The 68,817-nt window shown below is 51.9% G+C and overlaps 7 protein-coding genes and 1 long non-coding RNA gene across 8 annotated transcripts; 5 read left to right on the top strand and 3 right to left on the bottom strand.

Annotated features, from left to right (window-relative positions):
- Positions 1-4,748: 4,748 nt before the first annotated feature.
- Fdh (alcohol dehydrogenase class-3 Fdh) lies at positions 4,749-7,379 on the top strand. Its single transcript, XM_003741184.1, has 2 exons — positions 4,749-5,116; positions 6,269-7,379. The coding sequence occupies exons 1-2, from the start codon at positions 4,942-4,944 to the stop codon at positions 7,234-7,236; spliced, it is 1,143 nt and encodes a 380-aa protein (XP_003741232.1). The 5' UTR covers positions 4,749-4,941; the 3' UTR covers positions 7,237-7,379.
- Positions 7,380-12,065: 4,686 nt separating this feature from the next.
- On the top strand, positions 12,066-28,653 carry LOC100898404 (guanine nucleotide exchange factor DBS-like). The gene is given in 19 exon segments (XM_018638667.1): positions 12,066-12,069; positions 12,211-12,285; positions 16,270-16,475; positions 16,801-16,914; positions 17,069-17,185; positions 19,525-19,654; positions 19,747-19,990; positions 20,160-20,328; positions 20,455-20,654; positions 21,534-21,732; positions 24,100-24,267; positions 25,002-25,078; positions 25,216-25,422; positions 26,309-26,453; positions 26,562-26,795; positions 26,978-27,181; positions 27,364-27,684; positions 28,076-28,442; positions 28,553-28,653. Coding segments are annotated over 19 exon segments (3,282 nt in total).
- A 9,382-nt stretch (positions 28,654-38,035) lies between these two features.
- On the top strand, positions 38,036-38,870 carry LOC100905816 (general transcription factor 3C polypeptide 6). Its single transcript, XM_003741183.2, has 4 exons — positions 38,036-38,063; positions 38,189-38,222; positions 38,364-38,541; positions 38,655-38,870. The coding sequence occupies exons 3-4, from the start codon at positions 38,395-38,397 to the stop codon at positions 38,859-38,861; spliced, it is 354 nt and encodes a 117-aa protein (XP_003741231.1). The 5' UTR covers positions 38,036-38,063; positions 38,189-38,222; positions 38,364-38,394; the 3' UTR covers positions 38,862-38,870.
- An 880-nt stretch (positions 38,871-39,750) lies between these two features.
- Positions 39,751-40,870, bottom strand: LOC100898114 (uncharacterized). The gene is made up of 2 exons (XM_003741212.1): positions 40,697-40,870; positions 39,751-40,600 (listed from the first exon to the last, which is right to left on the bottom strand). Exons 1-2 carry the CDS (start codon positions 40,849-40,851, stop codon positions 39,751-39,753), a joined length of 1,005 nt encoding a protein of 334 aa, XP_003741260.1. The 5' UTR covers positions 40,852-40,870.
- Positions 40,871-45,351: 4,481 nt separating this feature from the next.
- Positions 45,352-48,783, top strand: LOC100905668 (lysosomal alpha-glucosidase). The gene is made up of 6 exons (XM_003741182.2): positions 45,352-45,535; positions 45,670-46,024; positions 46,133-46,634; positions 46,781-46,912; positions 47,033-47,260; positions 47,381-48,783. Exons 1-6 carry the CDS (start codon positions 45,373-45,375, stop codon positions 48,635-48,637), a joined length of 2,637 nt encoding a protein of 878 aa, XP_003741230.1. The 5' UTR covers positions 45,352-45,372; the 3' UTR covers positions 48,638-48,783.
- Positions 48,784-52,630: 3,847 nt separating this feature from the next.
- Positions 52,631-55,503, bottom strand: PIG-T (phosphatidylinositol glycan anchor biosynthesis class T). The gene is made up of 9 exons (XM_003741211.1): positions 55,374-55,503; positions 54,984-55,203; positions 54,662-54,855; positions 54,383-54,574; positions 54,194-54,294; positions 53,749-54,103; positions 53,541-53,631; positions 53,230-53,322; positions 52,631-53,117 (listed from the first exon to the last, which is right to left on the bottom strand). The coding sequence occupies exons 2-9, from the start codon at positions 55,157-55,159 to the stop codon at positions 52,631-52,633; spliced, it is 1,689 nt and encodes a 562-aa protein (XP_003741259.1). The 5' UTR covers positions 55,160-55,203; positions 55,374-55,503.
- A 1,197-nt stretch (positions 55,504-56,700) lies between these two features.
- On the top strand, positions 56,701-58,932 carry EloA (transcription elongation factor elongin A). Its single transcript, XM_029110872.1, has 3 exons — positions 56,701-56,836; positions 56,996-57,714; positions 57,847-58,932. The coding sequence occupies exons 1-3, from the start codon at positions 56,701-56,703 to the stop codon at positions 58,702-58,704; spliced, it is 1,713 nt and encodes a 570-aa protein (XP_028966705.1). The 3' UTR covers positions 58,705-58,932.
- A 456-nt stretch (positions 58,933-59,388) lies between these two features.
- On the bottom strand, positions 59,389-60,515 carry LOC100905523 (uncharacterized). Its single transcript, XR_145382.2, has 3 exons — positions 60,319-60,515; positions 59,837-59,914; positions 59,389-59,719 (listed from the first exon to the last, which is right to left on the bottom strand). It is a non-coding gene; the product is annotated as an uncharacterized LOC100905523 (long non-coding RNA).
- Between the last annotated feature and the right edge of the window lie 8,302 nt (positions 60,516-68,817).

Genomic DNA, 68,817 nt, shown 5'->3' with positions numbered 1-68,817 from the left:
CGATGGGTCGCCGGCTCGCCGGCTGATTTGAAGTTGACGACTGTTTCGTCTGAAGCTCGGCTGTTTTACGAGCCTTGGAAAATGCGCCCAAGCCGAATCAGTTCCTCTTGCGTTTCCCTCGGAATGCTCTCCTCGGCTATCCGTTCGCAACGCTGCCCCGAACGCCTCCCAGCGAGGTATACTCGTCGCGAGATTCGGCCGAAATGCCTCCTGGGGGCCATGCGCTCGCCTAGATGATTCTCTCGCCGGCGATGAGTAGAACGGGAGCGGGAGAAATTCAATTTGGAGCTCCTCTGGGCTCCTTCTCCAGCATTGGTGTCCAGCGAAACCTCCGAAGAGCCGAAACTGCAATGGGAGTAGCTTCCCGGGGCTCTTCTACCATACGTTGAGCTCGGAGAGATTCGAATCGAATCCGGAGATAGATCTTGGAGCTTGGATTCGGAGGAATCTCGAATGAGATGAGACGCTTGTAAATCCCTTAACTGCATTGATGAAGCAGACTCTCGTCGGGATTCAGTTGATTCTTCCGGCTTCTATTGCACCCAGACATTTCAGGCATTATTTCTGCTTTCTTCGGCTTGACAAGCGATGATCTCGTCAAGCGAGTGGGTTGAGAACGACGAGCAAAAAATCGATATTGCTTGCGCTCCTCCGGAGAATCGTTTTCAAGTCTCTCAGTCTCTGTTGTGAGTTCGTTCTCTCCGCCTCGAGATTTCACTCGGTAACTCGAATGTCAGGTCCGCTCCACAACGTTCGGCGCCTTCAATGAGTGGAGTGATTTATCGGCTGTTGGTGCTTCTGACGCTTCAGGTGCTGGCCGTGTCCTTTCTCTGCTTCTCCTCCGGAATTTTCTATTCACGTACATAACGCTCATCCCATGTTCCCTCCCCCGAAGAGCATTCCCGATCGATTCTCCGAATCCTGCACTTTCTCGATGATTAAACCCCAACAGTCGTTAATCAGGTTCACCATACCCCCCATCCTCCGAGACGAGCTCCGGAATAGAGGTGCTCGGAGAAAATTCCAATAGAAACGAATCAATCGATCCATCCACAGGCTGCGACCAATACAGACCCCCTCCGCTCCCTCGGAGCTTCGTCTTTCCGGGAAGCTGCAGCGCTCGAAGCGACATAACCGCTCGAGGACACACCCAAGTCATTTTTGAAAAGTTGATCCCTTCGTCACCCGAGTTCTGAATTCTGGTTCTCTTATCGCGCGGAGGGAGAACTTTATCTTTGAAGCGTCTTTGTCAGAAAATGCGAACCGTCTTTGGAGAAGCTCTGCGTTGACAATGATTAGAATGATGTCACGCGCGCAATCACGTCAGTGCGCGGAAACGCTCTGGGGCGAACGCTGATCGGAAATCTTCCGGAAAGCGACGCTACGATGAAAAAAATTCGGGAGGAAGTTCTGATACTTTGGCACTCCTCCCCGCGAGAAAATTATCGAGCTTCGAAGATTTCCCTCACTCACAATCAACGACAAGAGTTGTCGTCAGATCTAATAAACTACCCCCGAGAGATTTCACAAGAAATCGCAGATTTAACTTGAGGACATTTTGCTCGGCTCAGAGTATATCCGTCATCGAAAGCTCGGCTGGAATTTCTCCGTAGAGCTTTGAGTTTCTCACAGAATTGAGCTCGAGACGTGTCTACTCTGGGAAGAAAAATGGGTTCCTAAAGGAAATGCGACGAGCAGGAACGCGGGGGGAGGGTTTCACAAAAAGTTTTTTCTTCCAAGCCACACAAGGAGAGCGCTTAAAAGGTATCGCGGAAGAACGGAACGAAAGGAAAACCAAAGATTTGACCCAAGAGGATGATCTGAAAAGGATCACAACTCCGCACTATTTATTTTATTTGAACTTGCTCGATGAATTCTCCTCGGACTTCGTTCTTGCTTTTCCCGGTCGCGGTCTTCCCATTCGATGCGGTCGTCAGCGTTCGTCACGAGTTCTTTATACCATGATCATTTTCTCTAAATTTTTATTCAGAGTGAGCCGATTCTTCGGTGTAGGTCCATCGCAGTCTCCCTTGTTGATCATTTTATTTTCCTATCCGTCTTGGACATCATCGATGCGGAATCAGGATGTTTTCGACGAAGTGTTTCGGTGTCTCGCCGCTTCGATCACCAAGCTGTAGATGTTGGAGTTTGGATGCTGTCCGCGAGCATAGCTGTAATCGAAGCCCGAAAACCCTCGGCGAGCCCCCTGAAGCGCGAGAGCTCACTTCTCGATATCTCTTTTCGAATTATCGACTTCCGAATAGCGAAACTTCGAATACTGCAGGAATCTTTGCCAAGACGTAAGCGACAGACAGAGCTTGAACGGAGTTTGGCGTGATCACAACGAAAGATCATAAGTTGTGAATCATTTGTCTATTAGACGCTATTCTCATGTCACGGCTAATGTCCTCGGGAATATGATGCTGATCACTCTGGCGATGATTAACTTGACGTCAACGCTCGCACGATGTAGATGAGGCTCGATGATGATGATAACGATGACGACGATCAGAACGACAGCGTCGATAACGAGAATCCACGGCATCTAATCGAAACCATAACTGAAAATGTGGAAGGTTAGCCTCTTGGCATCTGCCAGAGGGCTTTCACGTCAGTCATAATCGGGTTCCGGGGCGGAACACCCGAAAACCGATCAAAATACTGCCCGCCAGACATACAGTCGGTCGCGCAGGCAGGCAGATGCCAATTTAGCAGTCAACGACTGGGAGTTCGACGACTTTTGAATGAAACATAGCGGGCAATCGAACTTGCTTGGTGAGCCCGATTAACTTCAACCGACATTAAACGGTACAGGTCTCCGTGAATGATATCCTTTCCATACAGGTAGTTATGGGTACGCTCCGTAGACGTCACGGAGTTTCCCCGCTGCGGGGGAATTTGAATCACTCAGGCTGGACTTCGGTGCGCGCCTGCGTTTCGTCCGTTGGGGGAATCGGTCCGTACTCCGCACTTATACGAAAAAATGACGAATGCCTGACCATATTCACTTCGGAGATAAAGACTCAAGGGTGGACCTATGTACGTCGTGATGCGGAGAGCTAAAATTATCGCGAAGAAATTACCGCTCCGTAGATTCCCATCGCGGACATAGTATGGATTTCGTTGAGCATTCGGATAAACGAAGCGAGATTTCGAGCCAAAGACAAAAATTATGCCCCACCCGAATGAAAGAAAGCCCTCGATCGATCGCTCGCTCGACCGAGAAAACCGCTAAGCAGACAGCGGCCTTAACCGGAAAGAAATCACGAGAAAAACTCCCCGACCACTCCGACACAATAGCCATACGCGCTGCGTCTGTTGTTGTCCGCGGTGAGCGATGACCATTAGTCCCCCGGCCGATCCCAAGTGTACGTGGATCACGATGATATCAGCCTCTTTCTCAAAGCTTCAATGCCTCTGCGGTGTCGCTGATGTCACTGTCGGTGTAGGAACACCTTCGGAGAATGACACTCGTGGGGAGCCGCGGAACCCTGAAAAATTTGCATCTGACGACTTATTGGAAGCTCACGAGATGCACGACCCGCAGATTAAGCGCGAGCGTCCGGGACGAGCCGTCCAAATAACAGAGTGCTTAGAGTCCTCGCATAAAAACGTGTAAACGTGCCTGGCTGAGATGGGTCGGCCGACTCTCAGGTTGTAAGCTCTGTTGGATTGTCTCGTGTAGTTTCCATGGGTGCTACTGACTGACTGAGAGGACAAGGTCGCCTGGATTTCATCGGCCGAACTTTCGCAGCTTGAACTTTGCAATGCAGGCAGTTTTTTCGGTTCAGAATTCCTTGATCCTTCCCCGTTCCCTCCCTCTGTCTCCGAGAGCCTCCCATCCGAATTCAGGAGACAAGATTTCCTGAGCTCTTCGCCTCAGCTCTCGATAGAGGAAATCTCCGTCAGAAACCTTCATGGAACGGGTCGGGAGCTACGGTCTCCGCCTGGCTTCTATGCATATCTCATTGTTTGCAAAGAGCCTTGAAGGCTCGCTGTTATCGGACCAAGTTCGTGGCCAGCCGGATTGTCAAGGCTTATCGCTCGCATAATCACATTGTATCCTCATTCAGCTGATCGCCACCACGATCTGCGCTGGAAACGGAGTGGCTACCAAGATATCTATCGCGCGGGGCCTACCGATTTTGCATATCTTAACTGGTCAGTGCTTCAGAAACAAAGCGCTGCTCGCAGAGAGCCATTACGTTCACAGAGCAGGGCTCCCATCAAAACAAGTATCGGTGGTCTCTTGCAGAGCCTTAAGCAGCGTAAGAGTCAATGCACGCGCTTCGTGGAACAATCGATTCGATTTCTACCTAATGTTCCCTTCCCGTTGATTGTCTTGGCGGACTTTGAAGTTTCCGCTCGATCTGAGCCGATTTCTACTTCTTGGGACATCCGGGACTAGCCCTCCCATTTTCCCGATAGGGGATTTTGGGAGACTTCAAGGCAGGTGTCTCAATTCATAACAACTCAATGAGGTGGAGTACGCTTACGAGCGTACACAACTCCGCCCTCAACCCGAAGCGACTGTTAGAATACGAAGCTGAAATAATAATATTTAAAGGTCGAGTGTCGCATGGATAAATATTGATATCTCAAAGTTATCACAGAAAGGTGTGTCCGGTGATGACTTCCGCAGCGGACAGATGAGACACAGTAATTATTCTTCCCTCTCTCTCCCGGCGGCATCCGCCACGGAATCCTTGGAATTGTCGCGGTTTGCGGGCTCCTACTGACGCTGACAGCGCAGATGATGTTTACAGCGGCGAGCAGACGTCTCAGCGCCCGTGTTTACAGAGAGAGCTGGACCGTCAGCACTAGCAATTTGTGCAGCAGGTTGCCTGGAGCCGAAGTTTCGACAGAATCAATCACTAGGTTCAATTGGGAAACTCTCGTACCCGTCTATTCCTCTGAACTTTAATCAAGACCAGAGAAAACATGCTCCCCGAAGGAACCCAAGGCAAACCCATCCAATGCCGGGCCGCTGTCGCATGGGCTGCGAAAGAGCTTTTGAAGATTGAAACCGTCACCGTGGAGCCTCCGAGAGCGCATGAAGTTCGCATCAAAATTTGCTACACCGGAGTCTGCCATACCGATGCTTACACTCTCGGAGGTGAGTTTTGTCTCAATCTCTCGGATCAGAATTCCTCAGATGAATGACTGCTCGAGGATGGCTCCGGTGCTTAATCGCTCATAGGCAAAGTAAGGTCATTCTGATTTACGCTCATCCGGCGTGGAGATCAGAATGTCGAGGAAGGCATGATGTTTTCGATCCTGAGGCAGAAGCTTCTACGCTTGCCCGTTGAGCGAGTCTGATTCTCGGAACCTTCCCCGTTCCGCGGACTCCGCACTTCAGAAGCCCTCGTGCGCTCCGTGTTCTCAGATCGCGCGGTCTCTTCGAACCAAACCTCGGAGTCCAATGTCCCCGAGGAGCTCGTTTCATTCCGGGTCGCTCCGAATCACGGCCACGTTCAAAACATGTAGGTAGTTTTATTTTCGGAGCGAGCGCAGTGGACATTCGGGGGAAAGTTTGACCTTTCCGGCTCTCCATGCTAGTTCATTTGATTTCGAATGAAGGCTCCGAGGACGCATTCGGCCTCTGCGGGATCCAACCCTCTCCCCTTTACACTTCTTATTTTCATGGCTGAGGAGCTCCAGAGCCGCTCCCGTCATCGATCGTACTTTTCTCGTCTATACGTCATCCTAAAATTAGAATTTCCTCTGCTGTAATCGAAACGCACTCGGGCGGCCTCTTCATCTCCCCAAAGCACCGGTGCTCCCACCGCTGCTTACGGAATTCCAATCATATACCTTATGCTCCCTCGACAGGGCATCTCGGAGTTTGGTTCGAGGTGCAGGGCCTTTCTGATGTGCTTCGAGTGAGTTCACACCTCACGATGCGAATTTCCTCATCCGGCTGCCCTCTTCCGTGAAGGCTCCAGCTCATCAATCCAGCGGTGCTTGATCGCCGAAAAGAGCGCGAGCCTCGCGGGCAGGACTTCTACCCCTGTCAGTAGTGAGAGCCGGCCACACCAGAGCATATCATCGAGGTGGCACCAGGAAATCCGCGTTCTTCTTGAGCACCAACTGCTCGCCACCAATGCTTTTCCGTTCGATAGTCGACCTCTGATGGAATCTGATCGAATCCGGAGCCATAGATTGCGAAGTCTGGATGAGCTCAGAGCTCGAATTTCTCGGATGGTGCACCCTGGCTGACCGGGCTGTGGAGAGCGAGAGTCTGAACCTAATCGAAACGTTTTTCTAGGACACGATCCGGAGGGAGTATTCCCTTCGATTCTCGGTCACGAAGGCAGTGGCATTGTGGAATCCGTCGGACCAGACGTCACCGGTTTCAAGCGGGGGGACCATGTCATCCCTCTGTATATCCCTCAGTGCAAGGATTGCAAGTTTTGCGCCTCACCGAAAACCAATCTGTGCTCGAAGATCCGCGCGACGCAGGGAGCTGGTTTGATGCCTGACGGCACATCCCGCTTCTCGTGTAATGGGAAGACCGTCTATCACTTCATGGGAACTTCTACGTTCAGCGAGTACACGGTCGTCGCGGACATTTCTCTCTGTCGTGTTCATGACAAGGCTCCTCTACAAAAAGTCTGTCTGCTCGGCTGTGGAATTTCGACCGGTTACGGTGCTGCCCTGAACGCCGCGGACGTCGAGGAGGGTTCGAACTGCGCCGTTTTCGGCCTCGGGGCTGTTGGACTAGCGGCAATCATGGGCTGCAAGGAACGCAAAGCCAAGCGCATCATCGCCGTCGACATTAATCCAGCGAAATGGGAAAAAGCCAAACAGCTCGGAGCGACCGAGTTTGTTAACCCGAATGACGATGACAGGCCCATACAGGAGGTCCTGATCGGTATGACCGATGGCGGCCTCGACTATACGTTCGAGTGCATCGGTAACGTGAACACAATGAGAGCTGCCCTCGAGGCCTGTCACAAGGGCTGGGGACAGAGCGTTATTTTGGGGGTCGCAGCCTCGGGCCAGGAGATCTCGACGAGGCCGTTCCAATTGGTGACTGGTCGTGTGTGGAAAGGATGTGCCTTCGGTGGATGGAAATCCGTGGATGAGGTGCCTAAACTCGTCGATAAGCACTCTGTCGGAGAATTAGAGCTCGACTTGTTCATCAGCGGCGAAATGCCCCTAGATAAGGTCAATGACGCCTTTGACGCAATGCAGCGCGGAGAAGCTATCCGGACGGTGCTCAAAATGGAATGAGGCAGAAACTGACAACCGGATTCGCCCGATCACTCCAAGACGGCCTCTTCAGGGAGGGAGGAATCACCGTTATTTTCGCCATTATTCTGAAAATGACTCTTATGTAACGTCGAATAAAAGAAGACAGCTCAAAGAACGCATAACTTCGATAGTAAACTAATTTTGCCCCGGGGCGCACTTATCCAAGTAGGCTATGTCGAGCATTCATCCGGCGCAGACAAGAATCGGATGCCGTATACAATTATTGATCCGGAAAGATGAACGAATTACTCTTCTAGACACTAGGCTATCCGGTGCTTAAGCAGGGTAGCGCCCGCCGCCAGGGTGGGACAGGGACCGAACGAATTGGCGGGTGGGAGAATTTCGGCCATTAGGACCATCGCTAGCTTGGGACGCGCTCGTGTCGCGTCGTTTCCGACCCGCTGAGAATGCTCGGTCAGTCAGTTCACTTTTCGTCTGTCGTCCACGGCTCGGAACGGACGGCGCAATTTTCTCATAGAAGATCATTCGACGTCTTCAAAAATGTTATTTCTATCAAAGTGACTCTGCTCACCGAGAGGTTGGCTAGCGCGACGACCAGATTCCTAGCACTTCACTGAATGTAATGATCAATTCAGCCATGGTCTCCATTATTTCCACCGAGTGGATCTCCATCTTCGAGCCTCGGCCGAAGTATTTCATGAATCATTACGGATGAACTCTGCTCAGAAACTTCTGGAGCTGATGCTGCCGTAGTAATTTTTGGTGTATGGACGAGAAAAGCTCCGTTTATTGAGCTTGTGGTGAGCGGCCTCGTGTGCTTCAGGTCAATGTTGGAGAGTGAAAGCTCCAGATTTTAAGTGGAGAAGAATCGTCCATCTTCCTTCCGGTGCCTTTCGCCGGCGCATGGTGGGAAACTGGGATTTCGGGACAATAGGCTTCGTATTTCTCGAAAATCCGTACGTCGCGTCGTCGTTCCTGTTGTGCTTTCCGACGGCAGCATGCAGCTTTGGCCGGTGGACTTGAGGTTAATTGTTCTTATCGTAGGTCGTTCGGGAAGTGTGTATTTTTTCCCTATCGGAGCGTTTCCCGCAGCGGAATTCCTCCCAATGGTGAAAGATAAGTGTCCGTGATCATGAAATGCTCAGGCGGTCATTCGCACGCTGGCGTCGCGACGCGCTTCGCGCGAAATTCCCTTTGATGTGAACGGTGTTTGTCAGGGGACTTCCCCGCTCGGATGGTGCGCGAATGCCACCGATGAGCCCACAACGTCTGATAATGACATTGAAATATAAGGACGCTCTTTCTCACTGTGAGTTCCGAAAATCTTCGAAGCGGGACTCCAGCTCAGGAGATCCATCCACGCGGCAAGGATGGCACGCCATGATCTAGCCCAGGGAGAGGCATAAGGTATTTCCGCAGGGTGGCGCCCCTGAGCCGGCGAGCGAAGTGTCACATGAAACCGGAAGAAGTTCCAGAGCAAGCTATAGGAAATCGGTAAAAATTCACTGGGAGTTCCCAGATGGTCTCTCCCCCATGAGGCATCATTTAGAAAGGGGTCATTGATGATTATTGGTAATAATGAGAACTATGGCTCCTGGGATCGTCCCGCGGCACCTCCGGCGGCATGGGGGTGCCGCGCAGAAATGAGTTTGAATGCCACTAAAATACGCCATCTTCTCTCGAGGATCGAATTCCAGCGCATGGAATATTTTCGGAACCGAGTGATTCACAGTGTGCCCCCAGCCTGAATTGGGGTCTGGGTCCAGACGCCATTCGAATACAATAACACTTTGACTTGATCGACCCTCGAATTCCTCGCTGTAGCTCAACTACGGAGGCGTCCGTCCCGAGAACTTCCTTTCGGATTCCGCGCGAAGCTGGAAGAGAATGATGAAGCGTTTTTATGCAAACCTTGGTATGAGCTGGCATCGATCTGAATAAAATTCTAGCTTAGCCATGATCGGTGACCACCCCAGGAGTCCGGACGACGCCCGAATAATAATAATAATAATTCCATCCGTATTGGCAAGCTATAATTTTTGCTCGAGGGCTGGCAGCGTATCCTCTCAAGCGCTTGCTATCGAGGCAGGACCAGGACCAATCTCGAAATTCCTCGTTCTCTCCGTGAGCACTCTCCAGAATCGGACTCTCGGATCATTCGTGCCGTTAACGCTGACAGCCCGATTCCGCGGAACTGAAAGATCTGAGAAATGCGAGCGGAAGAGCCCGGCGGATATGGACTCTTCAAACAAGAAGAGAAGGTCCTGAGAATCCGATCCTTACGTTGAAGCCCACCCGGCCGCGCTTTCCGCTCTGGCTTTCGACTGTTCCGCACGCGCTCCTTCTGTGAACTCAGCTCGGTGACCGTGGACATTTCCTTCGATCGTTGCGAGCAGCAGCGAGTACGCGCGGATCCGAAAACGATACTCATACGGACAGGGAGACCGATAAGAAGTAGCGGAGCTTGACGGTAGAGTCGATAAGGTGCAATAAATATGAGGCGAAAGCGAGAAAACGTTAGAGCCATTACAGACTGACGATAGCTAACCAAAAGAGCCGTTTTCGACGTATTGGAATTTCCCCTCTCATGGGTAGAAGGGAACTGATTACTTCGGCAGATCGAGGAATGATCTCAGCTGATCACCGCTGGAGATCCTTGCTTTCTAATGAGCTATCTCGACTCTCTCGCGGGAATTTCGTATCAGGAGTTCGCGGCATCTGACGAGGATGTCGCCTTCTCATCCAGATGTTCCCTAACGCATTCGAGTACTTTGATGAGCGCTCTTGGTGATCTATCGCAAACACTCGAAGGCACCCGGGGGGAGAGATTTATTATTTCGTCTACCTCGATGGCTTTCCGAAGCATCGGACGAAGGCCACAACCTTGTGTGGAGCGTCGGAGCATATCGCATAGGAACTGTGCGATCAGCCTCATTTACGGGAATAAGGAGAAGATACCGCCGGGAGGGATACAAGAAGCGACGATGATGATGAAGAACGGCGGCCTCTCTGGACGTGGAATCCGCCGCGGAGAAGTCCTCCCAGGAGAGAGGAACACCGCTCCCGCGTGATGCGGCCCGCTCCTCTGCTGCGGAATATAAGGAAATATGGGCACAAAGTGCCCGTCTGTTTCCCGAAGAGCGATATACATGTACCCCGATGCCTGTTTTTCGTTTGCCGCATCCTGCCCAGTCCATGAGCTGGTCCTTTATCGAGACGGGCCGTGAACCTTCCTATATGTCGAATAAGCGAATATCAGGCAAGAACCCGTGGAATTGCCAGCCGGATGGTCTCGAAATCATCCGCGCGGGCTCGTATCCGAAACCGCCCGAGAGCGACATCACCATCGAATAATTTACATCGGAGAGCTGCCTCCTCCATCGCTAATCTTCGAGATCTCCACCTCAGCTGTACACGATTGCATCGTTCGGAGATCAGCGGGTGCGCCGGAGCTCCGTTGTGATTTCCGGCGGTGGGAAAACTTCCCCTCGAGTTTCGGAAGTCGTTTAGAATCGGTCGCCGGTCACGGAAATAGTGTTTGACGGTGCAAACTCGCAAACTTCGCCCTCGCCCGACCATCTAGCCGACTGACCGTTCCTTCCGTACGCATCTACAACGTAGCAACATTTCCCCTGTCGCAACGAGGAGCCAGACGAAACGAATGCCTCTGCGTTGCGACGGAGCTCCGCTCGTAGGCCCACCCCCGTCGGCTTTCGAAACTAGTCAACCCAGAGCTATATACCACTGGAAAGCTGTGCTGAGAGAACAAGGGAGCAAGAAGGGGATTCGCTACCAATGAAACAATGGCTGCCGGCGTCCTCTTCGGCGGAGTCGACTCCAATGTCCCATTTGGGAGTGTGAAATGGCGTCGTCACCCCGCTGTACCGATCCTTCTTTTGTTTGCTGTTCTCATTGTGCGAGTCGTCCTTGCTGAGACTGGTCCCACTGAAGCTCCGAACTCATTCGCTCGGGTTTTCTGCTCCCTCGATCTCCAGAGATTCCCGTGCCGTCGCTCCGAGCAGCAATGGGCCCCAAAAAGAATTCTCTTGGAGTGCTCGATCTCGGGCTCTGGTGATCATGCGTCATGCGGGAAGACGCGGTTCACTTGTTTCCATACCGACAGGACGGCATTTCTTCGTATTCACTTCGGTAATCGCTTCAAGGAAGCTCGAAGCCCGATGAACCAGGATCAGACCATGTCGGAGTGGCCGGGAGCTTCCTGAAACTACAGTCGCTCATCCGAATGAATTGTATGGACGTCGCGTCGACGAAGAGGGAAAATAAAAACCTCTCTTCACCCTCCTAACTGGTTTGTTCAATTAGCGCTGAAGCCCTCACCGGACTTCGTCGAGGTCCTCGGTACAAGGTCTTATTGGGTTTTTATTCGTCTCGGGAGAAACTTGCCCATTCAACGAGCTTGCGGAGCGAACATCCCACCAGCTCGCTCCTCGAACGACGTGCTAACATACCACCAAAGTTGCATTCGCTGCAAACGAATGTAGCTAATGTTCGTCGAATGAGTCCACAACTCACCGTTCGTTTCTCTGACTCCAACGCACCTCTAGGATGTGAATGACGACAGGGGAATCCGTGCATGATGAAACGCCGGGTACTTCGATTCAGAATGGAGCCGAGATGTCTCGAAACTCGATCTTCACTTTCCACCTAATCCACGCGGATCGTTGCCCGAATCGCAGTCTGGGAATTACTGGAGCTCCCTATGCCATTTCTAGATAACGAAAAAAAAGAGATACAAATAGATCGCTTGATAGATTTGTGTTTGCAGCTCGTGTGATTTTTATAACTGCCGAGCAAACAAGGTAACCCGAAAACTTCCCAGATCTATTATGGGTCGATTCTCTGATGTTTATCGATCTCCGTATTCATCCAGGATTCCAGAAACACTGACCCGAGAGATGGCGGTGCGCGATGCATCGACTGAAGGACCTCGAATCGGAACTACGAACTAACGAGTTTCTCTTTGTCTTGCAGACGACACAATGGAGGGCCCTCTGAGTCTACAGGATGTATTTCATACCTTTCAACATAAACACGTTTTCGTCACAGGTGAGCCATGTTGGGTATCAGCGAAACGCTTCTTCGTAGGAAATATCGTCAGCGAGCCGGAAAACGGATGTTGACAGAATATGGCCGAAACCGCGCACGGAGAACACCGGGCATTCCGAGTCGACGCAGCAACCTCTAAGTATATGGACGATGAAACATCGTGATGATTCCGACGGAGATATCCGCGGAGCGAAGCCTTCATTCGGGAACGGAGGAGATTCGGGAAGCAGAAAGCCTCTCAGTCTCAGGCTCAGTCTAACTGCTAGAGAAGCCAGGCCGATAACCGACGCACTTCCTCCATGATATAAGGAGCGCTTTCACTGATATTTCAACATTCGGTGCTAGACTCTCTGAAGGAAACGCTATCAAGACGCGCGGAATTTCCGAAAACCATCCCTGATCCTTGGTTCGCTTTCCGGGGATATAGCGACGAAGGAGAATAAAGCGAATCCGATGCGGAAGGGGGCAACGGAACACTTCCCGTACAAGGGTTGGATGGATCCGTACGGCGAGTCTCATTGTTGATCCAGCAATCTGCATAGCATTCCCGCTCCCGAGGCTTCATTTTCGGATGTTTTATCGCTCGATCGCCCGCGAAACTCGAATGCAAACGCTACGCTTAATCTGACTCTCCCGTCATCTTTGGCTGAGCATCGATCGGGATGGAGCGCGGTGTCAACCTAGACACACTCTCACAAAGGACGGCGCATGGACTCAATCCGATTCGAATTCCGTACGAGAGGAGTCGTACTTCGATCGGGCTCGAATCCAACTCCGCTCCAACAAAAAATGTCGACACCACGGGGGGATCTCATGTGGAATGCGCGTATTATATGTATGTGCCATTGTTGGGAATCGCGTACCTCCATTTTTTTAAACTCTTGTGAGACATTGAAATCGCGTACCTCCATTTTTTTAAACTGTTGTTAGACATTGAAGTTCTCGCAGAGAGGCACAGAGCCAGAAAGACAAAGGTACCCCCGCACCGACTGGATGATTTCTGCGCTTTTACGGTGTCAGAGATCCTCTCGGAAGGCGAATCTCACCTTGAAAGGCGCGTTTGTGGATATTCGGAGGGTTCAGTCCCCCGCGGCTTGTGGCTGGCTCGCGGGAATACTTCAGATGGAACCCAACTTCTCCGCACTTACTCCCCTAAGATTAATGGAGAGGCACCGGAAGTAAACGCGATAAGTCTCCCCCGCTTCCCCGAGCAAGTTATTCCGGCTAGATTAGGTCTGCACTCGGTTCCCGCTCCGCTTTCCGCCGCATTGAGATGTCGACTGGCGTTCGAGACCGCTTTGCCTCAGTGCTGGAACATTTTTCCCCGTCCGTACGCGCTCAGAAGGAGTGGAGCGTTCCTGGAAACGCTGCTGGAAGGTGCAAAGCCTCTCGGCCTACTCGGAAGCTCGATAAGATTCCTCCCGAGCTCATGATAAGTCCTCGAGACGACCGAAAACGATAACGCCAGACGGGAAAGTTCTACGCTGGATGCCGTCACTAAGCGCCCAACTTGCTTGTCTCCTCCCGCGGATAGTCTCAATCCACAATGTTTGCAGTGAGGCTAAGACGTGCCATAAGACTCCTGATGCGAAGATGAATTGCTCGTCCGGCGTAGTCCTTAGCCGCGAGGGAAGACGGACGGTCGACGGTCCAGCACATTGACCGACCGGGAGAGCGGACGAGGCGGCGGTCTCCTCTTGCGAGGCGGAGATGCGGATCAGACAGAAAATAGAGCTCGGCCTTGCTATTTGGCCCCACGAAGTAGTCTCAATCGCAACTTAGATGCCAGACCGAGTTTCGTATTGCCAGCTCGTCCGCCTCCTCGGTCCTCGACGACGTTCCCGCCTTCACTCGCCTCCCCCCCCCTCGCCGGAGCGGATGTTCCGTCTTCCCCTGGTCGTCGCAATCGCATGCCCTACCAGCGAAGCAATCAGAACGACATTCATTCGAGTCGGACATCCCGCTGGTGAAGCTCTCGGCCCGCATCGGACGTGCGGTCTAGGTCTACCCGTTCGTCGTTGATAGTGACCGAAACGTAGGGAGCACACGTCTTTGATCAAGAAATGAAACCATTTATCATTTAGATACCGCCGGCATGACCCTCTCCGCGTCGTCAGCCTCGTCGTCGCTGTGCGGGCTCGATGTCAATAGTTACAATGTCCCTCGTGTTGAAGGTTCCCGCTTTCGGGTCGACCTCGAGCTCGACATCGAGCGGACCACCTGGAGACAGAGCCCCATACTTCGTTGGGATCGTGTCCCTATGGCCTATGATTGAGCTCCGATCCTGGATGGAAAGTCGGAAATCCGCCGGAGAATGCTCGCAGAGCTCAAAACCGTCAACATTCCATTGCGGCTTGATGGGGTTTCCATCATTGAGTACGCGGGCCCTGCACATAACGAGATCACGTCAAGAGTAGGTCACGGAACTGTGCACAGGAATTCCACGATGGAACGTAATTTTCTCGACAGAGTAACGTTTATAAATCAGAGTGCCTCCCGTCAGAAATCCGAGGGACGAGCGGCGCGCGGACGCCGAACACGAAATTATTTCGTGCAGTAAAATTTTGTCGGCACTTGAAGCTGTTATCGCGGGACGAACTTACAGATCAAACGTCGCCCTGCTCGAGCGTGCGAGCGATTGCATGGAGGGAATCCTCCCTACGGCTTCACGTCAGCGTCGCGGCGTGACCGAGAGACTCGTATTTCGCGCCGTCTGGCCCGTCTCCGCTATCGCGAGCTACCTGGACGATGAGATGCTGTTCCTGCTGTCGCTCCATCAGGTGAAGTTGCGATTCTCGTGTCAACGTTTCGTGGTATGCGAACAATCTGTCAGCAACCCTGATACGACACTGGAACAGGCAATCGGTCTTCTGTAGAATGTTCCGTCGTGACAGGACACACCTCCCCTCGCCCATGTGTGCGATTGAGACCCTGTTGAGCGAGAAGGATCCTTATCGGAATCGAGCATCCTACTGCGAACTACGCAGTCATCGGACGAGCTCCACCTATGTCGGAGGTGGACCAAAAACATGTTTCGCCTCAGAATCCATTCGTCACTCCGAGCTCGACTGCGACTGCCATCCGTCCGGCACCGCCCCGTTCGTGAGCGAGTGTAAACTCGAAGCTCGACACGGAATTGATTCACGTGACGCGGAAAAAACATGCCGAACTGAACTGAACACGTACAGAACCAGCGCTTCATGATTTATTTTTCGGCGAGACGGGCTGATCTGTTCCGATTTTCTCTTGCGCCTCCCTCCGAAACATGTGTCCACGTTGTTGTCAGAGTCTCTTTTCATGCGGATATTGAATTTCGAACGTTTCCATAGCGCCTTTGTCGCTCGGATCCTTCCCCGGGCCATGGAGGTTGTTGTTGCTTTTTATAGCTGGCCGAACGTTCTGTGTCTATTGGGCTCAAATGAATATCGGCTTTCGTCGATGTGTATTGCACTCGTCGTCCCTCCAAACGAAAGCCCATCGAGAGACCATTGACGCGGCCGATGCCGATAGCAATGTTTTAGGGAGACGCCCCCCAGATGTATCGGCACTCGACTTCGAGTCTTTCGATACCGAATGGGAGCGGCAAATATCACCATGTTCGCGCGATCAGGCGATTGTTCGCTCCCCTCTGAGAACGGCGTTCTCGACCGAAGTGAATCCTTCGCATCAGAGAGTCATATACGACCACCGAACTTACATCCAGATGTACACTGAATGGAATAAGCATCGGGAAACTCCGAATAATTAGAGACCATCCGGGCGAATACATCCGCGAGGCGCGAGGGCTGAAAGATTTTTTCACCCCGATGAGGAGGAACGGGCGCGGAAGTAGCCCTCGGGGGAGACAGGTAGTCGTTCTCGGGTGCTGCACTCCATATTTCGCTCCTTCCGGAGATGACACCCATCTTGAATAGAGCGCGATGCTTCCGAAGTGAATCATTCATGTAACAAGCTAAAACGAGATGTATTTCCTCTCCTCCACAGGCGGCCACACATGTGAAGGCTATCCCGTGCTCCACCTGCCCGACACAGGAACGCTGTGTCAGGTTCCTGACGAGGATTTTCGGCGTCTTTTGAAATATCTGGCCGGAGTTCCGCTGCCGCACGAACAGGATGCGGGCTTCGTCATCATCGTAGATCGTCGAAGGGACAAGTGGAGCTCGGTCAAGACGGTGTTGCTCAAGATTTCGGTGAGTTCCCACCTCGGAGTGCAGTTCGTAATTTCAAAAGTTCTCCCGAATCGATCCCAAAGATCATCCCTCTCGGTCTCGATGCACGAAAATCTACCGGTCATCGCGTCTACCAAGAAGAAGCATCTTGGGAGCTCAGTGGGTTCGACACCGGAAGCTACATGGATGAGGAAAAGGTCTTCGGTCTGACGACTCAGTTCGAGTTCATCGGGATCTGTCGAGGGGGGATCTCGAGAGCTCGAGATTTCACTGTCGGAAGGGAGCTTTACCTCACGGAACTGAGCGCTCAGTCGAGCTCGCTTGAAACGAATATATTCCATTTCAGGGGTTCTTCCCAGGGATCATTCAAATCGTCTTCGTGCTCAAGCCCACCGGCTTCCTTCAGAAGGCGCTTTCCGAAGTGTCACACAAGCTCTTTAGAGACGAGTTCAACTTCCAGGTACGTTACTCGAGCGATTTGTGAGAGAGAGACTCTCGCGGAAGAAGACCAGAGACGAAGATACCTGATTTTTCGCTGCCGGAAGTTTTCAATCAATATGAAAGACCGTGTTTCGCTGAAGACTCTATCAACTCGTTCCTCTCGACGCTCCCAGGTAGTGCTTTTAAGCTCAACTTCCGAGCTCCACTCGTACATCCATCCGTCCCAGCTCACCCAGGACGTCGGGGGTCATCTCCCTTACGACCATCGATTGTGGTGCGACCAAAGACTCGTGAGTATCTTTCACTAGCCCCCAATGACTTCTATCGGAAATTTAGAACCCGCATTCCTGTATTCCTCGTCGAGTTCGCTGCTACAACGTCATCCTTATCGCTCTCGTCATCGAGGGCCCGGAGAGCTTTCGGGGCCGAAGAGAGTTCGTGATGACCGAGGAATCGACATATTTTTCCATTCGGGAGAGGAAGTCGTTTTCTTCGGGCCGATCAGTTGCGGGAGCAGACGGATCGCCGTGATGAAGCTAGTTGGCAAAAATTGTGGGGATCGATAGAGATCTGCGGTCTCCGCTCGCTTTTATTGAGCCGGCCACATAAAAAACCAAAACGTGCAAGAACTCGGCGGCCGCCGTCCACATGGATTGATGGCAAAGAGCTCGGATGTTTTTTTGGATTGAGGTCAGTCTGGGGAACCTCACACCAAAGTGAAACCCCTGTGACTTCGTGATTGTATTTTGGGTCGGCATTCACAACGCTCCCATAAAGACATACATACCTAGTTCCACATACGTACATCGGTACGGGGTGTGGCCACCACTGCTGGCTCATCAGCGTCTTTGGTCTTCTGTTGACGTGCACTGGGTAATTAGCACGTTTTTTCGGCCGGCACACGGCACGGCCATCCGACGGCAACAAACTGATCCAAAGTAGGTAGTCGGTCTTGCTCGCGGATCCTAAACATAGCAAATCTATTTTTCTCAGTACTGGTCATTAGGTTCGCCGATGTTCGTGCATTAAACGTACCATTCCCGTATACGAGCCAGAGTTGCAGGAATCTGATAAGCGGAGCGTTAATCGAAACCGTTCGCATAGCCGAATCGCCTGCAGTCCCGCTCGTCCACTCACTCCGACGATCATGGGTGCAAGGTGGCGGAATTTCTAGCGCGAATAATTATTTTCCCTGCACGACCACCGGCTCGTTCAGCCGTATCCCGGCTGACATTACGGTTATGATGACCTCGGAACGACATCGTTACTTACTTTCGTAAGCCCGGAAAGCTGAGGATCCCACCGAATCAACTCAGAGAGAGGAGATCAATGTGATCGCGGAATGCCTAGGCGAGACTGACGCTTGGACTGGTCTCCAATAAGATGCCGATTGAAAAGAGAACGCCAGCGTGCTTGTCGGTGGGCGGAAAGCTCCGGTCTCTCAGCTCTTCTATTCATCCAGAGTCAGCAGCAGAATCGAGATCCCTGGCTCATTAATGTAATGCGGAGCAGGCGATCAGAGATCTGACTTTAATCGGCTCCGATATGCTTCCCGGTGGGTCTGTCTGTCTTCAACTCTCCCGTGGGCCGGGGATCGGGAACCCAGTTCAGAAGAAGCCTGTTGAGACGATGATGAAGCCCCTCACCATGTTCCGCCGGTGCCTTAACGAAGAGAAGGAACAGCGGCTTGGCTATGACGACCCCGAAAGTCCGCTCCGAACCCGTCTACCGAATGAGTCGCATAAGCGAATTGTTGGAAGCACCGCCCTTGCATCAACGCTGCCCAATGATTTCAGACATGCGACCTCACGGGCGTATTTTATTTGATCGCCAGTACGATATATCCTCGTCCTCGCTGAGCCATTTCACTCTAGGTTCGCTATTCATTTTATCATTATTCGGTTCGTGTGACGGGGATTATGGGCGAGCGGCCGAGTCCCTGGAGACCGAGGCTCAGGGAAGAGCGGAATGGAATCGAAATTCCCCATGCTGCTCTCGAATCGCCAGTTCCTCGCGCGGTCCTCCGACTGTGTTTCCTCCATTCTTCTCGCTTCTTTTCCCTCCTTTCCCTCTCCTTCTCCTGCGGGAGCGAATGCGGGAGCCTCCCGGTCTGGACGAATTTCGCTGCGTTCAGCGGAAGAGCGAAGGACAAGTTGGAGACGAAAGGAAAAATGGGACACGCATGTAGCGCTTGCGTACGCTCAACAAACTCGAGCGATATTATGCAAATTTATACGAATCTACGTCCGCCTATTCTCCACGAAAGCATTAGTTCCCTATTCGACGGAAAGAAGCCTAGAGAGCTCTTTTAGAGCGAGGCAATATTCGGCATCAGTCAGGATCCGCCGAACGAGATCTGCAATGTATTCATCCATGGAGCGGAGTCTGCTTATCTTGATGGAATCCCAGATGAAACTCTTCTGCCCCCAACCTCTTTGTCGCGCTCGGCTCCGAATCCTCTCTGCATGTTTTGTCATGGTATTGAAGATCCCTTGAGCTCCCCAGAATTCTGTGGAGCCGCGGGAGTTTTCGTCGTCGCGCAACTTTCCATCACCTTCATGAATGGGACATCCCTCTGCCAGGTGCCGGAAACCTCCTTAACGCCATATCTCTGCTTTTGGAATTCCAGGCCGTCGAGAAGTATTCGATATTCCTCGCAGAGCTCTCCGCCTCGATTCGGGAGGTGTCTCGGCATTTCCAAGAAACCGAACTTCCGAACGATGCCGATACGACATACAACCTTCTCCAGGATCAGGGCGGTAAGTACCCCGTCGAGTGCCGTAATGGAAGGCCAAAAGAGAATCGGCGAGAGGTTCACTCGGAAGAACGTGTTTGCGCTTTTTCACTCCAGGGGAATACCAGAACTTGAAGGATTCACTGCTGTCGGCGGCCCAGCGGGGGAAGGATCTCCTCGCCAAGGTCCGGGTTCAGCCTCCCGAGGTCATACCGTACAATACGCTCGACCACGAGGACATGCGACAGAGACAGCAGCGTCAAAGGCTCAATGCTAATGAGTGCTCCGTGCGTCAAATGATGCAGGAGCTCGTGCAGCATGAAAGGAACCTTGATTCCTTCTGGCTTCTGCACAAGGAACGGTGAGCTATATCAACCGCTGAGAATTTGCGGGACATATCGTCCAGAAAGTGGTTTCAGGCTTCTGCGGAAGTTCGTGGTTCACGAAAATCTTATCGTCGACCATCGTGATAGGCTCGACAACATCCATCCATGGAATATTCGATTCACTAATCGAAATTCCGATTCCAGATTGAATCAGTGCCTTCAGTTGCGGCGCTTCGAGGCGCAGTTCAAAGAAGTTCACATGAATATGACGGCAAACATCAGAGATATCCAAGACATGACCGAGCTGGGGGATTCAGTGAAAAGAGTGGACACTCTCAGAGAGGAACTCGAGAACTTCGCCAAAACAGTCGAGGTAGTACCTCCTAACCGTGAGGGAGGAACTCCCAAGATACCGGAGAATTTCCCTTAATCTCAGTCGGTCGACAGAGCTCTCGGGTTGAGGATCCGTTCAGCGGTTTCAACCCATGTTCGATTCCAGGATGATTTAGAGAAAGCGGACCACCTTCAGAGAATCGGGTCACGTCTACTCGAGGGAGGTCATTATGCGATGGATTCGATCGAGCCTAAATGCGTGGAGCTAGAGAGGCTGTGTTTCGATTTTAAAGAGAAGTATAACTTACGGAAGGACAAACTTGTGAGGTACCGAGATCTTCAAGAACGAGTCGAAAGAGCAAATCGGTAAGGAAGAGTTTCTCGGAAGAATACTGTGAGCCCTTTTGATTCTTCTAGGGCGCGTAGCCGAGAGGTATTATAGTTCAGGAGCCAGGGGCTGTATTGGATCCCGTATGGGCAGGGTCGCAGAGAGAAATCCTGGGCTCGGGGGAAGTTCGGACATGGGCCCCTCTCGGTCTGTGATCTGTCGCTAGAAGAGTGACGGAACGAAAGGGTCAGAGCAGCAGTTTCCTTTCCATGCATCTTTTAAGAAGGGGGGGAATTTAGGGTGCAGACCAAATCATTAGACTAAAGCCTGAGCTAGGGGCCCCTCCGGAGACTCTGGGGCCCGGGGAAAAAAGTTCCGGTACCCCCTCTCGTCGCGCCTGCGTATGGGGCCGTCGATCGAAAATGGCGTGCCGCTCCTCTAGTCTAGCCTCTCGAAGAATAATCCGGGGAGGGGCTCGGAGCCCCACCAGCTTCTGGGGGATTCGCCGTCGATTGTACTCCTAATCGATCAAGCCGAAGTGTGATCGGTCTGACCCGCGAGAATTCGGGAATTATCGGAGTAGCTCGAGTATATTTCCCCGACCATACGGCGAAAATGGCGACGTAAGAACCGAGCATTTCTTGCGTTTGCCGTGCAGCCCTTGCTTTCGAGATCCCAAATTAGAAGAACCCTTTCCTGAGGTTCTGCCAGAGATTACTGAAACACTCTCTTAGGAGCCAGCCGGGGCGTGAGGCTACCGCTCGAGCAGAATACTATGCGACCTCGGCTTCTCATGATCTCTGCTCCGACGCAGTGGAGACATTCTCCCGAGTGAAGACATCGAACGGATTTCCGAAAAAATTGAGAGCAGCGATTGTGCGGGGAAAACCTATTAATATAGCATCCTCTCGCCGCAGATGGTGCACTGAAGGTATCGAGCTGCTGGCTGGACTCCACATCGAGAAGTGTACGTCACCGGATTTCGCCGAGAAGGCTCTGAACGATCTGAATCGTTTCCTGGATACGGCCAAGGAATTCCGCATGGGCGATACGGATGAGTTCCACAAATACTTCGAGGACTTCATAAACAGTGAGACGCGTCCGCTACTGCAACAGGCAAGTCACTGACGTGATCCGGGACCAAGCGTTCTGTGGAACGGAACGACGAGCCCGAATCAATAGCGATCCGCCGATTGCGTGCTGTGCTAGAAGTTCAGTGTAGAATATTGGCGATCGACCAGATCAGACGTCAGATGTACTTTCGTATTAGAGATGTGCTAGCCGGTTAGGTTCGGCTGACGAGAAATTTGGAATCAGGTCTAAATCACAGAAATATCAGGACGGCCTCAACTAGGAGACGTTGCTTGACTCAATAGCATCGAGCTTCGCCGAGCTCATATCTCCTAACCCACGGCGTTCATTCAAGGCTCGGCAGCTCTGTGATGTGTTGCGATCCTCTGCTCGAAATTCTCCCTCCGCTTGTATCCGCGGGGAAGGTTTCGTATTAGCCTTCCCCCAACTTGTTGAGCCCAGGGCAAGGAGGCTTTCTGTTGGGAAGCGTTCGGGCCCAACAGGCGAGCTGGGCACATTCACTGTTGAGAATCGACGTATTCTCTCATACAGAGGGAGCCGCTCCTCGTACAGATTCAACCAGACACTCCTTTGACGGAGGCGGCTTCGTTGAGTGCCTGGGGGCCTCTCCCTTCCGAGACGCAGGACCTCTTCAGTTGTTCCCTTGTCAACGATCGAATGGGGCCCGGACCGGCTGCGGCGCATGGAGCCATTGAATTCAACCGACCGGAGCACACTGGGACACTCTCTCATTTACGTACTTGCGGAAAAAAGTTTCGCTTCCGTTCGGAAGTTGCTCTCGCTTTCTGGAATTCCCTCGAGTGTCCCTAATGTCCGTTCGGTGGCCCTGTCGGCCCGACGAGCGAACGCACCGACATTTTTGAGAGACCCGACCGTCTTGCGCGTCGTACCTAATCAATACTGAGAGCGATCCCGAGCTCGGAGAGACGGCCCCAGGCTATCGGACTTTGAGCGGAAGTTCCGCCTGCTTGCTTCTCGGAATCTAATGAGATTCCCAGGAACTCCCAGGAATTCCCGGAGCCTTGCGATTTATCATCGGAGGACGTGACCTAAGAACACGGCAAGAGTTCGCTGGGCTCTAGGGACTCGGTGAAGCAACTTGATAAAGCGCAGTTCATTCATTTGATGACGCGAACGGAGTCAAGCAGTCCCTATGCTGTCGGCGGCGCGAAGTCGTCACGCAGTGAGCTGTTCTGAGTCGATAGAAAGTGGAATGAACTCAGAGCCGTGGTCCGTTGACTGACTGTCTGCTCGTCTTCATGCGTTCTCGTTTTCGGTATGAATACTGATCAACCCTCCATAAAAACTTTATGACCGACGTCGGAACGAAGAGCGTGTCACCAGGCAAAGCGGAGAGCCTGACAAGGGTTCAGTGCCATCCAACCTGGGAAAGGGTCCGGGAATCTGAGCCAAGTGCTTCCCGAAGACTATTTCGGGAATAGAAGAACAGCGCAACGGGGGACAAGAATCGAGGATATGGAAGAGCAGGCTACGCAGAGGAATGAAACTGATGGAACAAGGAGGACTCGCGAACACATATCCCAGCTCTTCCAACGTCTGCCTGAAATGCCAGCTGTTCGAGTCTAATATTCACGGAGAGGAGGATTCTACGAGCGAAACTCGCTTTGTCTGTCCAACAGCGTCTGTGTTTAATGCACGCAACACGGTCTCCGCTTTGACGTCGTGTATGTGAAGCCATGGACGAAGGGAAAGTTCTGGAGTTTTCAACTTGACAAAATACCACATAAAATCTCTCGTGACAGCCTGTCTCGTTTACTCGCCGGTCCTCGCATCCGCGAAGCGACCGGTCATTTTCTGCCGCTGCCGCTCGAGCGGCTCGCTCCTCCGACAGGGCCTGAGCAGCACTTAGCTTCTGTCCCGGACGCGGACGAGCCTCAGAACAACGGGCGGGCGGGCGTGCGGTGGTTCCTCCCCGGAGCGAATGTATCCTCGCAACAGATGCTCTTTGACAAGGAAGACCCAGCGGTGGCAGACCAATTGATTGCATGGCTGACTGCTTGTCTGTTCCGCTATCTCGACAAGGATTACGACTAGGGAGGGTTGGCCTCGGGCGACCGACGAAAATCAATCAAAACTCCGACGACTCTCGGGAGTATTCAATAAGGAGATTAGCATGTCTTTGTCAATTATCTAAATCCCATCCGGAGTGATTATTTGGCCACGTTCTGTGTCATTGAGCCCCCCGACGACCACAGCGGGCCCTCTAAGGCTCACGGACAAAAGCTTGCCCTTATGGGCGTCCGGGTCTGGGAACTTCATCGGCGATAATATCCCTTGGCCTGTTTACTTGCCGGGGGAGATATCCGAGTTCGTTTTTCACCTATCCCTCATCAGGCTCTACCTTGATGGTTCCTTTTATCGCACTTTCAGGTACTGAAGCGGATAGATGACGTTCGAGTGATGTGCGTTAATAGACAGACGTCCCTTAGGAAGCTCGCCTCTGTACGGTCCGCATCGAAACCCGTACAGGCAGTGGCTCCCGAAATGTCCCCTCCAGACAAGAGCAACTCATCATCCAGGACTTCGTTGAAAGCAAAGGTGCATAGAAGTTTCTCGCTGACGATCCACACGTTAGACCTTTGGCGGCCGCGCAGGCGTTCGACCTAGAGCGACCAAGAGGGGAGAACCATTCGGAATTCGCAAGCGAGGGGAAACCGCGAAGATGCCTACAAGCGGCGATTCTACGCGCTGCACTGACTTCGCGAGTGGGATGGGTTCAATTCTGCGGGACGTGATTCGCAGTCGAAGTTGCCCTCCAGAATCGGAACGATTCGATACCCTTTCTAGTTGACGAGACCTTCTCGCTCGGAAAGCGAATCCTTTCCATGTTCTGATTTATGAGCTTTTTTCATCCAGAATGTTTTGGGAGGACTGGGTTAAATTATTATTTCTCACCATTATCATTTAAATATCGCTGGGATCATGTTATGCCGATTAGCATCCTGACGGTATTTAACTTTCATTATCTGTTACGTTTATGTTGTGAGCATCTAATAAAAAAAGTTGCATGCTTTGATTTTGTGTGTCGTGTCAGCGTAACTTGATTTTCGGTTCCGCGGATCGATTTCTGCCGTCAGCTGGTAAGTTCCTCGAATGTCGGTTGTCCAACAGAGAATAGGTCCTTGCAGGCTCGCACACAATATCGTAACAGTCCGTCCCCGTGGCTAACATCGTCGCTACTAACCTTTCCTGCTTCTGGAATCCGCGCCAAGGGCCGCTGAGCACCGCACTATCAAATCAGAGTTCTGAGAGAATTATCGCTTTTTCCGCAGATTGAAGTGCAGCTACCCTTGGAGAACCCCTGCGCCCCACAAGTCTCCCCGACAGAGGGTCTCAAAGATAAAAGAGGGTGAGTTCTTGTGAGCGAATTTCGAGGTCTCACCGACTACACTCGAAGTAACCAGCGATAAGCCGAAGAATCGAGCGTGGTCTTGATCGAATTCCTACCTCTTCCGGAAAGTTTGCTAACAGGGACTTCGATTGCAGACACGTGATGATGGAGCTGATCGAGACGGAAAAGACGTACGTGTCCGAGTTGGATTCCGTTATCGAAGGCTACCAGAAGCAGATGTCTAATTCAGAACTGAAGCACATGATTCCCCCCACTTTGCAAAACCGCGCCGACGTCCTGTTCGGCAACATGGCTGACATCCTCGCTTTCCATCGTGACGTATTCCTCAACGAACTTCAAGCGTGAGTATTGATTGCAGAGCGTCGCTTTTCCGTTTGCCGAGTGGCTCCTCGGTCAATATCCCGTCGAGCGAGCGGGGCTTCCGCAGCGTCAGTCGCAGCAGTTTTTTCTGCATCGAAAGTCGAAGATTGTTCCCATCTCCAAGCGTCTCGGCTCTAGTTTTCTCGGACAGAGGTCAAAAATATCCCCGGTGGAAGGTAGAAAGGGTAGCTCCGACAGTTAGAAGGGGAGCGAGAGCCTCCTTGACTCGACTTGTGATTCGACGTTTGCCTTCCACTAATCGAAGGCAGTTCCGGAATTTCAACTCCCCATACGTCCGGAACGGTCCCGGAGATTCAACCCCCATACGAAGGGATCGGTTCCGAAGATACAACCCCCCATAGAAGGGGGAAAGGCCTGGAGATCCCATTCCCCGTTCGTAGACGACAGTTTTCGCCTTTCTCTCCGATCCCTCCGATCTGCCGACTGACGTCTGAAGTTGTGCTGTTTCTTGCCGTACTCGATGATAGTAGGTGATTGGAAACCGCTCATTCTGAGAGTGATTCACAAAGTCAATCTCAAGGCACAGATAGGTAACTTCTTCCGTCACCGCTGTGGTTTTCGGAGGCATCTAGTGTCGAAAAGGGTTCATTACACTTTACGCTCAGTTATATCGTCGGGATTACCATCGGGAGCCGGCCCAGTTTCGGACAGATAAGTTCCAGAGCATCGAAGACAGCTCCTGTAAGTGACTGACGTTAGAATCGGAGGCGGTAATCGAGAACTTGACGTCGACGCCGGAAAGTCCCGGAGAAAGTATCCCATATAGGCCCTCGATGACGTTTTTAGGATCCCAGAGCGCCCCGCTCCAAGCGACGATTCGTTCACAGCCTTCGTTCTTATCCGCAGATACCAGACACGACCCGAGCAAGTCGGGAGTTGTTTCGTCGAACGGAGTGAGGAGTTTCATCACCTCTATACAGTTTACTGTATGAACAAACCTCGATCAGAGGCTCTGCGGGCTCAATGTGCCAATGACGACGCTTTCTTCAAGGTAATAGACTAGTCCGATGGGAGATTTGAACTCCTCTTCGGCTGCTCGGAGGGAAGGAATCGATTGAAGGTTCATATCGAGAGAATCCTTTCATTTTTATTTCCACAGGAGTGCCAGCGTCGCCTGAACCATAAACTGCCTTTGGATGCTTATCTTTTGAAACCGGTCCAACGAATAACCAAATATCAGCTCCTGCTGAAAGATCTTCTTAAGTACACAACGCTTCAAGTGGCATCAGACGAGAGCAGTACTCTGCAACTCCAACAAGCCGTCGATACGATGCTGGATGTCCTCCGCCATGTCAACGATTCCATGCATCAAGTCTCCATCACAGGTTTCCATGTGAGTGGGGAATACGTTCTTCTCGGAACAGGGCGGCAACAGCTTGGAGATGGGATTATTCCAAAGCTATCATCATGGAGAAGGATTCGTTCCATTCGATTCCGAATTATTGTGTGAGGGAGCCGTGCAATCTCCTCGGGACGTGCTCGATCTTGCGTGACGATTTTTCCTCCACGCTCCAGGGTACCCTTGCCGATTATGGGAAGCTGCTGCTCCAAGGTCCCTTCAACGTTTGGATGGAGGAGAAGAAAAAGGAGCGATCTGTCAAAGATCTCCGATTCAAGCCTTCGCGACGATACATTTTCCTCTACGAGCAATTGATCCTGTTCACCAAGCGGCAGGGCAGGGACGAAAATCTTTTGTATGCATTTAAGAACGCGCTCAAGGTGAGCATGCTTCGAAGATCCTTCAAGCACGAACATCTGGCGAATCCGATTGTCGGCCCAGATTCAGCTCGTCCATGCGCGATAGCAAATAAAAATATTATATATCTCAACGCCCTGGGAGTCGGAATCAGTTCCCTGGAAAATACGCTTCTTAATCTAGTAATTGTTCCTTTCTTCTCTAGACTTCACAAATCGGCCTGACTGAAAATCTCAAAGGACGTGGCGACAAGCGGAAGTTTGAAGTTTGGCTGCATGGTCGCTCCCAAGTTTTCACCATCCAGGCCCCGTCCCTAGAAATCAAAAGCCAATGGATCAACAGCATCAAGACAGTCCTGCTCCAGCAGTTCGAACTTCTGAAAGATGAGAATTCTCGGAAATACATCGAGGTCACATCCTACACCGGCAGCCGGCCGCTGCAACACCGGTGAGCAAATACGTCACTCGGAACTATCCATGTTCCGATGGCGAGCACTATTATCCGCGGAGGTACCGCCGACGCTACAGCTGGCCTGCAGCTATCCGCCGAACATTTTTAATCGGTTTTGCTGAATCCTATGAGCGTTAATCCATTAGGCTTATTCATCGATCCATGAATCCATTATACCCGCCTACTGCGCGCCGCTATTGGATTTGTCCTCGGTCTAATTACGCCGCTCTTCCACTCTTAGCCCCATGCGACACAACACGATCGGAGGACCGAATTCCACGACGCATCTGGCCTTCCCTATGTGGGAACGACAGCACTCTCTGCAGAGTACACCGATCTCGACACCGACCACGTCCCTGGGGCTCGGACACGGGGAACACTATTCATCAAATTCATCCCTGTCGGCTCTCCCTAATTTCACTCTGAATCTACAACCACAAACCACGGGTTTCGGACCTCAGCAGAAGAGTCCGCTTGGAAGGCGCGCGACACTTCCGGCCTTGAGACGAAGGGCAGATTCCGATGTCGAAGACGGTTGGTCTACGGACGATCTCCGATCCGATGAAGACGACGAGGAAGATCTTTTCATACCGCCAACACAGATAGGTCACCTCTATATTGCGCTCGGAGACTACGCGGCCGTAGACGTCGGAGAGGCGTCCCTCTGTGAAGGCCAAACCGTACAGGTGATGAGAATCGGCTGTGCGGGTTGGTGGTACGTCCGAGGAGTTGACCAAGTGGTTGAAGGTTGGGTTCCCGCCTCCTATCTAGGCGCGGTGGGCGTCTCACGACCGCCTCTCAACACCCGTTCTTCTCCATCGATTAGTAGTCAAGGTGAGCCACGTTTTTGGATTATCGCTGACCTAAATGTTTTCCTCCGTCGACGATATTGCTCACGCTCTATTATTTCCGTGCGAGATTGACATGCAGTCGAAATATTTCAGATTCCGGTTGCGGAGTCGGACCTTCCGGACCAGGTCTCCGGCACACTTACAGCCGGAACAGTGTGGCAAGTAACCTGAGCACAACTTCTCTCGACCCATAACTCCCCTGTGACGATTGAAACGAAAGAGTTTGGGTTCGATAACAATGTCAGCATCCAGTCGGCGAGGCATCGCACATCCGCCACGAAACTTCTCACTTCAGAGGAAGACTGTGCAGGAGATCGACGTTTTGCAAGCCTCCTATTCGGGACCGACCCGCCACGGTTCTCGGTCTTCTAGCGCTTAGGATTGAGGCTTGGACGCTCGTTACGCGTCCTCTCGCCCGCCCGCCACCATGCAAACTCAATGACTTGTCCCACTGTCGCTGGAATTTGTCCGACTTCATCGTCAACCGCAGATTCTCGTCAAACGTTGAAAGTCAGAGATGTCCAAGGCTGCTCAGTGCCGGAGACCTTCCTAGGCTATAGGTGGCCACGATATCCACGAACCGAAGTTTTTCCGGAAGCGAAACGTGCCATTACTACTATACACAGAAGAACACTTGCTCCCTGTGTTTCTGGAAACTCAGAGCATCTCATCAACAAGAAGAAGTCCCAGCAAAACTCGAATCCTGCCCTTCGCTATCATTCGATCTCTGCCCTCCCCCCCCCCTCCACTCGATGCGAATGCTATCAGGTCGAATAGTCATCAGATCGAACCTGATTTCAGCGATCTGGAATGAGAGCTAATCTGGAACGACGTAGCGTGGCTCCGGCACATCGGTTTGACTTCGCAAAAAAATCCCGTCTGATCGCGACGAACAGACCTGGCAGTAAAATCGATCTCGGCTGATCCGTCCTCTGATTCGGATGGAGTTGGGAAACCCCTATCTCATTGGATAGGCTCTCAGCATGTAAGCAAATTGAAATTGGGGCCGAACGAACGAAGCTCTACTCACATTTCGCTCAAGGGATTTCGGATCTTCGATCAGCGGGACGCTGATGGGACGTCCTCTCAAAAATTCAGCCACATGATTCGACAGGGAGCGGAGTTGGAGCACCACGAAATTCTACTTCTGCTATTCAAACAGATAATTGCGACAAATTGACATATCAGGATTCCTGCACTCTTGATAACACCCCATTAGGACCACAGAACTCGATACTGACCTTATTCAACTCCCACTATGAACTAGCACAGTTTCCGGTGTTCGTTGGAGGAACCTGTGTCCATCCAAAGAGCTTTTCGGGTCAAACGATTTAATCTTATTTGTTTTTCGCTATGTGAGCTCCATATCGGATGCGATGTTGTGCGCATCTCCCCTTGGGTAAAACCCCGATCTTCATTAGGCTCTTCGAATTCTCACTCGAGGGGAGAAAATCATCTCCGATAGTATGATTCTTATACACCACAGAGTTTTCCACCTTTCTATCAAGCTTAGGACTTCATATCCACGACTTCTCTAGCTATAGGAAACCCGGCGGGAGAACGTTTCATGTGATTGGCTTGCTGAACTAGGTAGGAGTATCTAGTTGATTGAGTAGACTGTATATAGAGACGAACGAATTATGAGGAGAAAGGAAGACGGCAAGATATCAGTCAGAGACCGTCATAAAGTGAGCGTGTTCAACGATACAGCGCGATCGCAAGTTCCTGCCAGACTTAGAATGCGCATCGCCGCGAACCGCCGTTAAATCACCGCATCCACCCGTCTGGTCTCCAGATTGCAGCGGCCGGATTGAGCGAGCGAGCCGTGCGAATAGAAACTTCCTCTCCAGACCCTACTCGGATCGATGGATGGCGAGAGGGTCTGTGGAGCTCAAGTTACTTGCATTGCTGGAGAACTTCCTCGGTTGTGAGCGTGGCAGTCCCGTCTTGCCCTCTTGTCTGCCTTTTTACCCTTTTACACTCGAAGGATCATCGCCCTTCCATTCCCGGAAAACTCCGCCATCTCATCTTCGACCACAATTTCGTGATAACACAAGACAACCCAATTGCGTGACTCCTCGAATATTAGCGCCATCAGCTTTCCCAGCTACGGGCACCAAAGTTTTTTCAGGAGAAGAGTCCCAAATATATTTCAGGGAGCGAAAAGAAACTACTAAATAGATCGGATTTGAAAGAATTCGCGAGAGAGTAGCAGGCCGGATCTCCATTTCGCAACTTCGGAGTACAATGGGTTTTCGCAACATGGGCTCAGCTCGCGGGGAGGGCTTGGAATTTCTTCTTTGATTCGGGAAAAGGGTGGCAGTCCCCAAAGAGGTCGCATCGTGCGCTACCGAGCTCTGGAAAGAAGCAACGCGTTCGGCGAGTCAGATGTCGTCGAATCGATAGGTAGGAGTCAGTGTCAAGTGAATCCTCCAATACAATATTTTGCCAAAATGTACAGAGAACGTTCTACCACTCGGCTAAATTCATTAGACTGGACTAGTGAAAGCGACGGGAACCAAAAGTCTTTGCAAATAAATGGGGGACTATCTGAGCGAACGCTAAGCTTGATGGAGACCCTTGCCGACCTCTTTGTCGGAAGGGAGGGACCTCCCAAACCACCAGTCGACGATTTTAAGCTGGATGGAGGTACTCATCTGGGACTCCTCGCAGGAGACCCCATCGCCATAAGAGATTGTGAGGCCGCTCGGAGATTGTGACCTTCATAGCGTGCAGTGCGCAACCTCAAGCTATAACGGTCGGATGATGATGATTTAACACATACATTGTCGAGACACTCGGTGTAAAACACTATGAATAAATTCCGCATCCAGCAGATGAGATCCGTGTCATGTCTGGTTTCCTCCATCGGATCGTTTTTCCAGAGGGGTTCTGTATCCGAATTCTTCCGTGGCATGCACCGCTCGCGAATGCTGTCACTTGCACTCGAAGACATCTACCGAGAGCCGTCGAGTCGAGGGAGCGTCTCCTGGGTGCTACCGGGATGATACAGTCAAGCATCCGGGGCCTCGTGATGGAGGAGATTTTGCAAGGGAGGGGGCAGGTGACAGCCTGGTTCCAGCAGAATCCCGAGGTGCGTCGCGTCGGTGCCTTTGCAGTTGCGAATCACGCCGCCAAACTCTGAGGAGGAATTAGTCCAGAATGAGGCTTGCACCCGGGCGCTAGGGCAAGTTGAAGTTTGCCCTAAGAGTAATGAGGAGGAAGCCTTAACTTCAAAAGCATACGATGGGAAAATACGAATGTTCAATTGAGCCTGTGACCCTCAAATAAAGTGAAGACACCTGAACGATATGTGAATAGTCGTCGAGCTAGCATCAGCAGATGTTCCGAACTTCGCCACTGTCCAGGAAACGGATGGGCCTACCGAGTAGCCGGAAGAGCTCGACGATCAGTGATATAGCGTCTATAGGCATTGGAGCATCTCACTCGAGTGCATACGACTGCGATTGATCAAGCCGCCGTCGCTAATTAATCGGAAGGAAATATATTCGAAATGTGTGATACATTCTGCGATTGGATCGCGGTGTTCATTTCCCCTTGCATTCCCGTAGCGATTCCCTTGCCGGAAACCTACACGAGGGAGTTCTGGATTCTTTTTTCCCCCAAGCTGGGCAGCTCGGAATCCGAACTGAAGTCGAGTCGGATTGAGTCATAAATCAAAATGTACAGTCGGACCCGCTTATAAGAGAGGCCTCGGGGAACCGTGAAAAGTCTCTTATAAGCGAGTTTCTCTTATGCGCGGAAACACCCAATCGCGGATGAAATGGCTGGAAGTTGTAAATGATGAACCTTTCTTCACGGGCCCGCATACGTTAGCCTAAGGCGCGTCTAGAAGGCCTAACAAGCAGTCGCAATCGGGAAAAAATCGTTTCGCAGTGAAAGTGCTCCGACCTGTCTCTTAAAAGCGAATCCTTCAATATGGAATCCTATGAGAAGGGGAATCGTGACGAGTCTCTTATGAGCGAGTTTCTCTTATAAGCGAGTTTTCAAGTCTCCTATACGCGAATTTTTTAACATGGGAGACTATGGGCTCGGAAACTGAGGAATAGAATCTGTCTCTTATAAGCGTAAGTCTCTTATACGCGTATCTCTTGTGAGCGGGTCCGACTGTATTGTTAAAAGCGGAGTCTTGAGATTGAGCCTTCCACTCTCAGGCTACCACTCGGTGCGACTTCGATACAGTCTCACGATTGGATTGGATTTCCTCACGCTGAAATCGACCACGGAAGGCTTTCATCGAGCCATAATTGGATCTCGCGAAATGACCTCAAGCGCTCCTCCGGCTAATGAGCGATACTCATTCGTCAGACCAACTCGGTCGCCTTCCGATGGGCGAGCAAGATTTTCATCTCGAGAGGCTGCGAGCTCCATATAGAGAGAGACTTTGCCTTAAAGCTGCCGCGATGCGCAGGAGTTAATCAGATCACTCGATGCACTCTACTTAGCCGGCTCGGGGTGCAGAGCAGGTACCTCCTTCGCAGTCGAATCTGGATCGCCCAAAGGCATATAGCTCACACTTCGAAATGAACGGATCAGTTCTTTTGATTCTTCTCGTTGGAATTTCCCCCGAAGTGGCCAATGCAGACACAACTGGAGTCTTCGACTCCATGCAAAAATGGATATTTCCCTGGTCCTCGTCATCGCAGCAAAGAAGCTCCGATAAGTTGGATGGGAATCAGACTGACCCGCGGATACTTATCGTCCCGACAGTGAACGCAAGCACCGTTATCACGAACAGAACGAACGATTCCATAGAAGCAATCTCAACTCCAGAAACTCTTGTAAACGGAGGAAATCGAAATGGGAGCCTTCATGCACCTAGTTCAGTTGGCGCATCCGATGGGAAGCCCACCGAGGAGCGGAAACCGCCGCATCATCAGCGCTTCATACCTGACTTGCCATCGACCGCGAAGATCGCGGGAACCCCTGCCAAGGCAAACAGCACTTCGAATGGATCGTTCGGGCACTTCTTGTACGGCGGTCTGTGCTACGTGGGTTTCGTACGAGAAAAATGCTGAACAAACGGATAGAGCCAGATGTCCCATGAGTACCTAGTCCATTCTTGGTTCAAATAAAGATTCGACCGCGCGTCGGAAAAAACCTTCCAGATCTCAATCATTTGTGCCATCGAAGTCCGGTGTACTCGAAGCATTTCCCTGGGGAACCAAGATCTGACCGGCCCCCACGAAGGCTCCCCCTCTCCGAGCGGACCTGATTAAGATTCACATTCACCTCTATATGGGTCTACAATTAACTTCCCGTAGCGCAGATCCCCATTATTCAGAGGAACTCGCAACCTCAGAATTCTGACCGAATCCGGGCAGCGCACCGTTCATCAGACCCTTGGGTCAATAAGAAGTCGGGCCCACAATTCCGGAATTTCCCTGAAACTCAGGAGTCAGGCTCCGATTCGAGCGCCCAAACAGAATGTTCTCGGGTGAGAGCGCACAATCCCAGCTCGAAGATGTAAACGCAAGTTCAGTCCTAGGACGTTAGATAAGGCAAACGCGCAAGATGATAATTCCTTCATGCGTCCGGAAGGATTCGGCCCAACGCGTCAGATGCGACGTATGTCGCGGAAAGTTTTGCTTCCGGGTTTTGTTCCTCTCTCGTTTGAATTAGGCATGCCTCGCAATCACAAAGAAATGAGTGATCGACGCTGAGGGACAAGCCCGAAGCTCCCGGTCACTACTATGAGGTTGCCGAAACGTGACCGCAAGGAAACTGTCGCACGATCGCGAGAGTGAGGCCAGCGAATTTGAGTCTCTGAGATTTAGCCCTCCTCTCATCCTCGATGAAGATCGCGATGGATCCTCAGGTGGCTGCCTCGTCCTGGCTTAGTAAGAACATCGCTGAAGAATATTCTGGATAGACATACTCGACGAAGCTTCGGTATAATGAGAAGTCTCCAGAGACATCGAGCCGTTTCAGACGATCTCTCTGTCTCGAGAACACCCATACCACACGGACCCGCCGCACCTTCCCGGCAACGCTCTCCGGGTGCGACGTCGCGCGATGATCTGAGAGGAGAGTTCGGCGATTGTCGTATTTATAGTAATCGATGACGTCTACGAGGGGATGAGGGAAAAAAGATACTACATCCGAAAGCCCAGTTCCGGAATCGACATGCCCGGGGTAAACGCCAGTGAGCCAAGCTTCACGTCTGCAGTGATAGTTTCGAGGAGCTGAGGGAGTGCCGACTTCGAGAATAAGCAATGAGTCGCCATGCATGAATTCGAGTTCACTTGTGGCTTTCTGGGCCGAAAACTTCAGATGAGGGTTTGCAGTCCCCGGGATCCACCAGAAATGTTTCCAGATCTTCGTCCGATGACTCCAACTGTCACCTTCCACGCCAAGCGCCCCATTGTCGATCAGCTATTCGTGGGTCTTTCGAGGAGCACGGCTTCTCGTCCGGATTGCTCCGTCATCATGGAGCTCCGGCGAACGTTTGATCCGGGACCCGTCGGCGTCGTCCTGCCAGCAGCCTGCCTCTCGTGAGGCTGACCGAGCAAGCTTGCGAAGAACAGAGAACCCGCAAGACCCTTCATATTTCAGTCTGTGGCCGTGGGAACGCTTTGCTTCCTCAGAGAGTTCGCCGAATGTCTTTTCCGCGAGTTAGGGAAAATAATTGACTAGGCTCGCGGAGACGAGCGGGCAGGCGACTCCCTCCTCCCGAGGATCTCATTTCGAGTTCAGAAAGAAAGGCAATGCCAAACTGCCAGAGTCGACGGCTCTTCGCATCTCAACAGTAACCCTGGCCGGCTTGAGCTGATTAATCAAATCTCGCATATTCGGCTTCAACCACAGAGGATTCAGCCTTCCCCGCCTCGGTTCTTACTCCCGAGTTCTGGAACGCGGGGAAGGCGCGAAAATTCGTGCAGTCACGATGAAAGTTTCAGTCATCAAAATATCACTGTCCGAGAAATAGAGGATGCTCATCCGCAGATACTCAATTCGTCAAGTTAAGCGTTTGCGGAGCGATCCGACACGGTGGGTTTCTGCAGCCCTCCTGGTCAATGACACGCGCGCGGAGTCTGAACTCTCGACTAATTTCGACATTGCATTCCTGTGAATGTTAGAAGAGGAACCCGTGAAGAAAAGAACAACTGCCGCTCCCGATCAGCCCTGAGCTTCTTCAAATGAGCGACCGCTAGAACCACTGCCTCTGATGATCGAGTGTGAATCGATCAGAAGTTGATTGGAGACAATCGGCGTATCGAGCGACCTCAGCACTTTTCGTCCCTACTAAGTCTGCATTCCCGGGGTAGAATGATCAACCATCGCACAAGTTGAGTCGTCGCAGCTGCCCCCACCCAATGACCCGGGACGATCAATGGCGAAGAGAAACCTCACCAGACGATCGGCTTCACATCAGCTTCACATGGGTCCGTTCCCCATCTCTTGTTGCGTCTACCGATGCGAGTTGAGAAATCGAGCGAGAAAACAAGAACATTCGCTCTAGGTGCACATAATTAGGCTTTTTCGAGCAAGTCGAGCAGGATGCGATAGAACTGAAAGAGGTCCGCGATAGAATTGAGCGAGGACCTTCGGTATAAAAACGGCGAGGTCTTCAAGAGGTTATTCACAATATCCTAGCAGAACAGACTAGCCAGCCGAAATGAAGTTCCAAAGCATTCTCTTTGTCCTGATGGCCTTCTCGATGGCAGCAAACACAGAAGCATTTTTCTTCGGCATCCTTTCGGCGAAGGCCAGATGGATTTGGAGTCATGTGAACCCGTTCGGTTCACCCGATGCACTAGCTCACCGTGTGGGCGAGGAGGTGATAGATATCGGTGATGCCCTCAGCGAAGTCCCTTATTCATCTGCTAACGAGTCACTGAATATCGAGGATGCTGCCGTTCAGACTGTGGATGAAGTGCAATCTCAACCGGGAGCCGAAGGCGAGTCCCCAGTCCAGGAGCTTCAGGTCCGACGAGTGGTGCCCATCGACACTGCCCCGACGGATGAGAGCCCTCTCATTCTTCAGAAATCTGACGAAATCTCGATAGACTCTCCCGACGCAACTCCGGATAGAACTTCAGAGACCGCAGCTGAACCCAACGAATCGCTCCGCGGACCTACCGATGGGTCGACAGACGGGCTCGCCTCGAAATCGGAAGCGGAGGAAGATGGCAACGTCGTAAGGAAAATGTCCCTCAGCGATTTCATATACGGGAGACACAGCACCTACCCTCCCACAGTCTACCTGCACGACGATGGCGAAGTCTATCCAGTCATTGTAAACTAACCGAAGAGTCGTGTGAATAAACCCCATATCTATTTATTTAATCGGAGCGCAGATTCTTTCGCTGGTATCACTTGATGATCTCGCGTCGAGCTCGACGGAACTTCAGAGAGGTCCTCGCTGCTTGCTTGCTTGTGACCCGGTTCGTATATCGACTTGGCTAAACTCGAGAGCTGAGTATGGAGACGGAGATTAACTCGCGATAAGAGGGGCCCCTCTCAGCGACTCAAGGGAGTCGCTCGAGTGAGATCATCAAGACGACAGCGGCTTGAGACTTGAGAGACGGAGCTCGGGGGTGGTCTGCGCTCTGTTAGCATCACCAGGTTGTCAGGGTTCCCCACATTCTCCAAACTTCGACTCCAAAAGGTTTAAAATGAGCGGTGATGGAGCCTCGTGATGAGATTAGCTCCTTCTGAAGACCTTCACAGGATTTGTATGGCCCTGGGGTTGGAGCTCGGGGTGCGCATCTTTCTTTCGTCTCATGAAGGGTGTCTCCTTCATTTGATCACCATATCCTGCGCTTCATCAGACCCAGATAAAAGATACGTATCTATCGTAGAAACTCGTGCTTGAGGACTTGACCTGTCCGGCCGAAACTGTTCCTGTACCCGAGGTCCGTTTCTTCCGGAGAGGGATTCTGAATCAGAATAGAATGTGGGAATCTTCGGGGACTTGGCCGCAGTCTGTCTTACGATGCGCATGGGCGCGAGGAGCCTTGCAAATCGTTTACAATGATGGAGCATTCCGTTCGCAGAGGACTGCTGCTCCGAGTCCTCGGGGGTGAATTGGAAGATAACGACACTGAACCATTCTTTGATGTCCGTCGGAATCATCAAGAGGCATACATAGGGGGAGGAGATGATCATTTCGATCGGAAGTCCATGTTGGGGCTCTATCTAGAATAGCACCTCTCTGAGACAAGGAACTGTTCGGGTTTCACAGCCACCCCGACGAAGACTTTTGAAACACCTTGAACACCTCTCGATGCTTGCCCTATCAGACGAGGGTGCGGATGAATGGGGAATGCGGTCTCCGCCAGGTTCGAGGGATGAAAATAGCAGGAGCAGGGGGTGACTGCATTCCTAGGAAAAATCGTCCGTGCTGATCCATGGTATCGTCGGGTTCCGTTCATGGAACCTTGATGATCTTTCGATGGAGAAAATCCGAAAACTTCCGAGCGGACTCCATCGTGGAGTGCCCATAAACGCAGCAGACTGCAGAATTTAAGCGGAATGACTCGAGAGCTCCCTTCAAAGCTTTGGCGCGCATTTCCGTTATTGATGGCCGTAGCAGACGGATTCGGCAGAAGACTACATCTCATCAGCGCGCCAGCTGTAGGTGAGCTCTTGAGCGGTTTCACGGGCCGCCAGTCGAAATTTTGGATACGACGTCCGCATTAATCAATACATTCAAACTCTACGACTCGATTCCCGGGAGTTACCTTTTTATTCGATACCCGTCAGACGAAGATACAATCGCGAGCATTCGACTGCTGAGGTGAGGGGGAACAGTGTTTTTCTCGATTTATCCTCGGTCGATAAATATCGATATCAAGAGGTTTTCGAATGCGGCCGCGGAATCCTTGTTCTAAGGTCTTTAATAAGTAATACGTAAACTCCATATTCCGTCAATGTCTAGAGGCAGCTACGGTTCTCATCATCTGCTCACAATGGCTTCTGCTTCCTCTGAAGAATGGGAAGTGGTCGATGAGAAACAGCTATATCTCGAGCTCCAGGGGGTTGTCGACTTTCCCGCGGAAACTCCGGTTGATCGCTTCGATTTCATCAATGCGGACAGTCAAAAGCCCTTATTCAAGGTGACCCTTCAGCCCGATCATAATCATCGTTCCTGGGTACAATGAAAAGATCCCGCTTCTCATCCACGATTCTCGCCCCTGTCGTGACTTTGTCATTTTCCTGCAAATTCCAGATAGGAGATTTCGTCTACGCGGGGCGATACGAGGATACCGTGGGATCTCACATGGCTTTCCGCATCGAGAATTGTCCCGCAGCCACGGCCGACACGGCCCCTCGCAGGAAACTTCATTTCGCCGGTAAAACCGACAAAGTTCTCAAGATGGCACCCGCTTGCATTCGCCAGAAAAATAAAGAAGATCAGTCTTCCTGTGGGAGCTGACGTTGCAGTGGATTCGGCTCATTCTTCGCTCCTCGGAGAAATCCATGTCGAATTCCTCGACCACGCGTCGACCCCCAGCTTGGAAATGGCACCTAGACTTTCCACCTTCTCATGCCGGTACAGGCATATGTGGTAGGAGCGGGCAAGAATGGTTCATCTACGCGTCGAGAGCGACAACTTTCGGAGGAATCCTGTGGCTGCAAGAGATTCGAAGCGCGGAGAATTCCCTCTGATTGTTATCCGCGATGATGTCAACGATCAGATGTCCCTTCCTATGGACACGGTCGACTTCGGAAAGGGCCGACATCGCGCTTCTGGGACAGCTCGCTTCGCGAGTCAGCCTGCGGCGACGAGTAAATTTTCCTTACGGTCGATCAGGGGAGTAATACCGTCCGCCCAGCTATACAGCATTCGATGGATGACAGTAAATTTGAGGATGCGACCTCGATCGATACTCAGTCTGTCCGGGCGTATCCCCGTCTGCGCATAACTATGCGTCGATCCATGTCTGGGATTGCGAGAGCTGAACGATCCCGTCCGCGGGAGACAAGTCTCTCGATATTGCTATGTACAGAGGAGTCAGCTGGACGGGGAAGAGATCCAGATATGCCCCTTCCTATTGCTCCCTACAGATCTCCGCTTCTACGCCAGCCCCCAACAACAACTTTATGAGGGTTGTGTAGCATCGACGAGGTGTCTCGGCATCGGGATGTCTGTCATGAGGTTGACGGCGTCGAGTTCTCATGCACGAGTTTCTGAGGGAGACTGGAGATTCTCTCGAATATCCGACGTCAAGTCATGACATGGATGAAACATAACGAGCAAAACAATTTATTGCGCTTGGCAAAGTGTCATCATGAGGTGCGACTTCTAACGGCGCAGTCACGGACTACACTCCGCCGAGCCTCGATTTTTCATTAGCGACTTGGTGGAGGGTGACTCCAAACATGAGGATATTTGGAAAGGTCCGTGACAAGAAGTTATTGCTGAAGGCTACCGTTCGCCACACTTTGATGGTGAATCGTTCTCCGTCGCAGAGCCGATACATCAACTTGAGGTACAGAATCTCCTCTCTGATCTCGACCCGCGCTCTCCTGTTGAGCTCGTTGAGTACATCCCTGAAGAGCGAAGCTTCTTGATATGGTTTCTTCGCCACGCAGCAGAATAAGCAGAACCAGATGCTCACTAGGAGCGTACTAGGGCTAGCCAGAACTCGAGCTACAACGCTTTGGGAGACGCTCTGGAAGGCTTCGATGCACGTTTGAATGAAGCCGATGACAGTCATCATGGCCACCGCACACCAAGTCGCAAGCAATTCGGAGAAATCCATGTTCATGCCCTGACACAATCGGTGGGTCGAGGTGATGTCGCAGAATACCGAGTCGTTTCTGAAATAAACTTCCCCCCGGAGCTCCCGGATATTTTCCGACAATCTGAATGCGAGATCACAGAAGAGGCACATAACTCTATAGAGATACAGCTCTTGAAGCGAGAGCAACAAATAATCCACGAAGACATAGAACCTAAAGGCATTCGAGCTTCGGAAGAATGATTCCTCGCGGACGGAAAGACCGTAGAAGTGTGAGGCGAGGTAATTCTCCGGGTTGTCCTGCAAATGTCGATCGTTGCTTATTATTTGTAGAAGAGAAGACAATGAGAATCCTGCATAAACGTAGATCCTGAAGTTTTTCAATAATCGTGAGGGATTCCGCCGTCCACGTCGCGAGAGTTCCTCGTACCTGCAAAGAGCAGGAGGAAGCGAGGCGAAACACTCATGTCGGCCCATATCTATGGGAGAACATGGATAACGAGAACCACCGAAGCAATTGACTCACTTCGTGATCAGGTCACCTCTCAACGTCAAGATGAAAGTCAGGGTTACACTGGAAACCCGGAAAAAACGCACGAACTCCACGAAGACAGTCCTCAATGTGAACGGTTTCCCAGATTGAGAAATGCTGAGGACTGTGTGTAAATTGTACAGTAGCATTAGGAAAATCCCTGCAGAACGTTCCATTCGCATTTTGTCACCTCTTTGATATGTATAAGGAGTCGTCGTCAAGGAACTAAATCTTCTCGACAGAGTTCGTGAAGAAGTAGAGCTCCGCTCCGAGCGTAGCCTGTGCTTCAAGAGCAATGCCCCGAGCACGAGAAGGAGCTTCTATGCTCAAGTGGAGCACTCAGTCAAGAATCGATCAGGGAGTGGATTCATATCGTGGAGAGCAGAGTTTGATTGGTAAGTTCCGTGGCTGCCCATATTTGGAAGAGTCGCCCATCACGGGGGCAGAATATCGAAGCGCTTTATTGACACAGAAGACCTTCGTTTTGTGATGTTCTGTCCGCTCTCGAACTTAGTACAGCGCGAACTTCGTTTCTCCCCCTCGCTCGATGGGTACAAACCCCGAGCAATGTATCATCTGCACCCTGATCACCATCGAGATGCAAGAGGGTACTTCAGGGAGCGGGGAAGTCTGTATTCTGGAACATCGAGAGGGTAACTCAGGTCCGGCTCATTATTGGCTTGTCCGGCGCAGGTTCATGACTTTGACCGCGTAGAGCCGACGAGTTCTTCCGCTATAAATCCCGACTCCGGCCGGATATCGCCGTAAAATTCAGGGACGTATCACTCTCCAACTGAATACTGACTTTGTCTGCACTTGGTATGAGACATGAGTCCTTGATGAATTTTCGCTGGACTCGTAGGTCATGAAAATATTTCAATCCACCTCGAATCGAAACGATCTTCGATTTGTCGTTCGGCTTCTGGTCGCTCCGGGGACACGCAAGAAACTGGAACGAATGTATCATTCAATCACGACAATGGAGACGAGGCTCATTCATTCTCGTGTGACCGATCCCAGTCTCGCATGCTCCGAGCGACTTTCCGTCGGAATTGGAAGTCAACTTCTCAGCCAACGCACCAAACAGAATACGAATCCGCTCATTCCTGACAGTGTTCTGTGTCTCGTTTGAGTGATAGAGGAAAAAGCAGCTATTTTCGAGAGTCTCCCGCACCAATGGCCTGTTGAAACGATTGCAACTTCGCGGACCAAGCGAGGTAAGAGTCTCGTTTCCCCCCTCCTGCCTCGAGAATACCTTCTCAGCTTGTCGAATGAGCTCGCGACCGCCATCACCTAAGCGACGAAGACCCAATCCGTGAAATTGAACGCGAATGCCTCCGGTGATAGGATAGGAACCTCTCTCGTTGTACGAAACCTCATGCCGCATCCTCCTGAGAATGGCACTGGCTTCGACGGTTCTGCTGAGTCAAATCAGATGGTAGTACCGCGGATCAAACCGGAGACACCGTGGGAGATTCGCTGCGGAGAACTCACCCGAGCAGTGTAGCACACAGATTCATAACACACATATGCATATCTGTAGCATCCAGAAAGGAATTTGGGCTCCTCGTGGAGAGGCAGCTGCTAGAAGGATTCGAGAGCATTGGAGTCATTCTCCGGGGGTTTTCGAACCGCTCCGATTCCGAAATTCATAAGGGTTCGGAGCGGGGTGAGAAAACTGTATGAATTTGGAATGCACGGAATGCACCCTTTGGAAGATCTCGGGTCCGAGATCCGGACTTTCTCGGGAATGCGAATAGATGGGTTGCACCTTCCGTCTCTTGAGGCTTTGGAATCTCTCGGGGCTCGGCTGCGAGACATTTCCGAGGCGCAGCTATGCGGAGCACGATGGTGAGAGAGATCGGTGTTCTCAGCGCTCCATAAAACCAACCGCGCATACAGATCCGAAGTCAGTCGCTGGAAGCTGGTAGTCTGAGAAGAAACCGCAAGAACTCTAGAATGAAGCTCCGAAGCCTCGTCGTGGTTGTGGTAGTACTCTTTGGTACGGCACCTTGTGAATCATTCAACTGGAAGATAATCTCTGAGAGCATGAGATTGGTCTCTATCTTCAGACGCCCAAGGCCAACGATTACGATCGTCAGACCTTCTATTGCAATCGTGAGACCGACCACCATAATCGTGAGACCAAGCATCCCAAGCACCGAGGATCTTGCGCATGTCACGGATAACCCGGACGATCCCGTCGTTCCACCAAACAACGTCACGGAAGCTCGAGAGAATGTTCCTGTCCGCATTGTCAATGAAGCCGTGGTTGTTGATGACCAACCCGGGCTCCAGTCCAATCGGAGCGAGAAAGGAGCTCTGATCGAGCCTGTCGTTCTTATCGATGGAGATGCGAGTGCGGTCTCTCCGATATCAGTCAATCCGCCGTGCGATGATTCGGCAGAAATTACGGAAAACCCACTCGAAGCCTCCGAGTCACCGAAAACGGACACGGGAATCCTCGAGGATGCTTCCGCTCGGGTCATCGCCGTTCCACCTCCGGAAGTGATTGTCGGTGACCTACTTGAAATTCGATCGAATCAAAGCGAAGAAGAGATTCCGAACAGCACTGCCTTCCCGGAACTGAGCCCTGTCGTCGACGAAGTAGCGACCGCTTCCACGAATGTCGCTTCCCGGATTTCGGAGAAAGGAACCGCATCGAGCCATTCCGAAATCGGTGGGTCTCCGGCTCCGATCGCCTCAGCACAAATCGATCTGGTGGGCGAAGTTCCTGCCGAAATTACTCATAATCCGATCGGTATCGCCGTTTCACCGAAGCGCGCCTCGGGAATCTCGGGGAGTGCTCCAGTTCGGATCCTCGACCTCCCTTCCCCGAAAGTGATCACCGGTATATTACCCGAGATCCATTCGAATCAAATCGAATCGAGGAGACCCAACGGCAGGGTTCCCAAAAAGGAAATCTCTATCGTGAAAGGAGATCTAGCGACGGGCTCGAATGCTGCTTCAGAGGGCTCACCGGAAGAGGGCTCTCCGTCATCGGGAAGAAGAGATTGGTCTTCTCCGGGCACGGATTCAGAGATGCTCAGGATGAATCTCGGAGACATCAAGGAGACGAGATTCAGCAGCAGTAGCGAAGTCAGTCCCGAGACTCCCAGAGGATTACTCAGGGGCCAATATTTCATCAGAGCTCCGAATACTCATTTGCGAGAAATGACGGAGGACATTCAGCTGAAATTGAAAGATGTATATGTATAATAAATTATATCTCTGTCATAAGGACATCTCTAATTTATATATGAAAGGAAACTCCTCAACTTATACTTCTACTGCATTCCGGGGGCTGAGTGAGACTGCTCCCTTCAACGGGGAGGATCGGTCGTTTTCCGCATCGGACCAAAAGCTGCGGACTCATGTAAAACTTCGCGCTCGATCTCGAGTTCCGATGCTCCCAGCGTATTTTCATGAGAATTCCGTCCATTTTGATACTGGTGGTGTGCGCTGTGGGAAAAGCACCGGTAAAAGCACCCGAGACAAGACCGATTTAGTTATCGAGCATTCCCCCATTCTTGAATCAGGGGAATTCCATGCCTAGATTTCAGCTTGAAATCCTGAAGGGGGGAAGGGGGAGTGGGATCCGTTTGACTTGAGTGACCCTTCCCCAATGATCGGTCAACAGAGTTCCGAAAAAATAAGCCTTCGTCTGTCGAGCGATGCATAATTGCCTCATGAAATCGTTTCCTAAACCAGCGATCAGGCGGAGGGACAATCTGAGGATTACGGGGAAGAAAAGTGCGAGTCGAATACTCATCTACCTGTCCAGGATCAATCGACCGTCTTCCGGGCGAGAAATCATTTGCGTTTTAAAATAGCATCCAGATAGGACGCGAGTGATGATCAAGACGCGTTGGAGGAGTCTGTTGCATGGAGCAGCGTATTTCCTCCAGTTATTCGGGCATTCCCGTTTTCTCTATTATGACGGCATGCCTTCTAGGGGCATCGAAGTATTTAAGGGCAAGCTCCCATCGAAGGGCATCCCACGATACGGAATGAAAAAAACATTATAGAGAATATAACTCGAAGGAGTACATCGATGGAGCACGTAATCACTCTTCATCGCCAAACACCCGATGAGACTGAGGCTTTTCCGCTATTGCTCGACTGATCTCGAAGCGAGTCTTCGCTTCTCGACGCTGGTTTGAAAAATTGAAGAGCGTGCCCCAATCGGAGGGCGCCCCTTGCAAGTGTAGGAGAATAGTTGGGCCTACCCTTCAGTTGGAGGAAAGGCGGTTTTTCTATCCTTGCGTCCCCAGCGCCTCTTCATCTCAAGGAGTGTTCAAAGATCAATCATGGGACTTGACCGAGAGCGAGTTTAGGGATTTTGAGCTCTCCCCCTCTCCATGCTGGATAGAACACACCGGAAACGCGACACTAGGCTTTGGATCACGAAAATTCCATTAGGTTCGGGTGATCATTCGAGAAGGAAGCGGGTACGAATTGCCGTCCGCGCTAATCTTAGAAGCTCATTGTAACTCAAGCTTAATCTCCGGAATTCCTTTCAGAGGCACGGGAACGATCACCGCAGACAGCACCGAAATCAAAGCGGGAAGCTCGATGACGACAACGGCTCTCTCACGCGAGGATTAACCGCCATAAAATACGTCGAATCGGAAAGAGCGTCTACAGTGATTGCTTCCGCGCTCGACAATATGAGGTCGGTCCTTCTCGCTGCGGGTTTCCTGGCCTTGACGTCGGCCCTCCAGTGCGACATCCAAAATGCAATCGAGCGAATCGATTGCTTGCCTGAGAGAAACAGTAACGAGCAGCGATGCCACGAACGTGGTTGCTGTTGGAAAACGAGACAAGACGGAGGTTCGAAAAAGTTCCGTCTACCGAAACATGACACTCGTAACTCGTGATCGCATACTGGATTCGGTGATCTACGACTTCATTACAATCTCCTCGCAGGCTCGTCATATTCCTTACCTCTGATCTTATTTTTCCAGATCCCCATGTAAATTTCCCGTACTGCTTCTATCCGCGAGATTACAGCGGCTACGTCATCAGCAACCAGACTCAAGATCGCCATGGAGCAACTGTCTACCTACAGAGACAGCAACCCTCCCATTCCGCCCAGGATATTGGAGTGCTCCGCGTTGAAGTTCGGAGCTACTCGAATCAGATTGTGCGAATTCGTATAGTCGATCCCCACAATCAGAGATGGGAGCCACCATATCCGGCAATTCCACCGCCAAGTTCTCGTATTGATTCGCCGATTTTCGATTTCGAAATCACTCAAGACAGTCGGCTGGAAGTGAGACGTTTCGATGGGGACCAGGGTGACAATCACAAGGTGAAGCTGTAAGTTTCGGTAGCCTGGGCTTCATCGGTCAAAAGAAGAATCGGTTCGTTCAGTTTCGATGGACTACGAGAATTCCGACTCCCTTAAAAGTCTTCCCCCTATTAAAGGGTGAGCCTGAACCTCGGGACGATGATCTACACGGATCGATTCATCCAAGTCACCAGCCTCCTGCCTTCTAATGTGGTGTATGGCCTCGGTGAACATCATGGCTCGCTTCGGCGGAGCATGGATTACAGCCGCTTCACATTTTACAACGAGGATCAACCCCCTGTCGAGAACAAACGACTCTACGGAACGCAGCCATTCTACATCAATCTCGAGAGCGATGGCCGTGCAAATGGAATGTGGTTATTAAACTCGAACGCGATGGATATTCTTCTTCAACCCGCTCCTGCCATCACTTACCGGCCGACCGGGGGGGTGCTCGACTTCTTCATTTTCGCCGGTCCCAGCCCTGCTGACGTTGTGAAGCAGTATCAAGATATCGTCGGTAGACCGAAAATGATTCCCTACTGGTCACTGGGATTCCATCTCTGCCGTTACGGCTACAAGAGCACCGAAGACACGAGACGAACCTTGCAACGGAATCTCGATGCTGGCGTTCGAATCGTGAGTTTCATCCGTCATGAACTGGAATCCCGGTCCGAAGTCTGATGACGAAACATTCAATATCCCGATTCTTATCGACGAGATCTATCGCCCGCGAGAGGCAAAAATCCCACGTATCTCCATCTTCCAAACCTCTGACTTCACAGGACGTGCAATGGAATGATATCGACTACATGGACAAATTCAACGGGTTCACGCTCGATCCCGAGAATTATAGCGACCTAGGCAAGCTCGCTGACGAGTTACACAAGGACGGACGTCACTATGTCATGATAGTGGTTAGTTTCTCGGAGCCGGGCCCCGCCGAGCTTCAGACTGATCCTCCATCAGGTTTTCGCAATATAAGACAGTTAATAGGTACTTATCCTAGGGAACTGGAAATGCCTCTCTGATTACAGGACCCCGCCGTGAGCGGTAGCGAGACGCCCGGCTCATATCCGCCGTATGACCGAGGACTTGAGCAGAACGTGTTCGTTAAGACTGCCAAGGGACGAATCGTCGAAGGTAGAGTTTGGAATTTGGGCACCAGCGTTTTCCCCGACTTCACCCATCCGAACGCCACAATATATTGGACGGAGCTGTTCCGGGACTTCCACAAAAGGGTGGCCTATGACGGGGCTTGGATTGTGAGTGGAAGATGAATATGGAATTCGTTGCGGTGTTCTTCGATTTTGGGTTTCGAGAATCCTGAATTCAGAGCCGAACGCATCTGATGTTTCTCGTGTCCAACCCACGTCTCATTTCAGGACATGAATGAGCCTTCGAACGGAATTGATGGTCACAATGACGACAACTCGTGCCGTTCGGATCAGGACATGCCTTATGTGCCCGGAGATGTTTACCTACACAAGAGGACGATCTGCACCAGTGATGTGCATCATCTGTCTTCCCATTATAATGTACACAACCTCTACGCTTACGCTGAAGCCATCTCGACGTACAAAGCACTTACGGCGGTGGCCCCGAACAAGCGACCGTTCATCATTTCGCGATCCACATTCTCCGGTCAAGGGTTCTATTCTGGACACTGGACAGGAGACATCTATTCAAACTGGGGGAATTTGAAGGATTCGATTTCCGGAATCCTTGATTTCTCATTCTACGGAATACCAATGGTCGGAGCGGATATCTGCGGCTTCTTGCAAGACACAACAACGGAGCTCTGCGCTAGATGGCAAGCCTTGGGAGCATTCTATCCGTTTTCCAGAAACCACAACAACATTCAGGCCAAAGACCAGGACCCAGCCGCGTTGGGCGAGACGGTTCTGAAACCGACTCGGAACGCTTTCTACTGGCGCTATAAACTCCTCCCTTACCTCTACACCTTGTTCTACGGAGCTCACATGGACGGAGAGACGGTGGCAAGACCCTTGTTCTTCGAATATCCCGAGGACCCGAAGACGTATGACAACGATCGTCAATTCATGTGGGGAAGAGCTCTGATGGTAGTCCCGGCCCTGTTCGAGAATCAGAAAATAATCACTGGCTACTTCCCGAAAGGAATTTGGTACGATCTCCAGAATAGGACCGGGACGGTTGATGCGACGTCAGGAGGGAAATACGTTGACCTCCCGGCCGATATGGACTATATCCATTTCTTCATGAAGGGAGGGAACGCCGTCTTCTTCCAAGAGCCCGGGAACACGACAACGGACTCGCGTAAGAGTCCTTTCGGTCTATACGTGTTTCTCGACGACGGAGTCGCTTCGGGACGAGTATTCCTGGATGATGGGGAGAGCATCGATTCCATCACCAGTGGGGAATTCGATGTCGTTCACGCGATGGCTACCAAAGATATTCTAGTCGTTAGCAACCGGAGTCAGATGAAATCCTTCTACAACCTGGACGAGGTTCACGTCTACGGAATCAAATCTCAGCCAAAGGAGATTTTCATCGATCGAGCTGAATTCATCGATTTCGTCTATGACGAACAGCGACAACTCCTCACCATGAATAACCTCAATCACGATATGACTCTGATGACCGTCTCATTCGTTTACTAAGCCGTTTTGGACCGATTCCGCGCTCTAACTTGCTGGGACAGGCTGGTCGGATTAAAATTGGACTATCACTGGCAGTCATATTATCTGTACATGAATTTCGCGATTCGGCGTGAGTCTCTATCTAATCATTGCGTTGATATAAGTTCCAACAGCCGGCCCCGATTGTTTTCTGTATGCCTCCGTGAGACAGGAGACTCAGACTTCAAATAGAGTTTCAAGGAGAATCTCAATACTTGCACCAAGCTTTGGTTAAGGATAGCGCCCGAAGCACGGGTTCAATCCCCAGGAGGCGACGAGGCGAGGGCTCCCAATCGAGTGGCTCGAGCAAGTGGCTCGAGTGGAGGATCCACCAAAAGAAGAGCGCCGGAGCGTAGAAATCGAGAAAATAATATTTCCTGATGTAGGAAACGGAATATCGAATCATTGCATTCCGGGGAGCCGCGCGATGTGTCGCGTCCCCTTCTCAAGACCCGAAGAGCTTTCGCGTCCTCCTCGACGTGCTTCGGTCCGTGCTCTTCGAACAGCGAAATTGAGGGAAGCGCATCGAAATACTATGCATACGAACTTAACTTCGTGGGCCATGAGTTTTGCGGCGCCACTGAAAAAATCTTGCTCCAAGATGACCCCAAGGAAAGAAGGATATCACAACCTTCCGAAGCGCCGCGTTGAGCCTATCATCGAAATTCCAGATCGAATTTTTGAGTCTCTCAATCTCCGAGGACGGCTCGTGGGATCGGGGAACTCTCCTCCCTCTCCCTCACGCGCTTTGCGCGGGGGTCTCATGTTCAAAACCCTAGTCTCTCAGAACGAGAGACTTTTTGGTATTTTCTAGGATGTTTCTCTCGCGGAGAGGTCTCCCAATCGCGTTCTCGAACTCCTGTGTCGCTTCCTGGATCATGGATCGTCTTTGGACAGCGGAGCCCTCGGGTTTCGTCATGTACCTCAGTCAGACTGCATTGGGATAGGCGGGGGTGGTCAAATTCATCGGGAATTCTTCGAACGGGACGATCGCTGGCGCGCATAACCTTCGACTTCCATCGAAAGCTCTTTTGGAGCTCTTGCAGTTAGTTCCCGCGATAAGTTCTCGCCGGGATGACACAGAATCCGCGCTGAAAATGGCAAAGACTCACACTGGCCGTGCAATATCGGGGGCCGGGGAAAGGAAATTCGAAGAAGCGGGCTCCCTCCCTCGATTCGGCGGCTCTCGGCCCACGGTCTGTCTCCAGAAATACGGCGGGCTTCCCTAGCTCTAACTGAATACAAAAGATGTGCCGAGGGTCGACTGAGAATTCGCATAATCATGGGGGGAAGGCAAGGAACCTGGGGTGTGTATCTCTTTCTTTCAATCAAGTTGGTTACTTACATATACCGAGGCTCGGAGCACAACGGATCGCCGAGGACAGCGTTCCGGATGTGAGGAATGCTCTACCCGGGTTTCGTTGGGCGAGCGGGATCCTAGAGAGGGTCAACCAGATCAGCCATCAGCGCATCTTTAAAAGCGGGAGGCTGCTCAATGATCAGCCCATCGACTTCAGTGCAGCTCTCGAATTGCTCCGATCCATGCGATCAGGAAACCGTATCCGTGAATTTCGGTGACTCCTCTCGAAGCACGAGACCCGCGAAACCGCAGACATTTTGTACCCGACCGATCCCCATCGCACCAGAACTTCAAAATGAAACTCCTGACGACCGGAATCCTTATCGTCGTTCTGTCCCTGATCGCTCGGAGCGATGCTCTCCAATGGACCGCCCTCCCGGCCGGAGTGAGGCGCTTGTTTGTGAACATCGCCTCGGGGCCCGGATCCGGAAACGATAGCACATCGGCGGATAATTCTCTCCATCCATCTGATTCTCTACGCGGAGCCGATTCCAGCAATCAAGAAGCGATCCTGGAGCGTTCCGTTCTCGGGATAATAGACACGCTGCCTCGCAACGACGACTTAGCGCCATCTGAGGACGTCCCGAAAGAGCCTTAGAAGGAGAATCGAATAAAGATCGCCCTGAAATTGATTTCATGCTAATCTAAACGTTAAATCCGAGCTCTGGTGGAGGTAACTAATTAGCGCGCTTCAAGCACAGTTTCCGATCAGGGAGTGGCCAAATATTGGCGATTAGGAGCAGCGTGACGGAGACAAGCTCTCAAGCACCATGCTCATCATGCAGAATAACCTTCAATGGTTTATTAGGATCAGATGCTGTCGATGGGATGGATCGAGGCATTCCGTTGAAACTCCGAACAAAAGCCCACGAGCCCGGAACTGCGAGCTTGGGTTCCCGCTCAGGTCGCTTAGCGACCGGATCAGTCACAACGATCGACTTTTCCGACGGGAATGAATTGGATGAGAGAGCTCGTCCTCTAGCATCAGAAGCGTGTAGAATCGGCTTCCCATTCTTCTGACACGGTACAGGAGGACAAGAAGCTCGAGGAGCGGGTCGGGAACATGCAGAGGCGAGCACAGGCTCTAGGATGCGTGGAATCATTTTCATTCTACAAACGAGCTCGGACGGCTATCCCGAGCGGGTGAGCAGAGACCACGAGGGCATCTGCTTGGGACCGAACCTGGCACCCTCACTCCAATACCAGCTTGTCAAGCCTATTTTCGAGGAGTCTGAACGGACAGCCGAACGGTGGTCTCACCGTTGGAATTGGACGCGATTGAGCGCGTGAAACTGTCTCTCCTAGCTTCCGGGGCCCTCTCGTACGACCTTCCGTTACTCACCCGCTCTGCATGCACCTTGCCGCGTGGGCTCGCAGAGCGCTGTCTTTGAAATAAAGTCCGTATATTCTAAACTTATCGATGATTTTTATTTCCACTCTGAACGTGGAGCCTCGTCAAGCGATGGAACAGCACGGGCAAGCGGATTGTTCCGCTCCTTTGGCTTCAGGCATCGGCTGGCGGTCCGTCGCCGACTTTGCAGAACTTTTGCTCTGAGGATCACTCTTCTTGACATCCGTTTTGGTGTCCTCGGTCATACTTTTCGGCGGAGCATTATCCTTAGAGACCTCTGGAGTCTTCGCGGGAGGAGCATTCTCGTAGGAAGGCTCGCGATTCTTCGCCTCAGGAGGAGCATTTTCGGTCTCGGCTTTTTCCTGAGGGGGCGCATTCTCGTATGAATGTCGAGCGGCCATCTTTTCCGTCAGGCTTCAATAACAGGTCCAGGCGACAGGTGGGGCTCGGGATGTCAAGGGTGTGTGTGCGAAGTGCACTTCGTTTCCTGTATGGATTGATGAATAAATTCACGGCTGGTGGGAGCGAGTCGTGATTCGCGAATGGACGACGGGCGAGCTTTGAAGGCAGCGCATGTCAGAGACCTGCGCGACAAGCATCTTAAGTTCGGTCTCGATGGCCCGCTTTCTAGTGGAAGGCCTCATGGAAAATTTAGATCTGATTTTGCTCAAAGAGGACTTGAGCGGACGCTCTTTTTTGCGTCATACTCTTCCCTGAAGACCTCCGCTAGGGGCTCCCGGGGACGACGGGCATTCCTATCGATCCTGAATGTCACCGTATTATTCGAACGAAGCCCAAACGCATCCCCAGCGGTATTCGGAGGGCAAAGAACCATTCTACCGAGGGCTGGTACTGAATGGGACTTCCGCCCTCCGCTGCGCTGAGAACAGAAAAATAATTTCGGGAGGCGAAGGTATCATTCGACGTTTATTTACAAGCTCGGTTGTTCCGGCAGAACAACAATCGATGTGCGCCCCCCCAACGCTCTCTTCTTTGGCAGTGGGAATCAGAGCTCAGATGACAGCACGGCCGACTGTCTTCTACGTTCCACGGGTTCCTCGCGACGGTAGATGTTGTCCGATCCAAGCTATTGGTGGGACCTTGAGTTCTGACGATCAACAGAGCTCGGACTCGATCAACAGATCGCTTGTGATGACCGAGGAATCGAGAGTTGCGCCCGATATCCAGCGGATACATTGTAACTCGCATCAGCTCATCCGCGCAAGCCGATGAAACTCCCGCACCGGGCGGAGAGCCATCGTATTCACTCTTTTTTCAATTTTCTGACAGAAACTCCCTTCAACTTTTGGACGATCGTGTGTAATAAACCCTTCTTCTGGTTTTTATCCTGTAGAGTGAGGTTTTTCGTCGTGACGTTGTAGATAGGACCGAAGGCGAGAGCTATGGCGGTGCATACGAAACAAATAACGTTGTAGGGCATGCTGAAGTCTGGTGTCGGCAAGGTAACGAGCAGTATCTCAGTGAACAATACAAGAGATCGATGCTGCGATGTGTGAGACCCCAGGAGAGCCTCTTCCAGGTTCCCTGACGTTGAGAGGTCTCCGGTGAAGTTCGCGAGACCTTCACGAGGGACAGACAGAGTCAGAGATGCGGCACCGACGTAAAATCCCAGGTGAGGGTCCGGGGGGTACTCTACCCAGGCCAGGAAGGCACGTTCGAAGGAGAAGGACAGTTCCGTTTTAGACCGCGCTGCGAGATTCAATCCGATTTCCAGATGGCACGGTTTTTCCCTGGACACAGAATGGAAGCGTTATACGGTCCCTTCTCCTTGCAGTGGTCGATTTCGTCGCGAAACTCATATATTAATCTCCGTGCTACGTATGCTGTATTGTTCTTGCTCACCGGTCTAACGAGGGTTGGAAAACGATGCGATTAGGAAAAACTTGCTTTCCGTTGCTCGTAATCCTCAAAGTGTGCACATAGACTCTGAGGTACCTGCGAAGGGGACATGAGGTCACCGAGGGGATGGCGCTCGATCCACCCGACAGCATTCGGAGGAGAGAGTGATTCGGAGCTTATGGAAGTGATTCTTCCCGAGAAGAAAGATCTGTCATTCATGTCGGTCAATCGCAGCATTCCGGGGGAGCAATCGCTCCAAAACCGTCTCACAGAAGGTCTTGCATATGGCCGGATAAAAGGGCGAAGGAACTTACCAAGGTATAACTTCCAAGTAAGTGACATTCAAAGCCTTCTGAGCGCTGTTCACAATTACTGTGCGAACTCCTCCACTCTCCAATCCATAGCCTGCCGAGAAGAAACCCCTCTTGAGAACCGCGATACGCAATGCTAAATGGCATTCGGTCGAGGGCAGGGAAGGAGTTTTTCCCGAAAGATCGAGCACGATCCTCCAGTGCGTCTCACCCTGCACGTATCTATTGATGGTAAGCGGAGGGGGCTTGATGGTCCAATACGTGTGGCTCTTCTCAGGGTTAGCCACGATATTGACATGATCGCTGTTCGTGAGAAGGCGTTTCACGTCGTATATAGCGAACGAAGCATCCCCATTCTCTTCCAGTCGGTGTGGTTCAGGAGCGAGCGCGAATTTGGAACAGACTCCGTTATCCGTGGTTTCGACAATGACTGAGGTCCGTGCCGCGAGCGGACACACCGAGGAAATGGTTTTTCCGAACAACTTGATGAAACTCCATTCTTGTTTTCCGGTAGCGATGGTCGCGTCGAATACAATGCTAACGTGCTGCTGGAGCAGTAACTGCGTCTGCAAGGGCAGAGTTGAAGTGAGTCTGTTTCTCTCGAAGGTTGACCGTGGTCACCGACATAGGTAGGTGGGTTTGATGTTGAGACCTACCTGCAGACAGGATTGGTCTAGGCATAACTTTTTGACGTCTAGTCCAATCGAGATGTAGTGAGTGGAGAAGATCGACGTCGCCCGAAGTAGCTGCGAAAGTCCTAGGAGGAGGGGAGAAATCGTATCGTTTATTCAATTCGAGAGTGACAACGATGACTTCTATCCTGGATGAACCCTTCAAAGCATCACCTGCATTAGAGCACGGCAGGAATTTGAGCCATGGTGTCAGGTTCTCGGTACACACAGCTTCACCGGGTAACATGGCGTACTTGAGATTCGTGTCATTTAGATTCTGTATGTGACCTTCGGGGCGGAACACATATTTCGGCACGACCGTAATCGTGTCGTCTATGAAATTCAAGGATGAGCAAGTGACACCACCTAAGTCGTAGAGTCAAGGTTAATAAAGGCGATCGAGTCGATTCGCCCCTCAAATCCTGTATTACGAGCGATCATGATCTCAGTTACCGAGAGCCGAAGCGAATTTCTTCCAATTCAAATCGGGGTTTTCCTTGAACCAGGCCCACAGTACAGCACCGGCCGGTCTGTCCTTTATGGGGTAGCCGTACTGCTCATGGGACCATTTCCCCTGAGTCAGTGACAAATGAAACTCGTCCACGGAATTTATCTGTAGTAGATCGCCGATAGTGGACGGAAGGAGACTGAAATCGAGTTAGGTTAGATCGGATAAGACCGTTTTTCGACTTCTTGTTTCGACGACACTCAGAAGAGTTGGCCCCTTTCTGACAGATGAATCTGGACCGAGAGACGTCGGACTGGGAAATATTACCGATAGAATCTCATGTTTTCCGCCGGATTGTTCAAGGTAGTTGTGAAACTGAAGAACGAGTACAGATGGCCAGATGGCAGGGGCTTCACGAATAATTCCTCGATGAATGTCTCATCTGCGCTGGACCTCCGACTTATGCCGCATAATAGGACCACGAGCAGCAGCCGGCTATTCATGTTGATACGGGTTTTCGGCTCAGCCTGCACGCAATATATCAACCCTGGGACAGAGAGGAATATCGGATGAGATACAGGGGGAACCCCGCAGTGAATCACATTGGGAAAACTTGTCAAAAAAGCCCGGCCAAAGCAGTGCGGCGACTCGTCAGCTGTTCGGTGGGGTTGACGATAGACATCCTATCGAAGCCAACTACCTACTATCGATCCTAACCTTCATGCAGCTGTCATCTGAGATCGCTGCCAAGCTTCATTGGCTCCTGTTTGCCGGAGCTGATCGAAAGCGCGGGAATCTATCGCTCGCAATCCAACGACCTAGGAATGTTTTCATACGCTTTGTTCATGAACCGGCTAGCCCACACAGATGCTCATTCGTATTCGTGTGCGGTTTCTCTCGCGGTCTCGCTCGGGAAAACCCGAGTCCAAGGAGCTGGGGGAGGGACTCTGACCTCCGCTGCGTTGGATTTCGGTTCGCGGAAATTACGTTTCATCTAGTAATGACTGAGACGACTCGCAGATATCAACGAATCATACGCTGAGGCGGTGCGTTATGCGCGGTCTTATCTCGTATGAGTATCGTTCTTTCTCCAAAGACTTTCTCGATCTCGCGCCGATTGCCAGAGATTCTCCCAAAATTTCGCGAGTTTCGTGAGCTTGTCTGAAGTGAATCGTCTAAATCTTACGCTCTCAGCCATGGCCGAAATGGTCGACACACAACGATTCAACGATGAAGCCCTCTCGGACATCAGTTGAGTCCCCCTCGGGATGAGTAATTGAAAAATCTTCGTCATTGATAGTCAAGATCGTCAGAGTTGAACAATCTCAGAGAAGCAGATTCCAAAGGATTCGAATGCGTGTGGAATTTCCTAGCACCCTTGCGATATTTCGCGGTGGCCACGAGCTCGCACACCGGGCTGTACCTGATTGCTGACCGCCCTCTCCGAATCTCCGCCTATATGAGAATTCGATCTGAATTCCGAATTCCGTGATTACTCACGACCCCATCAAGAAATCTAATGGTTTCGAGTCGCTGTTCAATCTCTTCCGCGCTGCCCTCCTTCCTCTCTCCCCTTGCCGACGACCGCCTGAACATGTAAACAAGCAGCTTGGTCGAGAGCCGAGAACATACTTGAGCCAACGTCCGACCGTGAAGCTGCTGACTCCCGTTGGTGTTCGTACGGCAGCTTCCGGCTGCTGAGATTCAGGTGAGTGTCTCGATGATTCGCTAAGGGTGTTCATGAACGCGATCGGATCTACCTCGTGAACTTTGGAATACACTTCCGGCGGAGTTGTTTCAAAATATGTGACGTCACGTCGTAATCAGATGTTGTTCCCTGCTCTTCCAGATGACACTGAGTTGATGCAATGCTAAAACACGTTCCCCATCTCTACCGGATCGTGTAGATCTGCCTCAAACTCGCTGGTCGCCTCAAGCACCGAGTGAGGAGCCTCAAAGTTCCTGTGGTGAGGCGACAACCTCAGTTTCGCTGTGTGTATCAGATTGTCTTGGCCGAACCGAGCTCGAGTTTCGCAGGCTCATCATGTCGGTCGACAAAATAAAGGAGTACTGTCGTCGCCTCGAAAAACATTCCGAAGACAGGGCTGTTTTGAAGGACACCCTGTATAAACTCAACAAGATGGAGGTCACTGTGGACATTCTGCAAAAAACTGGAATCGGTGAGTGTATGAAATCTCTTTCGGAAGTCACCGCAAGAGCAGCCAGGGTGGTCGCTGCTCTCAGTTCGAGGAGGAGTCGCTCAGCGGACGGAGAGCGCTCTTCTAATTGGTCATATTCGGCAAGAGCTCGAGTTCGCTAACATTGTCTTCGATTCTCAGGTAAAGTCGTGAACGGCATCAAACACCGTGGTGGCAAGACTGGAGACATGGCTGCCGATCTCATAAAAAAGTGGCGTAACGTGGTCGACCGCGAAGCCGAGCAGGAACACGAGGAGGACAACAACAATAACAGCAATGGCAGCAGTCACCACAAGAGCGAAGTAAAAAAGGAGTCGCATCATAATCATCATCATCGCGAGTCCAAGAAGCACAAGGAAAGTTCTTCCTCGTCTCACCGAAGGATTGAGAAAGTCACTAAGGATCGCTCGGGTGGCAAGGTCGAAGAGCCGGCGCTCTTCTCGGACCTGTCTGTCGTGAACAAGAAAGCCTCTACGAAGCCCAAGAAGCAGGAAGCTTCGAACAGCAAGTCGTCCCACAAAAAGCCCTCCGACCACCATGACGATGCTCGTCATCACAAGAGTAAGAAATCTGAGAAAAAAGAGACTTCTCTTCCATCTCCGGCATCATCCAGCTCGTCCGATTCGGGCAGCGAAAGCCAGCCGGTTGAGCCTCCGAATCCGACCCCCGAGTCGAAGAAGACTCCCGCTGACTCCACAAGAGCCCCACAAGCGACCAAGCGGAAAGCACCAGAAGAGTTCCCGGTTGACGGGGGGATGGGGGCGAACTTTGGCTCGTTCGAAGAGTGTCTCGGCACCATCGAGCCCAAGAACCTGAAGAAGAAGAGAAGGTTGAAGACCTCTTCGTCCCCGAAGATGACGGTAAGTTCCCTCGCTAGAGCAGATACGAGACAGAGCCTCTCTTGTTCATTTTGGATCATTCCTAGATTCGATCCGATCGATTCATCCTTCGCTCCGATCAGGGTGCTGACGGGAACTCTCCTCAATTTCCAGGTCACGTCCTCGACTTTGAACGGCTCGAGCGGCCAACCGAAAGGACCGAGGTTGCCAGACCTCGTTGATAAAAAAATGATCGAGTCCCGGCCCGCGGTGGATTACAAACCCTTGCCCAGAATCGAGCCGAAAGCTCCCGTCGTGGCTGCGAAGCGTCCGATCGACGAGGCCGCTCAGTTCACTTCGTCCCGGAGAGATCGAACCGCAATTTATTCAGGAAGACGAAATGTCACGCTGACGTCGGTCCCAAGCCTGTTTGACGCGTGCATCAGGGTTCTCATGGACCATGTGGACTGCATAGAGGAAACCGGTGGTGTACCCTATGATATTTTGAAGCCGGTACTCGAGCGCTGCAATGGACAACAGCTCTACCGATTGGAGTATTTCAACCCCTATCTCAGCGAGGACACCGATGCGCTATGGGAAGCCCACTGTCGGAAGGATTTCAGGAGCAAAACCCGTCAGCCCGGCGAGGAGTCTTGGAAGGAACTCTACCTCAGATGTCACGATGAACGTGAACAGAAACTGAGAAGTCTGACAGCATCGATTAGCCAATCCATGCGTGAGAAGCAAGCTCCTGTCAGAACCACAAAGCTCGCCTACGTCGACTCGATGGCCAAAGCTCCATTGAACGTGCAGAGAGCTCAGCTGAAAAACGGCACGTTCGTGGGAAACAAAGCGCAACCATCGCAAGCACGGAAAATTGCTTCGCATGCCGCTGCCGCAGCAGCCACCGAGCCAGTCAGAGCCCCCGCTTCAGCGGCTCCAAAGAAACCCAAACTAGCGCCATTGATGGCCAAAACTCTGTCATTTCTGAAAATGAGGAGGTCCACCGGGTACGGTTTCGCGTCCCGTTAAACTCCTACCGTTCCCGTTACACTCCTCTCGCGAAAGAGTTCAGTGATGTACCTGTTGTAGATATTTAGTCCTTCGGGTAGGCTTAAGAAAATGAAAATTCATTCTCGTAATTTAAGTTCACTGTGAAAGTGAATACGCCTTGTGATCTAGCAGCCTCAATGAGACTTGTATACCTAAATGTATGCGTGACTTGTACATTGAATAAACGAGTACATATCCAGAGTATGGCACACCGCTGGACTCATCTCCGATGCCCATCACAGACTCGAGGAAAACATGCGCAACGAGAATCGGATCATATGATTCACGACGGGTCTTCCGTGAAAAGCTGCAGGGTGAAAATGCATGCGTTGGGTGTTCCGGTCTCCCTCTCCGGAACTCTCCGTGAATCCGCCGGTAACTAATTCCCAGAGCGGGAGCGATGATCTCCGGCGTATCGCCAAAAGGGTCTGTGAGAACTCAATCGCGAATCCGCCGCAGCTCTCACACACTAGAATATCTTGACCCTATATCAACGCCGTCCAGTGTGGTCTGGTGAGCGCTGCGCCTCGGAATGATTCAGCGGCATGCGGAACTGAGGAATGTCGGTCGCCGATCTGAGTTCGGGGTGGCTAGACGGTCTCTAGAGGTGCAGTTCCTGCTGAATATCGGTACACGGATCTCATTCAGTGTATGAAGTTCGGTGTTCAAATGCATTTATTCATTGAACCATAATCATGTTCAGATGATGAGAAGAGCATGGCAGTTCGGATGAGTTCACAATGACGTAGTTGTTTACAATTTCGGTCGTTCTGGAGGAGACGAGCTCGGCAGAATTCAGAACGCGACTGAACTTATGGTTAAATTACTCTGTAGGGTTTCCGATTGTGTCCGTTGGGAGCTGAGTATTGCTCATCCTCGGCGTCTCTGTACCTGACCCACGTCAGGTATGCACAAACCGCTGTCACGCATACGGCACCGAGCGCAGCCAAGCATCCCAAGACGATTGCGAAAACGTTCAAGGGAGAAATTTGACCTGAAGAAATCCTCAAATTAGATCTCTGTGTCCCGAAGTTCTCGGCTTGCCGACATCTTCATCGTCTTTCTCATCCGGGAGAATTGAATTCCGAGGCAATCAGTGAAGAAGACTTACCAGAAAGCTGTCCCTCTCTGTGGTCTCCGAGATCGAAAGCGCCGGCCCCCTGAGCGCTACATTCATGTATTGCTATACCTGGGAAGGATAAAATCAAAAGCTGGAGATGAAGTGAGACACCGAACGGGTGGACATGTTACTGCGCGAAGGCCGATTTTCCGAGGAAAATCATCCCGACCGACGCCCAGGCCTCGATGCCCGATGACCACCGTGACATCGGGAAAATATCTCTTAAGCCTCTCAAAATCGCATTAAGGAGTACTAAAATCCGCGACCATGCGCGAGTTCCTCTGATTCGACTCAGAAGACTGCAGCGTTTCTTCACTTGCGGAGCTCCACAATTCCCGCTGATACAGCTCGAGCGAAACTGTAGATTCCACACGGAACACCACTTTCGGAGCTCCAATTGATCGATGTCGCACACTAGACCTCAACTCGGTATCCAATTGCTGAATCGTGAGAACCGAAAATTGAAAATTCACCTAAAACCGAAATAAATGCGAGGACGGGCACCATGATGTAGTCGGTGTTGCGTTCGCAGGCACGAAATGACTTGGGAGACGATCAGAACACGCCCTGTTACGAGGCTTTGTTCTTTGGGATGGACTTTGCACCGACGGCCGTAAAGGAGCGTTCGTAAACGACTCGACCAGGTAAGCGACGGAGCGTTGGTGAGACTAGCTGACTAAGATCGACTCGAGAGCCGCTCTTCTAGGGAACTAGATCCCGTATCCCGGCCAATGACTCACTCAGATGTGATCTCGCTGCGCGGCTATGTCATGACGAAATGAGGCTGGTGCACCCCATTTGGCCGCGGGACATTTGGCCGCCACACCGCGGCTGCGGGACGTTTGGTCGCGAGACGTTTGGACGCGAGACTGTTTGGCCGCGGGACCGTTTGGTCGCGGTACCGTTTGGCCGCCGTGGGACGACTGGAGAAAATGAGCAACCGGATGGGACGGCTCTCAGGAGTTTTGTGCGAGGGATCTATGAGGGAAGGCTTCAGGTGTTGTCACAACGAGAAAGTCGGCTTCGTGGTTGGGATGCAGAATACGGATGTATTTCCCTGAATGGATGGGTATTCAGCTCGTCTCTACAATACATGGCATACCAGAGAAGACCCGAGTCGAGTGTCCAAGCGCTGCGATTTTCAGCAACCCCAATCGTGGTCTCGGTAGCTGAGGTTCTCAACAAGTGGAACGTCCCCAGCTTCCTTGGGGAAGCGTGCATGCGACAATTGACGGCATCAACAAAAACACGCGAAGTTAAGCAACATCCAATTATTTGAACCGAAGTCCAGAGCTTAGAATCCTCAAACCCGTTTTCTAATCTCCTAGAAGTAGCATGTCTGAGTGCCCGATAATGGTTAAGTCTTCTCGCGGGAAGGACAAGCTTTGCCACCGGGGTTTCATTTATGTTTTCGATAGGATCGATTGTGTGCCGATCAGAGCACATTATTCTGGCGCTGTCGATTCAGACGGGAATGCAAGGTTCGTTCACGCCGAGAAGTGGCCACCGGTGAAGTTATCGAGATCTCCGGATCACTCACTGTTCCCTCAGATGCGGCTGCCGTGGAGGTAGCTCACAGACGCGCCGAAATGAAACGTCGGGCCGAGGAGACTCAAGAGACTCCAGCCCAACTCATCAACCATGTTCAGAGTGGGGCGTCTGCAGCCGTGCAGATGGAATTCCGGTCGCGGCGTACTCTGGCCAAGGTGGTGAATCGTGTGAGGAAAGCCTGCGCCAGTGCGCCTGCTTCACCGTCGGACCGCAGTAGGATATCGATCCCCGACGAATACGCAGTGTTCGAGTCGCCACCAGGGCACTCGGAGTCGTTCCTGATTGGGGATTCCGGGTACGTCGATGGAGATCGCATCCTAATTTTCGGTCGTCGGTCCGTAGCTGAGTGGATCGGTCTGGTGGAGAAATTATGCGTCGACGGGACATTCAGCTTGTCGCGTAAGCTCTTCCAGCTCGTTGTTCTCGCAGAGCGGTCGGGCTTCGTCTTCCCCGTCTGCTACGCGCTCCTGCCGAATGAGAGCCGGGCTTCATACACGCGCATGATTCAACTCCTTTGTACCGCTTGGCCCCAATTCAAGCCGACCCAAGTCTCTTTGGACTTCGAACTCCGCTTGATCAACGCCTTCAGAACCATCTTCCCCGATGCCGAGATGAACGGTTGTTTGTTCTGCTTGGTTAAGAACATGAAGGGGAAGTTGATGGATCTCGGCTTCATAAAACGCTAGAACCAAGACGCGGAGTTCGCTCTATACGCCCGTGTGATACCAGCCGTGGCATCCGTTCCCCCGGAGCACGTTGACGTTGCCATAAGTGAACTGGCACCGGGGGTACCCGAAGAACTCATGCCAGTCCTCCATGTGTTTCGAAGACAATTATGTTGGTCGCCAAAGATTGGCACCCGGTAGAGACGTATCTCGCGCCGATCCGCGTTTTCTGATCGCTATGTGGTTCGTATACCAACGCACTCTGGATGGGGATGGCCGAACGAACAATATTGCCGAAGCCGCCCGGCTGCAAGGCGACTCCGGAGTAGACTGTGAAGAAATAGGCTGTCCGGAAAACTTCTGTAAGAGCCGTTTTGATGCTTCGCGCCTGAATGTCAAAACCTCACTCTCTCCAGAATGAAGAATAGAGTCTGCTATGATCTCCCCGGCAGTCCGGCGGTGACGATCTCAAAATCACAGTTTTTTTTCCTTATCCAAAATACGAAACTGACCGATATCTGAACTCAGTTTTCCGTTTAATCAACATGGTGCCGTGACCAGGACAAGGAGCCTGGAAAAAAAGTGTGTGAACTTTTCCGACGAAACGTGCTGCTGTGGACTACAGAAGGCTGATTCATCGCGATGGAGGGAACAGCCTCAGCTGACTCACCGTCCGAAAATGAAACGGGGCCAGCGAAACCGCGCAATGAGGAAGCCGTCAGAAAAGTGTTGAGAAGACTTCGATATAACCGAACTGTGCTACGAAATCGAATTAAGGCTGAGACCGCATCGATCAAAGATACCGATTCGGGTGAACTGCAGTTTCCGATCAATCAGGGCCCCACGATAGTCTTGGCACTCATCAAAGAACTCAAGGCGAAGGTTAGCTCATGGGATGAAGAGATATGGGACCTGATCGACGAAGAGGACCAGCAAGAGAGGGAGCTGGCGGAAGCGTCTCAATTCGATCCGGACGTGTCAGAGTTCATCTCTGAATTTGGCGCGTGCTTGCCTCAGGAGAGCGAGGAAAACGAGGCCGAAACCTGTTACTCGACCCCTTGCGCAAAAAGACGGGTCCGTTTCGGGTCGATTCTCAGTCAAACTCTCGCTCCCGCAGAGCTCAGAAATGCTACAACGGAGGTGCGCTCGACCGCTGAGCGGGACTCTTCGACTCAGTCAGCCGCTCAACAGAATCCAACGAGTGTCGCTGAAACGCCGTCGGATGCTCTCCGGTTCCCGCTATCTTCGATCGCCAGACTGCCGCGGGAGTTAGACATTTCACCCGAGACCTTCACTGGCGATCGCCTGAAATTTCGGTCGTTCATGACCCAATTTCAATGCTCCGTGAACAGACGACAGGATGCTACGCCGATCGAGAAACTTATGATCCTCCGCAGGTATCTTCGTGACGAGCCGAAACAGATTGTGGAGGCGTTGGAGCTGACCGACTCAAGTTACGAGGTGGCGTTAACGCCTGCCGCGGATCACGAAACCTTACGATTTCACGTGTCTTCGAAAGTTCCTGACGCTGATCCAAGGACATACGGCGATCCTGTCCGCCAACGGGATTCCGCTGGCAAACTACGCTCTGACTCTGAAGTCTTCGATGGAAGCTGCGATGCCACCCCGTATGCGACAAGATCTGAAGGACGAGCGCCGGATGGAGCAGAGATTCTCTCATGAGCCACAACAGGAAGCTCATGCTGACTCTCCCGAGAATAGCGTCGAACAGACCGTCTCCGGTGTTGAGAAAATGATCGGATTCTTGAGACGACGTGTGCAGGATTCAGAGGACAACATGTTCCTGGACGCTGCTGCGGCTCCAGCTGAGTCCAAGGACGTACTAGATCGCCGGAAGAAACATCAAGATCGCCGATACAGTTCAACAGTCATCGCTGCTGCTGTCAAGACCCAACGGGGCAAATTCAAGCCCCGCCCGTGCCTTTTCTGTGACACTGCCGACCATAATTCCTCCCGGTGTTCCGCTGATCTGACACTCGAGAAACGAAAGGAGATCCTGTCAAATCAAAAGCGATGCTTCAGATGTTTCGGACCAAATCATCGAAGCACCAGCGAATGTTCGGGACCCCGATTCCCATGTGCAATCTGCAAGTCGAGCAGGCATTACGCGCCGATGCACCAGAACGCATCGGCGGCGACGAGTGCGATCGTTGATGAGGTCGCCTGCGGTGTCGATTCAACCAATGCCCTCCTGTGGACTTCTTCGGCATACGTGGTCATTGGAGGCCTCTGGATACCGATAACGGTTTTCATAGAAGGCGGTAGGTCAATCACTGTGATGCTGCCATCGTTGCGCAAGATGCTCCGGGACTCTCCGGTCGGCTCGCGAGATCTCAGCGTGCAGACCTTCGCGAGTTCCCACTCCATCAAGAACGCTCCAGTTTTCAATGTTCGTTTAACGGGGCCCTTCGACAAGACTACGGTGGAGCTTCTCGCCCTGGAGCACAACTTCGGTGTTCACCCGCCGGTCGGTTCGGTTGGCTGCTAGGCGGTCCTACATCGCCCGAGAGTCGGATCGATGCAACAGTTACGACAGTACACGTGATCTGTTGCGCGGCCGCGATGTCCTCCGACCATCTCCCGCTCTCCTCAGCCGCGAAAACACTACAAAATCCGTGGAGTCTTGAATCGGTGGGCATCGCCGACGCCCCTACGTCTCCGCAATTGTCCGCAGACGAGGACTCTGCGGTCCGGCAGTTCATTTCTGGGCTCGAGTACAAGGACCATCAATACGTCGTGGAGTTCCCCAAACGGGAAACCATAGGCCTGCTCTCCAAAAATAAGAATGTCGCTCTGAGGCGGCTGCAGAGAAAGCTTTCCCAGCTCGAACGAGAACCCCTCACATATCGTCGATACCACGAGGAACTGATGAAATTCGTCTGCGAAGGTCATGCCGTTGAGGTTGGAACAATCGCACCGGACGAGCCATCAGAAGTCGAAGGAAGCTACTTCATGCCGCATCATGAAGTTATCACAGGCTCCGGTGCGACGGAAAAGTGGAGAATCGTGTTCGATTGCTCATCAAAGGATCGGGGAGCTACTTCTCGGAACGACCACTTACTCCCCGGACCTAATCTCAACCCGGAGCTGGTATCGGTGCTCCTGAATTTTCGTAAGCATGCCGTGGCCGTATCCGCCGACATCACCAAGGCCTATCTGCAGCTGGCAATCCGAGAAAATGATCGTTCGCTCTTCAAATTCGTATGGAGAGCACCAGGTGAACGTGAAATCAAGGTATTCCAGATGCTGAAGGTCATATGGGGAGCGGCGTCTTCGGGGTTTTTGCTGGCTGCTACGATCCGTGAGCATTTGAAGCGGGGTGATCCATCGTGCAGAGAGCTGGGGGAATATTTGTACGCCGACGATTTCCTCCAGAGCTCCAGAAGCGATCAACAAGCGATTGAATTCATTGATAGAATGCGAGATACACTCAGAGTCGCCGGCATGTCGCTGGCAAAATGGAAGACAAACTCTAATGCGATCACCGATCATCTGGTCAGCACGGGAGCGGATTCGTCAACATTCGATAGGGGCGGCTGTGGTGTGCTTAAGGTACTCGGTCTCTCATGGGAGCCGAAGGATGACGTTTTCCGATTCACCACCTCCTCGTTAAGCGAGCAATTCGAGTCGAAATCATCCTTAACCAAGCGAGCAGTTCTCAGCATAGTGCCCTCGTACTACGACCCGCTCGGGTGGTTGATGCCGTTCACCATCCGCGGAAAAATTATCGTTCAGAAAATGTGGACGGCGAATCTCGAGTGGACTCAGACAGTTTCTGATGAAATGAGAGAGGAGCTTGCTCAATGGACTACCGAGGCAAGGGCCTCCGCGGGTTTCGTGTCCCGACGCCAATACGGCGACGCGCGCAGAGATCCGGTGGGATTCCAGCTCCATTTGTTCGGAGACGCATCCCAGTTGGCATACGCGTGCGCTGCCTATATCGAGAGCCGTTTCTCGGATGGATCGTCGACCTTCTCGCTCGTGATGGCGAAGTCGAGATTGGCTCCTCGCGACCGGGTGTCTTTGCCCCGCCTTGAGCTCCTGGCGGCTCTGATCGCGGTCAGACTGAACAATTTTCTGGTGCAGCGAATGCGGGTGGAGTTCGAGGCATTCACCTACTATATCGACACAACCGTCGCCTTCCACTGGGCTACGTCTGCTAAACCCGGTGGGTGGAAAACCTACGTCAGCAACCGCGTGGAGGAGATTCAGGCGAGTTCTCGCCGGGAAGACTGGTTCCATGTCCGAGGGACAAGCAATATCGCCGACCTGGCTACCCGGGGAATCAGCGCTCAGACGCTGACGGGGTCATCAGAATGGTGGTATGGCCCGGAGTGGCTACGACTCCCAGCCAGCGAACGACCGCTGTCCCAACCGGCTGCAACTAAGCCCACCTTCCAAGATGTTCGTCAGGAGATCCGATCGGTCTCCGCTCCAATCGTGTCGACGGCTGCCGGATTGAACCTCGATCTTTTTAGCTCCTCCAGCGGAGCGGTACGGGTTCTTGCCAATGTACTCCGGTTTGGGTGCTTGGCACGAAAGCTTACGGTACCTGAAATCATCACACTTCATCGCAAGGCGGAACAGCACAGAATTCGGTGGACTCAGGCTGAATACTTCCGCCCGGAGCTTGACGCTTCATGCCGGGGAACGGGTTGCGACGGCCTCGAAGCTCAGCTCATTCGATCTCTTCGTCGACGAAAACGGTCTCCTCCGAGCCAGAACGCGGCTGACCGAAGGACCGTTCTATACCTACGAGGGGAAAAACCCTGCCGTCACCCCGGGTCAGTCTCGATTGGCGTCACTCTTGATAGTCGATGCGCATCGTGTAAATGCTCATTTCGGGGTTTCCACCGTGCTCTCTCAGCTCCGGAGGCGATTCTGGATAACGAGAGGCAGACAGGTAATCAAATCTATTCTTCGCCGCTGCGTGATTTGTCGCGAACGTCAGGCGGCTCCCGCCACTCAGATTGAGGCGCCTCTTCCCGAGTGCAGAGCGGACTTCCTTGCCCCCTTCGCTTCGACCGGCCTCGACTTCTGTGGTCCGTTTCATGTTCGCCATCGTCTGGGATCTCAGAAAGCCTATGTCGCCGTGTTCACGTGCTGTCCGATTCGTGCCGTTCATCTGGAGCTCCTTCCGTCGCAAAATACTCCACAGACACATCTGGCCGTGCGACGATTCCTGGCAGCGCACCCGAGCTGCACGCGGATTATATCCGACAACGGTGCCTCCTTCGTCAAGGCCGCAACCGAACTGAAAAGGGTCTTCAATTCGCTGAAGGATCCAACAGTTCAAGAGGAGCTGAACGGGCGAGGTGTTCACTGGAGCTTCATTTGTCCCCGCGCGCCGTGGCATAGAGGATTTTATCAGCGGGTTGTCGGCATTCTCAAATCTACTCTCGTCAAAACGCTGGGACGGAGTCTCATAGGTTATGAAGAATTCCGAACAATTCTCTGCGAACTGGCCGGAGTAATCAACGAGCGGCCGCTTACCTTCGTATCTACAGATCCAGACGCACCGGCCGCTCTGACCCCAGCGCAGTTCCTCCGAGGGGGTCCGGGTTATCCCGCCTAAGCTGGCTTGCTTCCAATCGACCGGCTGCGGAGCGACGAGGTCGTGAAGGAAGATGAGCTCCGAAAGGAACTCGCCGGCAGAACGAACTACTTCAAGAGCTTATCCGTCCGATGGTACCGAGAGTATCGCGCGCTCTTACGAAGCGCCAACAGGACACGCGGATCGCGGTCTGCTCCGATCGATGTGGGCGATGTCCGTTTGCTCCGGGAAGACAATGTGGCTCGAGTCCGATGGCCACTTGTGCGGATCGAGGCAGCCCATACGGGTAGGGACGATCTTGTGAGAACCTACACAGTCAAGTTCAGCAACGGAAGACTTTCTCGCCGCGCGGCTCAGTTGCTGTATCCCCTAGAGGTTAAATTTGCGGGAAACAACGCTCCCGAAATGTTTGCCAGAACCATGAGCTAGTCCGAGAATCGATAGACAATAAGGCGCTGCTTCGAAATTCGCCACCTCTCAAGACTGTTGTGTGAGAGGAAATCAGCGATATATTCTAACTTATAAGATGTAATAATTCAAGAATTGTGTGGAGGAGAATTAAGTTGTGATACATAGGGAAACGCAAGCGCTTCCGGGGGGTGTGGAGAAATAGGCTGTCCGGAAAACTTCTGTAAGAGCCGTTTTGATGCTTCGCGCCTGAATGTCAAGCCCTCACTCTATCCAGAGAAAAAAATAGAGTCTGCTATGATCTCCACGGCAATCCGGCGGTGACGATCTCAAAATCACAGTTTTTTCCCTTATCCAAAATACGAAACTGACCGATATCTGAACTCAGTTTTCCGTTTAATCAACATAGACCACCCGGGCCTGTGGATATTCATCGATGCTTTGCGAAACGTCCAGCATGCGGGAGGTCGACTACGGACGTTTCGTGGCGGGTCATCGACCGGACCCGGAACACCGAAAGTATATCGCAGCTGACGAGCGCATCCTGAAGGTTGTCAATGAATACAACAGCCGAACGACGATCGACTTCTTGCGGGGGGTAGCGAAAATTTTCAGGATGGAGGCGTCCAACGCGACAGGGGCTTCGATGCCCTACGGCATCCACGTTTCAAGTTGGGGTTTGAAACCTTCATTGTGTTTTCTTTGTGGACGATGACCGATGACTAGTGTAGTCACTTTTTCTTGTCAATCGATGTGGTGATGATAGCCTTCGA

This window comes from Galendromus occidentalis, unplaced genomic scaffold (genome assembly GCF_000255335.2).
Source record: "Galendromus occidentalis unplaced genomic scaffold, Mocc_1.1 scf7180000077128, whole genome shotgun sequence".
Taxonomy (NCBI): Eukaryota; Metazoa; Arthropoda; class Arachnida; order Mesostigmata; family Phytoseiidae; genus Galendromus; species Galendromus occidentalis.
Note: the sequence above shows the minus strand (reverse complement) of the source record. Positions and strands in the feature narration are given on the sequence as shown.

Bases quoted from the DNA above. Each gene is read 5' to 3' on its own strand.
- LOC100898114 (XM_003741212.1), bottom strand. From the start codon at position 40,851: ATGCTACTGTACAATTTACACACAGTCCTCAGCATTTCTCAATCTGGG. The intron at 40,601-40,696 runs GTGAGTCAATTG...TGCTCTTTGCAG, and splicing joins AGAGGTGACCTGATCACGAA to GTACGAGGAACTCTCGCGAC.
- PIG-T (XM_003741211.1), bottom strand. From the start codon at position 55,159: ATGAATAGCCGGCTGCTGCTCGTGGTCCTATTATGCGGCATAAGTCGG. The intron at 54,295-54,382 runs GTGATGCTTTGA...CCCTCCTCCTAG, and splicing joins CCTGCCGTGCTCTAATGCAG to GACTTTCGCAGCTACTTCGG. The intron at 53,118-53,229 runs GTGAGCAAGAAC...TTCTGTGTCCAG, and splicing joins TTCCAACCCTCGTTAGACCG to GGAAAAACCGTGCCATCTGG.
- LOC100905816 (XM_003741183.2), top strand. From the start codon at position 38,395: ATGGCTTCTGCTTCCTCTGAAGAATGGGAAGTGGTCGATGAGAAACAG. The intron at 38,542-38,654 runs GTGACCCTTCAG...TGCAAATTCCAG, and splicing joins GTCAAAAGCCCTTATTCAAG to ATAGGAGATTTCGTCTACGC.
- LOC100905668 (XM_003741182.2), top strand. From the start codon at position 45,373: ATGAGGTCGGTCCTTCTCGCTGCGGGTTTCCTGGCCTTGACGTCGGCC. The intron at 46,025-46,132 runs GTAAGTTTCGGT...CCCCTATTAAAG, and splicing joins GACAATCACAAGGTGAAGCT to GGTGAGCCTGAACCTCGGGA. The intron at 46,913-47,032 runs GTTAGTTTCTCG...CTCTGATTACAG, and splicing joins GTCACTATGTCATGATAGTG to GACCCCGCCGTGAGCGGTAG.
- Fdh (XM_003741184.1), top strand. From the start codon at position 4,942: ATGCTCCCCGAAGGAACCCAAGGCAAACCCATCCAATGCCGGGCCGCT. The intron at 5,117-6,268 runs GTGAGTTTTGTC...ACGTTTTTCTAG, and splicing joins CGATGCTTACACTCTCGGAG to GACACGATCCGGAGGGAGTA.
- EloA (XM_029110872.1), top strand. From the start codon at position 56,701: ATGTCGGTCGACAAAATAAAGGAGTACTGTCGTCGCCTCGAAAAACAT. The intron at 56,837-56,995 runs GTGAGTGTATGA...TTCGATTCTCAG, and splicing joins TCTGCAAAAAACTGGAATCG to GTAAAGTCGTGAACGGCATC. The intron at 57,715-57,846 runs GTAAGTTCCCTC...CTCAATTTCCAG, and splicing joins CTTCGTCCCCGAAGATGACG to GTCACGTCCTCGACTTTGAA.